This window comes from Lactuca saligna, chromosome 5 (genome assembly GCF_052625555.1).
Source record: "Lactuca saligna cultivar CGN05327 chromosome 5, ASM5262555v1, whole genome shotgun sequence".
NCBI lineage: Eukaryota > Viridiplantae > Streptophyta > Magnoliopsida > Asterales > Asteraceae > Lactuca > Lactuca saligna.
This window is the reverse complement of record NC_136421.1, coordinates 317,451,788-317,523,876: the sequence shown is the minus strand read 5'-3', so window position 1 is coordinate 317,523,876 and position 72,089 is coordinate 317,451,788. Positions and strand designations below refer to the sequence as shown.

Here is a 72,089-nt window from a genome sequence, read left to right as displayed (position 1 = left end):
CTTTGGCTTGTTTAGGCTTGCTTGATAAACAAGTCGGGGTCAAGCGGAGCCCAAGACTCTTAGATCCTTAACGAGCCAATCTAGAGTTTCATTTGTAAAGGTTGAAACAAAACGAGCCAAGCTGAAGCTCGAGCCTTAAAAACATTAACGAGGCTAAGAGTTTGGGATCGGCTTGGCTCATTTACACCTACGTACTAATAAGAACTGTTAATGATTTGCCCCACCAGTTCCCAATTGTGAAACTGACTTTGGAGGATAGTTACTCTCAAGTTTTAATACTTTAAGGGCCTGATTCCCGATGGCCATAATGATTTTTGTTGTCCAGCGAGGCAACGGCACAGGTAACAGACTTTTGCCTAAAAGCCAAGTGAACAGATTAAATAAAAACTACTGATAATCATAATTATTGCCTAAAAGCCAATCTTCCTTACCCTAAAGCTAATGAAAAACTACAAATGTACTAATAATTAATACATAACATAGTCTAGTTGAACAAATAGATTACTACTGCCTGTAGACTTGAGCCAGCCCGATTTCTCTAGAGTGGAGCTTGTTAGTTTAAGAGAGGGACTGATACGTTTTGATAAGAGGAATGAGGGAGCCGCTTAGGTGGAGGGACATGACCTCGTTGGTGGACCCCACAAGCTTGCCACCTATGTATACAACTGGCACAGGGGGTGAGTTACACCCTTGCTTCAGGAAAGCCTTCTCCATCTCCCTTCCTTGAGGATCTTGGTCTATCGCATACACTAAAGGGTTCACCCCAAGTTCTTGGAACAGAATGGTGACACTGTAGCACAAGCAACAGGTGCTCTTGGTGAAAACCACAACACCATTCTCGGATACCAATGATTTTATCTTCTCCATCTCACTCGATCAAAGTCCAGTCTAGATTTTTTTAATAGGAAGGAAGTGGGAAATGAGTTTTGGTTGAAGTTTGAGGTGTTGATGGCACTTGTATTTATATGAAACCGGGAAAGCTTGATGCCTTTTCTCGGATCAAGAAAATTCAAAAGATGAGGTGCTTCGATGCTTGAAAACTACTAAAGGTATCTTTGAAAGATGGATACTCACAAAATGGTGGAACAAGTTGAACACATATATTCTTCTTGCAAAAAATAATAATCATATTACATATTGATTAAATGTTTCAAATCATGATTTAAGTGAGTAATTAACATGTTTGTTGGACGTGGGCAAGCTCTAGACCGTGGGTTAGACTCTTCCACATTTTACGGGGACTGTACAAGTTGAAAAGGACTGGTCAATATTGTTTCAAACAGATTCCATCAATTTATATATTTATATTCTACGGTAAAAAGACTGGGAATGATATTGCTTTGGGTGGGCTATGATTCTTTTTATATCACATACGTTCAAACATGTTTATCTTTTTATTCAAATAATATCAAGCTCACATGTCCGTTTAACTGAATGAACTATGTGAGAATGCATTTTTTGTAAAAAAACAAATATTCCATTACTTTATATTTCCTAATTTAACTGAATGAACTACGTGAGAATATATTTTTTGTAAAAAAAAAAAAAAAAAAAAAAAAAAAAAAAAAACAAATATTCCATTACTTTATATTTCCTAATTGATTTATTAACAGAAGTTTGACATATCTTTAGCAAGCACACTACCATAAAAACTGGGTGAATTCCTACGAAAATTAGTGACATAATTTTTTCGTCGGAAATTAGTGACTAAATTCCGAGAGAATTGTGACAAACATAAAAACACTAATTTCAGTAACGGAATACAAACAAAATAGTAACCGAAATAAATTCCATTGGAATCCGTTGGTGATTATTGACAGAATGTAAACGAAATACTAGACTTGGAGCATCCGTTGGTATTCAGTCGGTAATCACCAACGAATTTCCGATGGAATTGTTTTTTAGAAAAAAAAAATCAACATTTTTTATACAAATATCCTAAAAACATTTCAATTATTATTATTAATATTATTAATTGTGTAATTCTTAATATATATATATATATATATATATATATATATATATATATATATATATATATATATATATATAATGATAATAATTCCATTTACTAATTATTAAATTTTGTTATTACTTAAAATTATTATGAAAATTATAAATTATCAACGCAAATGTTGTTTTAGGTTATAAGTAAAAAAAAATTGTTAGTATTATTATAAAAATAACTCAAATAATAATAATAATAATAATAATAATAATAATAATAATAATAATAATAATAATTAAATATTAACTTTTATAATTAAAATATTATAATTATCAACCAAATAAATACACTTTTTTATTAGTATTAGTATATAAAAATAGTTTAATTACTTATAATATTACTAGTACTTAACTAATTATTTATTTTTTTAATTAAAATAATATAATAATAATTATTAATTAGTATTTATCGTAACTATTAGTATTAGTAAATAAATAATTATTTACTTTTTTTACAAAAAAAGGTAATTATTATTATTATTACTATTTATCTAGTTATTTGTATTAATAAATAATAAAAATATTTGTCGGTGATTATGGTTCCGTCGGTAATCCATGACTAACGTCGGTAGTCCATTACAAAGAAGTTTCTGTTGATAATTTGTCATAGATAGTATCTGTCAGGTCTTGGTCGGTATTGCATCGTTAATTTGGTCAAAGAGGTCCGAGAAATGGTCGTCGTTGTCCATCGGAAATCCATCGGTATTTCGTCACAAATAATACCTATGGGGCTTTTTAAGACAAACTGAGTTCCGTCAGAAATCTTGTCTTGCGACGGATTTCCGACGGATATTGCCGTTAGAAATCGCCCAGTTTTCTGATAGTGGCAATTGGGTGATTTCGCATAATATTTTTGCAAGAAATGAAATATATCAAACGAATTGGAATCGGAATCAATTGTGTGCGTGTCTCACATGAAATAGACTATGTTTTTTGTTTGGTTTGTATATTTGTCAAAAAAAAAATGAAAAATAGATTATGTTATTAAAATACCGTTTTATTGATTTTTTGTATATTATTGTTGTTGTTGTTGTTATTATTATTATTATTATTATTATTATAAATGATAGAACTTTCATTTATTAAATTTTGCCCAATCAAACTACGTTTTTTTTACTGAATTTGCATATAATATATAAAGAAAATTAATAGCTGTACACCATCAAAAATATATATTTGCACTTATAAAATTAATAAATCCCTTGCTTTGGAGATTTGGGGCAACTTATGTGTTGTTTGTTTTCCCTAATGCAATATATATGCAGTCTGCAAACCACATCTGTAGAGCTTTATAGTAGAAGATGTGGACCAAACGTCTGCAGTCTGAAAAAAAAAATTCTTGTTTGTTTTTTTTAATATCTACAGACAATTAAAATAAACTAAAATCTAAATAAATTGTATTTTTTGAACTTTAAATGATTTTTTAATATTTTATGACTTTCTTATAAATAACTAACAATTTTATGTATTATTATATAAAAAGTGAAAATAAAAATAGTACGAATTAACGTATATATTTGATAAAAATCAATAATTTTGATCGCAAAGTTATACCTAAACATTCTAATTAGCAATCAAAGAATTTGATACATAAATGGATGAAAATAAATTTCTATTTTTTCAATTAAATCAATTATAAACGTACCGTAAATAGTTTCTCAAGAAAATATCGATACTGTACTAAATAATGTTTTATAAAATTTGGCACAAATATAACAGTATATTATGATTTTTTTTGTTCATATTTACATAAACAACTTCAACATAGAATTATTATAATAAATTTTTATTTACAAATTTGTCAAAAATATCATGTTTGTGTCGTCAAACCTTTTTGTAAGTATTGTAACTTTTTTTTCAAATTGTTTATCATTAATAAAGTTGGAATAAATATAAATTTAAAAAAAGAAAAAAAAAACAAAGATATATGTGTTTTTTTTAGGCTAGAAAATATCTGAAAACGTCATAATACTCTAGTTCACATCTGTGCTAAGAAGAGGGCGTGCAGACATTTTTAATCATGCACTTTTCAAAAAAACAAACAGACTGTGAAGGCTAATGTATACGTGTGGTCTGTGTAGTGCAAACAAAAGAGACCAAAAAGATCTGCAGATAAAAAACAAACACCTTAGTCAAGAGTTGGGTGGAGATTAGAAGAGTTAAAGAAAGATGTGTGTGTGGGTATATACGAATACGAGCGGGTGTGGTTACGGGAATAGGGATAGGGTAGGGTGGGGATGGACATGAGCGTGTGTTGGGCTTGTAGTCGTAGGCGTGTACATGTGGGTTTAGGTGTGTGTTGGAGTAATTCAAAATATGTGACAGTTTCAATCCTAGGGGTATTTTGGGAAAAATTGTCATATTTAAGCTTTTGGTATTTGTTTAATATTCTGTTTTTGATAGCCATGTTGTATTAGGTTTTTTAGGCATATATTAGTTGTTTTAAATTAATTCTAGTTAACTTTTAATAAGAAGAAAGCTTAGTCAACAAGTTTTTTTATCTCTTCTGTTCCTGTTCTTTCTCATCACCTGATCATGATTTTTCTCTTTGAATTTTTGAAGAACATATACATGCACTTGTTCTATATCTCCATCTGTTTTTAGTTACACTTCAAAGACTTGGTGAACAAGAAAATTTTCTAGAAGATCTTTTGTTACATGTTCTTGCTTTCCTCTCCCATGTAATTTGTTCCAGTTGCTGTCACAAAGCTTAAACCTTATTGATCAAGGTTAATCACCAGGTTTAGAACTCACGGTATGGTGGAGGTAGGTGTGGTGTGTGTATGGGTGAAGGGTGTAGGGGTGGGGAGTGAGTTGATGTCGGTGTGTTGATAGGGGAGAGTTAATTATAATTTGTTTTGATTTGATAAATTATAGATAAAATAAAAAGGTGTTCGGAGGGCAGTTTTGTCTTTTTAATAAAAAAAATAAAATTTCTTCCAACGTCGAATTTAATGGAATTTAGAGAATTCTAATTTCTTTGAACTTATCAACCAATCACATTTTTTAATAAAATTTACATTTCAATTCCTCCAAATGCCTTCGAATTCTGTGAACCAAACACGCCTTTAAAATTCAACACTCTCTCAAAGTCTAAAATAGTAGCAAAGATCACAGAGGATTAACAGACATGCACTTTCACACAATCAAACAGAAACTTTTGTACTTAAAAGGTATCCATATCTACTTCTTTACCAATTTTCAATACTTAAGAAAATTTACGTATATGAATGTTCAGTTTTGATTAAAGTATACAGAGGTTATAAAGTTGCCGCTAAACCTCAAAACTGCAAAGAGAATGTAAAATAGAAAACCAAGAAGATCTTTGTAATCAAAGGTCTACAACATCATTTCCATAAGTTTTGGTGGTAGTAAAGAAGAGTTCCTCACTTGTCACATTGGACAAGGAGTATAAGTTCTCAATAAAAATATGTCAGATCCTCTTTTTTACTTCTTTATTCTGCTTGTCTTGTACATCGAATATTCTTAAAATTATGTGAATAACAACAAATCTGTGATCAGCATCTTTATCTCTAACTTTATGCAATTAAGGTATGGTAGTGAAGCTTAACAACAGAAGGCATGGAACATCTATGATGGTTTTTAAGTTGCAATCCAAGTTACCAAGTGGAATTGTCTTATATCATACAGAGCACGAAAAAAAAAGAACAAAAAACAAAACAAAAACAAAAACAAAAAATATATATAAAAAAGAACTCTTTACTAAAATCATATTAATTCAACCATGTTAAATCCATTATTCTTATGATGTCATAAACTAAGATGACATCTAGGGTTTATTTTAGGGTGTTGGTAGAACTCTACAACTTTTGCTCCAATGACAATGTGTTTCAGCAATTCATCAAAATGAAAGGAAATGATATCCATGTATATATTTATTTTGGAGAATTTCGTTCTTATCCTTAAAAGTTGATTTATTTTCTAAAAAAACAATTATGTCGGAAATCCGTCGGTTATTACGGACGGAATGTAAACGAAATACTAGACTTGGACCATTCGTTGATAGTCCGACGGTAATCACTAACGTATTTCAGACGGAATTGTTGTTTTACAAAATAAGTCAACTTTTTTTATTTTAATATTCTAAAAATAGTTCAATTATTATTATTAATATTATTAATTGCGTAATTCATTCTTTATATATATATATATATATATATATATATATATATATATATATATATATATATATATATATATATATATATATATATATAATTCAACTTACTAATTATTATAGTATAAGTAATTTTGTTATTACTTAAAATTATTATGAAAATAATTATAAATTATAAAGGTTAATGTTTTTTAGGAAATAAGTAATTTTTTTGTTAGTATTATTATAAAAATAACTCAATTGTTATTAATAATAATAATTAAATATTAATTTTTATAATTAAAATATAATAATTATAAACCAAATAAATCCACTTTTTTTTATTAATATTAGTATATAAAAAAAGTTTAATTCCTTATAATATTACTAGTACTTAACTAATTATTTCTTTTTTTAATTAAAATAATATAAGAACTATTATTAATTACTATTTATCGTAACTATTAGTATTAGTAAATAAATAATTATTTACTTTTTTAACGAAAAAAAAGTAATTATTATTATTAATTACTACTTATCTAGTTATTGGTATTAATAAATAATAAAAAAGATCCGTCGGTAATTATGGTTCTGTCAGTAATCCGTGACTAAAACTATCCATCGGTAATTCGTTACAAAGAAGTTTGCGTCGGTAATCCGTCACAAATAATATCCGTCGGGACTCCGTCGGTATTGCGTCGTTAATTTGGTCAAAGAGGTCCGACAAATGGCCGTCATTGTCTGTTGGAAATCCGTCAGAAATTTTGTCGGTATTCCGTCACAAATAATACCCACGGGGCTTTTTACGACAAACCGAGTTCCGTTGGAATTCCATCTAAAATCTTGTTGAAATCCGTCAGAAATTTTGTCGGTATTCCGTCACAAATAATACCCACGGGGCTTTTTACGACAAACCGAGTTCCGTTGGAATTCCATCTAAAATCTTGTTTAGCGTTGAATTTCCGATAGATACGGCCGTCGGAAATCGCCCAGTTTTCTTGTAGTGACAGCGGGTGATTTCGCATAACGTTTTTGGAATGAATGAAATCTATCAAAGGAATTGGAATCGGCATCTACTGTGTGCATGTCTGACATGGAATGGACTCTGTTTTTTTTTTTTTTTTTGGTTTGCATATTTGTCAAAAAGTAAATGGAAAATAGATTATGTTATTAAAATACCTTTTTATCGATTTTTTGTATATTATTATTATTATTATTATTATTATTATTATTATTATAATAAATGATAGAACTTTCATTTATTAAACTTTTGCACAATCAAACCTATGTTTTTTTACTGAATTTGCATATAATATATAAAGAAAAATGATAGCTTTATAAAAAGCATATATATTTGCACTTATAAAATTAATAATCCCTTGCTTTGGAGATTTTGGCCAACTTATGTGCTGTTTTTTTTTCTGATTCAAAATGTATGCAGTCTGCGGACCACATCTGTACAAATTTCTGTAGTATAAATGGTGAACCAACCATTTGCATTCTGAAAAAAAAAAAAAATTATATTGTTTGTTTTTTTAACATGTACAAACTATTAAAATATACTAAAATCTAAATAAACTGAATTTTTTAAACTTCAAAGGAATAAAAGCAAAGTATATATATATATATATATATATATATATATATATATATATATATATATATATATATAACATCAAAATGATCTTCTTTGTATTGATATAAGCTTTTACTTTTGATTCCTAATTTCTTTACACCTTCATGTAGTTACAAAGTAATGAAAGAAAAGTATATATATATATATATATATATATATATATATATATATATATATATATATATATATATATATATATATAGGATATAGATCCGGTAAGAAATTTTTTTTGGTAGGAAGGTAAGAAGTTTTTTTTCTACATATTTTTTTGACGAACAAAAAAAATGAATCACTAGATGATTCATTTGTAAGATGATTCACAAGAAAAAATTCTCAAAAAAACATCTTTATGATTCATTTTTAAGTAAATTAAGAAAAAATCACTTTTATGACAATTTTAGTGAATAACAACAAAATCATTATATAAATGAATCATCGAGATGTTTTTTTGAGAATTTTTTCTTGTGAATCATCTTACAAATGAATCATCTAATGATTCATTTTGTTTGTTCGTGAAAAAAATATGTAGAAAAAAAACTTCTTACCTTCCTACCAAAAATTTCCTTCTTATTTGATCTTGACTCTCTCTCTCTCTCTCTCTCTCTCTCTCTATATATATATATATATATATATATATATATATATATATATATATATATATATATATATATATATATATATATATATATATATATAGTTTAAAAAAGCACAGTTTAAAAGGTTTTGGAATATTTTTTGTTTGTTCTGAAAGCTTCTCTATCGATTTTTGTTCCTTTATTGAATCTGAAGTTTGTGAAATTAAAAACCCACCAAAAGTGAAGTTTGAAATATTATCAGTCAAAACTGAAAGATTGCTACATTGTTAAAGGTGGATGTTTTGTGACCATTTATCTTGGAAATGCTATATGGTTATTTATTTTTTTATTTTTTTACTTTCTCCTATTTTTTTACTAACCACCCAATGTATTTCTTTCTCATTTATAATATGATCTAAAAATTATATAAGGGAGGAAAAACTTACATAATGAACTTGAGATGGTGAAGAGTTCTTTCTAATTTATAAAAATTGACTACAATAAATTTGTATTCAAAATGATATTAAAAGGCACTTGCAACATATTTAGTTCTTTAAGATTTCCAGATCATTAGGTATGCGACAAGATATATATATATATATATATATATATATATATATATATATATATATATATATATATATATATATATATATATATATGATGGGACAAATCTTAACAGGCAATGCCACATGCAACAAAAATCTTCTAGGAGTATAACATTTCAAATTAAGATTATATAAGTTGGATTCTATTTATGTACATTAGATGAAACTAAATGGTCTAACAAAACTTTATCCAAAATAAAGAAAATAAAAATCATATACTTACAAGACCACCATTGCAAAAAATTTCCAAGGAATGGAGGTAAGCTACCAGTGAATGCATTCTGATCAATTTTTATTCATAGTGAAAGACACTATGAAGATTAATTTGGATTAATAATTTTGATAGAAAAAAAAAGGTTGAAACGAATGCATACAATACAACAAGATAAGTTAGAGCAGCAAGTGAAAATGTGAAAGCTATATTGTTATTTCTTGTATTTAGCCCCTGACTAAACTAAAAATATAAAAATAGAAATGTACTTTCCTTTATTGCCTTACTATAGTATTGTAAATTCAAAATTTTCATACAAGAAATAACATTATGTTTTTAATTGCTTCTTTATTACAGCATATATAATGTACATTATTTTTCCCTTATTACAACATTGTCATTTCAAATTACATGTGGCCATCCTATGTGGACAATGACAAACTCTTTTATTTTTCCTTATTTTCTAAAAAATCCCCTAAAATTATAGAAATCATACCTGGGCAGAAATTTGCTGAATAAATGCTCTCTCTCTCTCTCTCTCTCTCTCTCTCTCTCTCTCTCTCTCTCTCTCTCTCTCTCTCTCTCTCTCTCTCTCTCTCTCTCTCTCTCTCTCTCTCTCTCTCTCTCTCTCTCTCTCTCTCTCTCTCTCTCTCTCTCTCTCTCTCTCTCTCTCTCTCTCTCTCTCTCTCTCTCTCTCTCTCTCTCTCTCTCTCTCTCTCTCTCTCTCTCTCTCTCTCTCTCTCTCTCTCTCTCTCTCTCTCTCTCTCTCTCTCTCTCTCTCTGAAATTAACACCACAAAGATATAGACATCATGATGGTGAAGGTGGATTTTTGTGTTGGCTACATCCTACATTAGATTTCAATCTAACATGAATAATTAAAAACTACAAACAATTTCAAAGGGAGTGTCACAAAACAGAATAAGGACCTAGGCATTTCATCGAATATATGGTGGGCGGCAGCCAGAACTTCATCCACAAAAGCAAATATTTCACTATTATCTCGAAATCCTCCTAGATTTCTAACATTTCCATGGTATTGAAGCATGTCAGGAAATGAAAGACAACAATAATCATGATTTTAATTACATAAACATTAGAAGAAAATGATGATTTACTGAGCACAAAAAAACTTACATGGAAAGTGAAAATGTTTTGCATGTTAGCTTCGCCATAATTGTGAATGATGATGGTCGAAAAAACCTAAGGTTTTACAAATCCGAAAGTTAATGGATTTACAAATGAATGGTTTTTGGATCCATTTGGGGGTAGAGTTTGACATAACCAAATCATAGATTCCAAACACACCCGACCAATGAAAAAAAACAAAGCGGAGAAGAATTAAATCCAAGAAGAACAATAATCTAAACAAACCGAAGCCTAAATCCCATGAAGTTTAGATTACCTACATATAGGAACACCATGCTAGATGAAGATATCAATAGGGGAGCGGTGTTGGAGATCGAGGATGGTAAGCCAGCTCATCTAAAAATCAATTTCGTAACTTCAAAACACCATTGTGAAGAAGGATTCCACTATAAAGAGAGGTCACAAAAAATCCAAAGTATATGGTGTAGTACAGCTTCGTGCGTAAAGAAGGTTAGGGGCGGCAATCCATCTCTAGGCTTTGGGATGCTAATTGATCCGATTAGTAGGAGAAGCGATGGATCTCTAACCGGACGCTAGATGAGGTAGGGAGAGATACGCAGTGGAAATCGGTTTATAGGGGACATGAATCGATTTTAGTGGATCTGTGGGCCCAAAACTATAACACGTAGCCAATACTATAACATGTAACCAACATTTAACACGTAACCAACATTGAACAGTGACAAACCATTACATAAAAGGAACGGATTATTAAAAAAAAAATCAAAAATAGGACTAGATTATCAAAAAAAGAAAATAAAAAATAATTGGATCAATAAGAATCATTTACTGTTGACAAATGAACCAAAAATTAATATGTATATAAATAATTAACTATTAACTTTTATAATTAAAATATTATAATTATCAACTAAATAAATCCATTTTTTATGTATATAAATATAGTTTAATTACTTATAATATTACTAGTACTTAACTAATTATTTATTTTTTTAATTAAAATAATACAACAATTATTATTAATTACTATTTATCGAAACTATTAGTAAATAAATAATTATTTACTTTTTTAATGAAAAAAGTAATTATTACTACACATTACTATTTATCTAGTTATTGGTATTAATAAATAATAAGAATACTTATCGGTAATTATGGTTCCGTGTGTAATCCGTGACTAAAATAATCCGTTATAAAGAAGTTTTAGTCGGTAATCCGTCACAAATAGTATCCGTCGAGACTCCGTCGGTATTGCATCGTTAATTTGGTCAAAGAGGTCTGACAAATGGCTGTCACTGTCCTTCGGTTTTCCGTCACAAATAATACCCACGGGGCTTTTTACGACAAGCTGAGTTCCGTCGGAAATCTTGTTTAACGACGGATTTCTGACAGATATGGCCATCGGAAATTGCACAGTTTTTTATTGTGGCAGTTGGGTGATTTCACATAATGTTTTTGGAAGGAATGAAATCTATCAAAGGAATTGGAATCGGAATCTATTGTGTACATGTCTGACATGGAATGGATTCTGTTTTTTGTTTGGTTTGCGTATTTGTCAAAAAAAAAAAAGGAAAATAGATTATGTTATTAAAATAGCTTTTTGCTGATTTTTTGTATATTATTATTATTATTTATTATTATTATTATTATTATTATTATTATTATTATTATTATTATTGTTGTTGTTGTTGTTGTTGTTGTTTTATTGTTGTTGTTGTTGTTGTTAGAAAAATCTCCATAAAAGTCCTAAAATTTTATCCAAATTTACGAAAAAATCCCAAACTAAAATTTGTTTACAAAAAAGCATGCATTACCGGTAAAAATGGCGATTTGGCCCTATTTTCCCGGTTTACCGGTTTCTTTACTTAAATGTTTCATTAAAGTCACATTATTTTATACTAATTTACGAATAAGTCCCAAACTAAAATTTAGTAATGATTTGGTCCTTTTGTCCATGTAACATACATTTACCGGTTTCATTACTGATCTGGACGCGTAATCATTAAATGAGCTGGTGAGATGGATATGTTAGGTTATATAATGTTATGTTTACCATAAAACTTGATACGTTGATATATTGTATATATGTTTTTTGTAATATAAAATGCATCCGGCGAAGCCTGCAATAATTACATAAACTAGCAACAACTTCGTCATTTTTTATGTTTATAAGAAATTTTAAATTGTCTTTCTAATCTTATGTAACCCAATATATCCATCACATAAGACATCAGCTCATTTCCTGCCATTTTTTCCTAGAAACACACATTTTATTGGTTTCATTGCTGACCTAGATACATAGTTATAAATGAGCCGATTAGATAGATATCAACTTTTATAGTAAATATAGTATTATATAACTCATCGTATCCATCTTGTCAACTAATTTAATGGCTACATATCTAAATCAGCAATGAAACCGATAAAATGTATGTTTGATGGATAAAATGGTTAAATCATCACTAAATTTTAATTTAGGACTTATTTGTAAATTAGGGTAAAATAATGATACTTTAATGAAACATGTAAGAAATGAAACCGGTAAACCTGGAAAAAGGGTTCAAATCATCAATTTTACCAGTAATTCATGCTTTTTCGTAAACAAATTTTAGTTTGGGATTTTTTCGTAAATTATGGTAAAATTTTAGGACTTTTCTGGATATTTCCCTTATTATTATTATAAATGATAGAACTTTCATTTATTAAACTTTTGCCCAATCAAACCTATGTTTTTTTACTACATTTGTATATAATATATAGAGAAAAATGATAGCTTTACAACATCAAAAAAAAACATATTTGTACTTATAAAACTAATAAATCCCTTGCTTTGGAGATTTAGGGCAACTTATGTGATATTTGTTTTTTCTGATGCAAAATGTATGCAGTCTACGGACCACATCTGTAGATCTCTATAGTAGAAGAGGTGGACCAAACGTCTGTAGTATGAAAAAAGACAACTGTTTTTTTTAACATCTACAGACTACCAAAATAAACTAAAATCTAGTGTGAGCAATGTGATAATCGTTACTTCATGGATCCAAAAACAATGAGGCATCATGTTTGTATATATGGTTTTTGTCAGTCATACGGAACGTGGATATATCACGGTGAACCTTTAATTCCTCTGGTTATTGATGTCGTATTGCCAGGTAACGAGATGGTTGATGTTATTGACGATGTTATGTGGGAGTCAAGAGAAAATGATACCAACCTCGATGAAGGAATCTCGAATATAGGGGTAGTGGTGTCGATGATGATTTTAAATAGTTGTTAAAGGCAGTCGAAACCAAGTTATATCTTGGTTGTATGTTTTCTTTCCTTGAGTTTTTAGCAAAGCTGATGTATATCAAGGTCAACAACAAATAGACTAATAGTTCATTTGATCAACTCCTTGAGTTGTTGCATTCAAAATTTCCACAAGACAACAAGGTTCTCCGTTCATATTATCTAGCCAAAAAGAAACTGAAGAAGATAGGTTTGGGGTACGAGTCAATACATGTGTGCAAAAATGATTGTTTTCTCTTCCGGAAGGAACACAATTCATTGCAAATTTGTCCGTTTGTAAAGAGTGTCGGTGGATTAATAAAAACACCAAGGGTAAGTAGGTGGCTCATAAGGTGTTATGATACTTTCCTGTGACTCCTAAACTACAATCTTTTTATTGTTCCAGGTACACTTCCAAAAATAGGATATGGCATTGTACTGGGAAATCAGAAGATGGTGTGACGCGTCATCCCGTTGATGGAGAGTCTTGGCAAAATTTTGAATTATATTACCCTGACTTCTCGAGTGAACCTCACAATGTACGCCCAGGGCTGGCAGCTGATGGATTTAATCTATTTGGTAACATGTGTAATCCGCATAGTATATGATCGGTTGTACTTACCACATACAATATGCCACCATGGCTTTGTATGAAAGAGTCATCATTCATGTTGGCCTTGTTGATTCCTGACCCTAAAGCGCCTGGAAAGGACGTAGATGTTTTCCTTAGTCCGTTAGTGGAAGAGCTTATGTTTTTATGGCACTCAGGTATACATATTAAAGATCCAATGACAAACACATTCTTCACGATGAAAGCTATTTTGTTATGGATAATAAACGACTTTCCAGCTCGTAGCAGTTTATCGGGTTGGAGTGGACAAGGGTATAGAACATGCCCGACTTGCAATGAAGACACCCCCCTAGTACTGTGCAGTAAATAAAGTCGTTAATATCGGTTATCATCGGTTCTTAGATACTAATGATCCATTAAGGATGAGTTTGAAATTTTACGGGCAACCCGAGACAAGACTCGCTCCGAGACACTTTACTAATGAAGACATATAAGAGGAACTAGGCCGTCTAATACTTCGTAAACCGAGTAAACATCCTAACACTCTCAAGAAAAACATGGACCAGAAAGGATTCGAGTTGAACTGGTCGAAACGTAGCATATTTTTCGAGCTCGAATATTGGTCTTCTCTGCAGCAGAAGCACAACATAGATGTGATGCATGTCGACAAAAATGTGGGTGAGTCTTTTGGGTACTTCTATGATCAATGATAAGAGTAAAGACACATCAAATGCATGTGAGACTTGAGAAATATAAATATCCGACGTAATCAATGGTTGCAAAAAAAAAAAAAAAAAAAAAAAAAAAAAAAAAAAAAAGGGTAACAGGTTCACTAGACCACATGCAAGCTACTCATTCAAGAAACCTGACCACAAAATCTTTTGTCAATTTATAAGAGATGTTAAATTCCTGATGGGTTTGGATCTAACATTGGTAAGAAAGTGGTAGATAATGATACTAACATTGTTGGGTTGAAATCTCATGACTATCACATTCTTATGCAACATTTGATACCAATTGGAGTTAGAGCATTATTGGACAAAGAAATTTCTACACCAATGATAGATCTTTGTACGTTTTTCAAACAAATTTGCTCCTGAACACTAAAGGTGGAGGATATAAGGAAAGCAAAAGAAGACATTATTAGAATCTTGTGCAAGTTAGAGTTGATTTATCCTCCAGCGTTTTTCGACATTATGATTCATTATTTTTGCATTTACCTGATGAAGCGATTGGTGGAGGCCCGGTATCTATGAGATGGATGTATCCATTCGAAAGGTATATGAAAAAACTAAAAAACTATGTCAAAAATAAGGCGAGGCCAGAAGGTTGTATAACTAAAGGATATTTTGCTGAAGAAGCTTTGTTGTTTTATTCGATGTACCTTCGAGATGTGCAGACTCAATTCAATCGACCGGAAAGAAACAAGGACGTTGTCATTGAAAAAACAAAGTTTTGGATGTTTGAGTCCAAGTGTCAACCGGCCAACGCAACGCAAATAAAACATCTTGATATAAGGGAAAACGTAATATAGAATGATTTATATTGAATAGCTATCAAGAAGTCAGACAATACATTGAGTAAGTGTTCTTATTTTTAATTATCTCTCATTATTTATTGTTACTTTTTCCATTCATGAATTTTATATATATATATATATATATATATATATATATATATATATATATATATATATATATATATATATATATATATATGTTTTTGCCATCAATATAGAAAATTCAAATATGAACATCCTGAAAGTGAAGAAAAGACCGAATTTCCCAACTGGTTTCCTGAAAAGGTAACAATAATTAACAAAAAAAATATGTTTGATAAATATATTGAATCAAGAATACATAACATATCAACATATGTTTGATAGGTTTTTCAAATGGAAAAAAGAAAACTCTCCAATTTTCACAAAGAGTTGTCAGCCCTTTCAATGGATTCACAAATGGATGTTTATACTTACACCGCATGCATAGTCAACGGTGATAGGTTTATGATACTTAGTCGTGATACACAACGCAAAATGCAAAAATCTGGGGTGCTAGCAGTTGGTGAGAATGGAGAGAAATATTATGTCCAATGAGAAGAGATTATGGAGGTGCAATATCCATATGATTATTCGATTGTAATATTTCAGTGCAAGTGGTTCGACATGGGAAATATTCCAAATGATAGTTTCATCAATATCAACACAGAAAAAGAAGCATACCAAGATGATCAACTCATATATGATTCGCAAGACAAACAAGTGTTCTACATCCGTGAGCCTGTTAATCATCGAAGAAACAAAGACAACAACCCTCGTTGTGTCTTCGAGCATGTTAATCATCAAAGTATTTAGGATCTAACATCCGACAATGCTCGTGTCTAAAATGCTTACAGTGACTCTGTCCAAGATGTCGATAATATGGAGACTGAAAATGTTGACATAGTTCAAAACAACTCTACATCTATAGATAGACTTTTTATCGACTTCTCACAATAATTTCAAAACAATGTTGATGTATCTGAAAACAATGTTGATTATGTCGATGAGGACAAGACTAAAGTACCTCCGCTAACGGGTAGAATCGATAATGTTTCCGAGGAAGAGACAGATTATGATGATGATGGTTATGATTATGATATTGACGAAGAAGACATTGAAGTATATGATGGAGATTCTGATTAAAAAATCAAATGATTTTTTTTTGCAACAAAAACTTTATTTGTAGTGTACCTTTTATTCATATTGTTTGTCTATCTTTTATTCCTATTATTTGTATAACTTTTATTCATGTTTGTCTAATTTTTATTCATATTGTGTTTCTATATTTTACATCTTGTAATTCTACATGCAACGTATGATGTTTAGTTGGCTGATACTCTTTACCATGATGGTCGATGTTATGGGCCTCGGAGACGGAGGTGATGGAGATGGAGATCCACCACCTCCGGTAGGATTTGGTTGCGGTCAGCATAAACAGGATGGTAAGAGTTATTATGATATATTTATTAGCTACTTTTTTAAATTTATTATAAATTATTGTGACTAATATTTTTAATTGTATTTTTTCAGCTGAACTTCCAAAGAAAAGAAGGGGTTTATCTAAAAACATCGAGTTGGGAAAGTTGATACAGGCAAACAAGGGAAAGCCCGTGCATTTGGATTTTGACAGGGAGATCACATATTCCCCTGTCGAGAAGAATGCTAATTGGTTTCACGTGAGATTAGGAGGTATATGTGCATGTGCATACCTTTCAACATATCTGGTTGGGACAATGTTTCCCCCGTGTTAAGGAATGCAACAGTCGTGCATCTATAGGTAACTTTGTTAATATTTTAAGCTTAGTTGTGATTGGTATTTAATTAACTAAATTTTTGTATTTTTAGAATAAGTTTTATTTGGATAAGGTTAACTTAGATCCCGAGCGTGCTCAGTACAATTAATCTAATTTTTAATGTTAAATAGGATATATCTCGAGTTGAAGCATTTCATAAGGCTAATACCAATCGCCAAGGGGTATTTAGTAGTATTGTAGTCGAGCAGCAATACGTAAGTGGTTAATTTGTATTTTCAAATAAGTGTTTATATTGTCAAGGGGTATTTAGTAATCTATTCTTTGTGTTGCTTATCATTTTTTGAAAATAGAGTTGGCTTTAGTCCAAGAGATCAATCAACAAACCCAATCTTTTTCTGAAGCAAGCGTTCTAACACCAAGTGAAATAAAAAATTGTTTTGAAAGAATATTTGGCGTTCAATGCCAACATATCAGAGGCATTGGGCATAAACCTCCTACGGTTGTGTCTATGTATGATCAGGAACAACCGATGATACAACCACCACCACAATCATTGGTAATTGTTAGTTTAATTTGAAAAGTATAGTTCTATAATGATATGTTCGTAATTGTTTGTTTAGTATATAGTACAATGCTATAATGGAAAGTAGAATGCTATAATGATATGTCGGTTATGGTTTGATATGTTGATGTTTTGTATTTTGGAAATTTTTAGAAAGTACAATGCTATAATGGAAAAGTGAAAAAAAGTACAATGTTATAATGAATATGGAATATTGTGTATCATGTAGTTTGGTATTTTTTTGGAAAGTACAATGTTATAATGGAAAAATGAAAAAGAAAAAAGTACAATGTTATAATGTATATGCAATAATGTGTATCATATAATTTGGTTATAGTTTGATATGTTGGCATTTTCTAGTTTAGTAATTTTTTGGAAAGTACAATGCTATAATGCGAAAAAGTACAATGTTATAATGTATATGCAATATTGTGTATTATGTAGTTTGGTTATAGTTTGATATTTTGGTATATTGTAGATTGGTAATTTTTTGGAAAGTACAATGCTATAATGTATATATTGTGCATGATGTATATTTAAGTGTATTTGAAAGTAGAACTGTAACGACCCAGAAATCCATACCAAAAATTTCATTATTAATTTAATAAACAAACCACAAGTGTCGACATTCATTCAAAACATATTACATCAGAGTATCATGTCTAAAACATTATTTTATTTTATTAGAGTAAACATCCCAGGCTGATCAAATAATGGAGTGTGCCATGCGATCAGCCCGAGCTCTTCCCTCCGCTACCGGAAGTACCTGAAACCAAAACTGAAAATCGTAAGCACGAAGCTTAGCAAGTTCCCCAACCTACCACATACCATGCATAAACACATACTGCAAGCACTGGGCCACGCCCGCTACATCGGGCCCTGCCTGGCTTCGAGCCCCGCTCGGTATACATATCTGTTTTACTTTAGGCCCCGCTTGTCTCTGGCCCCGCCCGCTAAACACATTCAAACATATAACCATAGCACGTAACACATAAACTAAACATACCCTGCTGTATTACAGTCCTAAGGCCTCGCCCGTCTTGGGCATCGCCCCTGTCCTTTTACTAGTGAGCCATGGAACCACGTCTAAGCTCCTGTTGTAAGTGAGATACGGTCCCCCGCCCATACTCACCTTCCTCTTATCTCGGGCCTCACCCCTAATGAGATATGGAACCTCGTCCACACTCTGCTAATGGTGGGGTACGAGACCTCGCCCACACCCACCTCCCTACCAGGCACATACAAGTATCACACAGACAACAAGTATAAGTTATCATGCAAACATTCCTCGGGCACCCGCCCGACATCGGACCTTAATCCGGAATCACTTACTAGCATACGATGCTTAGGGCTAACCCCCAGGGCTTCCTACTCATAAACTACATGGGTCGGCATTTTGGCCTTAGACCCATTCACATAATGAGGGGACTCAACTCGCAATGATGAAACCCTGTTGGCCCACTTTTGGCTGCTATCTGACAATCCCCGCATTGTTGCTCCTCTAGCTCCCTGAACTAACAACACCAAATATTACTTAGTCCAATACAATAATCCTTCATAGGGTAGAATGACCATTCAAAGTCCAACTTGATACATATTCAAAGTCTAACACTCGGTAAGCTTCCCAAGCCCACTAGTAACCCACTAATTGCCCAATTTGCTACATTGAGCTGAATCCCTTAATGGGCCTTACCCTAAGCCCAATTATATATTCCTTAGCCCATATTAATTGACTCCTGATGGCCCACTATGGCCGAAAGGCCCAAAATCCAAAACACAACCCACACCAAGGCCCAATACGCACAAAGCCCACTCTGTTGAGTACGTTATGTGTACTCCAATGTACGCTAAGCGTACTGCCCTGCTAATGAGTACGTTGGGCGTACCTGCACGTACGCTCATCGTAATCCCCCTGTTAAGACACTTTTCCATTAAGTGCTTGATACTCCACTCTAGAGGCTACCAACTCAGATCCAGATCCTTACTTATGTCTTAAACCATAAAGACACTAACTTGGTGACTTGCAATCCACCAAACAAGCCCAAACTCAAAAGGTGACAACATGCTTTCATTCCAAGGGTTAGATCTCATGCATGGACACAAATGAGTCCTAAAGGTTGAAACTTTACTGCTTATGGGACTCATATGACACTAAGGGTGGCAACCCTAGACTTAGAATACGAGTTGCGACATAAAGGTCAAATCTTGGAACCAAAAGACCCAAAACTTCCATTAACATAGATCTAAGAATACTTAAGGAAAGTTTCAGACTTGATACCTCACAATGGTCCGAAATGGAACCAAAATCTCAGATCTACAGCTTCCCTTTCGATCCACCACCTTGCTAATATCTTCTCTTGTTTTGAAATGGCATTACAAATGCCCTAAAATTAGGGTTTTTGGACACTGAGCATACGTTGGGCATACATCCACCACCTTTCATACGTTGGGCGTACCCACACGCCTCCTACTTTCCATGCATGGCCCTTCTTTGCCAACTTTTCCATTAAGTGGCCATAAATGACAACAACTTCAAAATCTTATAACTCCTTCATCCTAAGTTAGTTTCTGACAAACTTTATATCTACGAAAAGGTGGCGAGAAGCCCTACGCTTCTAGCAACACACCACGGCCCGAAGCCTTATTAAATAAAACTCAAAGTCCATAATTGACCAGAACGCCCCTAGCCTTGGCTTCTAAAACCCCTATGAATATTTTAGAACAGGGCGTTACAAGAACACTATAATGATATGTCACTACTAGAAAAAAGGCCTTTTACGACGCTCATTGCGAGTCGTAAAACGCTCAGACGACGTGTAAATGCGCGTCAAGGAAGGCCCTGTCAAAACGAGAGACGACGCGCAATGCGTAGCATTAAAGCCACTGTCAAGAAGGTCATGTCATAAATGAAGATGACACACATTTTTGTGTATCGTAATTTTTATTTTTTGTTAAAAAAAAGTTTATTTATAGATTTACTAATTTTCAAATTAAATTTGCATATAATGTCTCATAATAGAAAATAAAATACCATATACAAAAAATACAATCCATTGCACAAAAGTTAATATCATACAAAATACAAAATAAAATACAATAAATAAGAAAGATAATTCATTGTACTAAAATGTCAAATACAAATAATCATCGCTAACTATATAACCTAATACTACATTCCTATTAAGGGACATCCTCATAACTCACTAAAGGTCTTGTAACAATGTTCTCGTCATCAACTGTTACACCAACCTTGCTTTAGTAGATGACTTTCACACAATCAATTTCAAACAATTATACAAATAATCATACGAGGCATACAAGATATCAGAAATTTATAAGATTATCCAACCAAAATAAAATAACATAAAAAAACATACCTGTTATATGACAGTGGTAGCGGGATTTCTCCGGGTTGGCTTCAATGGTGGTCTTCCGGTGGTGGCTGGTGGTCATCGAAAAACAGCACATCATTAAAAAAAAACAAATCAAAGCATCGATGCTTCTGTTATTAAGAGGTTTTCCATAACTATGTAACCTAATACTAAATTGCTATTAAGGGAAACCTTCTTGCTTCTGTTATTAAGAGGTTTTCCCTAACTTCTTATTGTTATGCTTCTGTTTCTACTTTGAGTTTATTACAACTTTCAGTTCTTAATTGCTCAAGACTTGTCTCATTTACTGGTCCTCATTGTTGGATTCAAGCAGCAATATTAACCTTTCAACTATTGAAGAATCTGGAAAAGACATGATAGATGCAATCACCCTGCAATATATTCATCATAAATCAAATAACAGAATTAAGTTGTTGAAGAAAAATTGACCATATTTGATATTCCTATGTGTATGACATAGTCCAATAAGAAAAAAAAATAGAAAACTGATTCTAAATGCTTTTTAAGCTTAAAGAAAGTTAAATTTAAATGTAGAAAGTTGGTGAATCATACTATTAAGTTCAGAAACTCAAATTGCAGCTCGTTTTCCTGAGTTTCCCACATATCTCTGTTTGAATTGCATTATAGGTATATGGGAATTTAGGATAATTTTCAGAAATGTCAAATTGATACAAATTAAATCTTATACCTTGATCTCATTAAATTAAGAGGAAATATCTAAATAAAACCCCTGCAAAACATGGAAAGATGTTTCACAATCTTAATAAACCCCATCTCCTAAATAACAGAAAAAGCAAACAAATATAGATCAAAACCTAATAAATTTATAAATAAACCTTTAAAAACTATAAAATAACACAAAGGTAACGCAATAAATTTCAATTTTTAAGTCAACAAAAATAAAATCACACCTTGATGATCTCTACAAGCCGGTCAACAACATTTTCTCCTGGAAATAGAGGCTAAAAATGCGAAAAATGTCAAAATTAATATGTGAAGATGTACAATAATATTTTTCTTCCTTTTCAGATGGAAAATTTTATAAGATTTGTTATTTTTTTTTTTTAATGTAAACCTGTCCGAGAAGAAGTTCAGCAAGAATGCAACCAGCTGAGCAAATATCAATGGAAGTTGTGTATTCAGTAGCACCATAAGAAACACCAACATACTCTCACTAATTTGTTTACTATAGCCTACAACATTTTAACTTTGGAAAGAAAAACACACCATTGAACTTATACGTTGGTTTTGCTTTAGTGGCTTTCAAAATAATAAAAGTGAACTAAAGGGCATAATGGTAATTTTAACATTTCAAAAGTGAATTGAAAGGGATTAGAACATACTAGCATTTTTGCACTTCCGAAATCACAAATCTTGACTTGATGAGTAAAAGGGTCAACCTGAAAAAACATAACAAAATTAACCCTAAAACATCAAATCAAATATAACCAAAAAGAGAACTTTCACAAGACAAATTCAGACAACATAACATTTTGAGGCTTCAAGTCTCGATGGCATACTCCAGCAACACAAGCCCCCTAAATATCTAAAATAAAACATTCACTATCAATCACCAAATTTTGACGAATAAAGATTATTTACAAATGTACTCACTACTCGTTCCCAGTAAAGCACTCTTGTCATTTCAATAGTCACACAATAGGGGTTCATAGCACAATAGAAAGAGAAAGCAGCATGAGCATTGAAGGCATGTACCTGATACTAGATTCATGGTTCATGAATAAGACCACCTAGTTCACGAGGGAATACGGATATGATATAAGGTATATTTTTTGCAAACAAAACAGAGTTTCCTCTCATGTAAACTGAACATCAATAGAAAGATAGAAAAGGTATTCTAACTCAGCAAACCTGTATGATCAGAAAAGCTTGCTAAAGATGGGTTAATCGGCTGTCTAGCAACCAGATGCAATACGTGACCATCTTCCACATCTATGATTCATACTCATTAAGGAGCTTCAGCATCCATCAATATTCAATAATGAAACTAAAAGAAAACCCTTTCAGGCAAACAAATAAATGTAAGATATGGAAAAGGATACGATAAGCTGAAAGGAGCTGATCAACTTTCAGAACTTTGCCACGACAGATTAAACGTTGCTGTTCAGATAATACACCAGTAACAGTAACAGAAGCAATCTGTTCCTTTAGTGCAGGAACAGGTACCTATAAGAACAGAAGCAATCTCTACTTTTGAGAACCTAAAAGAAAAGAATGATAATTTTTTTATAAAACTCGCAAGGAATAAATATAAAATCCACTAAATCAGTATCTAAACAACAAACTTATGGTAATTTGCAAAGAATAACAACAGAATGAAAGTAGATTGTTATTTCTTGCATTTAGCCCCAATTGTGCTAAATTCAAGAAAGGGTAATCTCGCACAGGACTTACTGAAGGCAGCATAAAACCACACAGATAAATTTACATTAATGGTTATTTTTTTCCATTTAAAATGTAAAGTCATCACCTCATCAGGTAGGCTCCAACTTGACCTTGTAATGAAGCAAAAGTATTGCAAGCTCTTCTTTCCCTAAGTCCAGCAAACTGTAACTTTAATCCTTAATTTTCTTTTGCTACTATAAGGTAATTACAACTGACATGAAATTAGAAGTACATGCACCTTAACAAACTTGGTTGGTAGCACCATATATATATTGGAAGTGTCAACCTCGTTTAGGTAAGCTTTGATTTCGAGAATGACAGGTCTGGTTGCAGCAGTTGCATGCACATTCTTGACCTTGACTGTATGTATGAATATTGGAACCAACATCATTATAGCATTATACATTCATTAATAAAAAGCTATAGTATGATCAAATGAAAGTAGAATGTGTTATAAAAAATAAGAATGAAAAATCCTTTCTTTGGTTATCAAGTAGAGAGACTTGTTATATATGAGATGCTGAATTCAAGCTATAAAGTAAAATGATTTGGTCATAATTAACAAAAATCATTAAAAAAACATACTTCCATATGGTTCCAGCTGTTAGAGTCAATCCAGCTGGGTAAATTGTTCCACCAATGACTCGTCCAAGAGGATACTTTAATCAAGTAAGAAATATGGAGCCATGCTAGTTTTATTCACCAATAAACTAAATAAGAGAGAAAAAAAAAACATCAAACCAATTTTTGTTATCCAGTCAAAAACATATCTCAACAATAGTGTTTTAAAAACGATGGGATGGCGAAGTGATTCATGTCTAAAAATTAACAGGTACATATACAAAATAAAAAACAAAAATCAAATAAATTGAAATGAGATTGTAGAATTACCAGAAAAAGGAACAAATTAGAGCATTGATTTATAGAAATTGGTTTCCCCTTCACCTCTTCGACAATCTTCATTTGGTGGAGGAGAGGGACGAGAGAAACCTTGGTGAAGGGGGAGAGACGAGAACATGAAGGCATCAATTAGGTCTGCAATCAAGAGGAGTCGCAGTCATCGATCGATTCAACAATTGAGAGATGTCGCAGTCGTCGATCGACTCAGCGTGAGGATGTGGCAGAAATCAAACTCCGTTGTGATAATGTGGGAGAAAACGAACTTAGACATGGTGAGGTGAGTTAATATCGGCTGTCGCATAGTAAAGCAATCGCCTTGTATTTGAATAGGGTTCTTGAAAAAAGCCCTAGTCTGGTCCATGTTATAAGAACGCGCATTTGAAAATAATCACCTCTTCTTAATTAAGACAGGGACATGGTGGAAGATAAACACCAACGCCGGCAGACAAGAGAGCACACATCCATGCCTGACACTGAATCAAGGTTGCTGAAGATTCTAGGATCACTCATCTTGTAACATTGAAGTTTAGGATAAATATCACCAATTGCCCGTGAAACGAGACTGAAGAATTTTAGGATAAACAAAGGGGGTGAGAAGGAGATGAATGAACCCTAAAGGGGTGTTTAATTTTTTGGGATTTCATTCTCCCCCCCCCCCCCCCCACCCCAAAAAAAAAAAAAAAAAAACGGAGAACGCGCCTTCCTAAAAAAATATAAAGCGACACCTTTACACGACACGCCTTTTATGATAGGTGCGTTCGAAATGTGTGTCTTCTATCCTTCAAATTTTGGAATACTGACATTAATTTTTAGGGCATGCACAAATGCGCGTCCTCTATCAGTGTGTATCATTAATTACGCGTCGTAAAAGGCAATTTTTCTTGTAGTGTGTTAATTATAGTTTGATATGTTGGTATTTTTTTTGGTAATTTTTGGAAAGTACAATGCTATTATGTTATATATGTTGGTAATATATTTCACTTTTTTATAGTTGGAATTGTTGCAAACAATACTAGATGACCTGACCTGTTCTGCCGCACTAGAAGACTAATATAGCTCATTCCCGCCACGAAATGATAACGAAGGAAATGATCGGAGTGATGAGGACAATTAGCCACTTTGTAAGGATCTTATGAAATGTTTTGTTTGAGTTAATATTTTCGATATATTGTACTTTATTTTGATAAATGTTTGGTTTGGATGAATATTTGGACTATTTGTGTATGGACTAATATTTCAGCAAACTTAAGTTTCGTAGCACTTTGTATGTATGTTATAGCAATTTTTATAATTTTAATGACACATTAAAAAAAACGAAATGTAAAATGTGTTAGCTGCGACACTGTGACATCCCCATTTTCACGGCCAGAAAAGACCGATTTGTTTATGCTTAATTTTGAAAATCAGAGTAACCTTTTAAAGAAATGTTTTGCAGAATTTGTTTCCAAAAAAACATGATAAATACGTTATCAATCATTTCTGAAGAAATTTATTTTATTCATTTTTAAAACATTGTGATGTCATCGCTAATACAGAAACATAAGCATAAACAGAACTTACATTCATTATCACTAGTGATTTACATGTCCTTAATCTCTCAATGTAGTGTAACTTCATATCAATACCTGTGATACAAATAAACTGAGTGGGTCAGGTTGGAACACCTGGTGAATACATAAGGTTTTCAACCCACAATAATTTAATTATTATGTTTAATCATCAAACAATTAACCTAATTACCCATCACTATTATCTTAATTACTCTTAAGGATCTACCCTAAGAATCAGCTATTCCTTGTTCATTCATTCCTAAGGATCATCCTATGGAATAAGCACGAAATCCATCGTTGCCAGGGTTTACTCAACAAGAACTAAATCCATAGTTGCCAGGGTTTAGGCACTAAGTCTGCATAGTCACTAGGGTTTATCTCGTTTATTGATAATATCGTTTTTGAGATTCCACTCGTAATACATATCAATGGGTTTTTAGAGTTCGATGGGTGAACATCTCGTTCACAACACCTATAGGTTGCAAGCCTGCTAGTGTTCCACTAGATTGTCTAGAATAGTCCGTGGTTGTCATCCATACTCTGCTAGATGACAGGGTCATCGCTTGTGTAAAAGGCTTCTCTCATTTTTCACCCCTCACCCTTATCTCATGGTCTATATTACCTCTCATCTCATCATCCAACTCAAATTTCATCTACCCATGTTTTACCCAACATATTTTGTAGATATAGATACATATATAGTTTAAATCATTTAAGACTTGTATAAAATCGTTCATCCAACATAGATAGCAAGTATACAGATAATATGCACACATAGCAAGTGGTTTATATAAAATACTTCATATCTATGTGTAAGATGAAAGTAACCATGCACTCACTTGATAAGGTGGTGACTTGGCACTCGGATAACACTTCGTTACTCTTAACACAATCTTCATTTGATAAAACCTAGCATTATTACCACTAGAGTTTAGTCTAATATTCACCGAAATTAATTAATAATTTTGCTATTATTACTATTATATAAGCACGAAACAATATTTTTCAACCACTATACACAGAAAGGGACCAGACATAAAATATCGGAGGGTAGGACCATTTTGGCATATAGCACTTCTGAAATCCAACAACCCTATGCAGCCCTTTAAACCAGATTCTCCGTACCGTGAGTGGTTAAAAAGATATTATAATGACATTTATATAACTCATAATAATAGCCCAAATAGTTATTATAAGGTCCTAATAACATTACTATATTTAAACATAAGATATACTAACGATAAGATAGGCATAGCTCACTTATAGCCGGTTTTCTCAAAAACCGGGCTTAAATGGACCAGTGTTCCCGAGCCGAGAAGCTCTTTTTCTCGTGGATTCCTTCGGATGCTAGGGGGTTTATCTAGACTTTAGGGGGCTTAAGGGAGGTTAGAAAGAGAAAGTAGATAGAGAAAGTGAAGTTGGGAGGTGTGAAGAAATGGCAATACTCGGCACCGTTATTTATAGGCTGCCAGATAGCTAGACTCACCGAGTTGGATCACTGAATCACCGAGTCAGTGCCATGTGCCATCATCTGATGGCTTTTCTTGGGGAGAAAGCAACGGCTGTGATCGCGCCACGTCACCCAAACTCGCACAGCACCCTCCCAACTAAGAAAAATCATAACTATTGCATACGAGCTCCGTTTTTTACAGTTCTTTGTATCCACGCGTAGGTAAAAACAAGATCTATAACATTCATTTAGACACCATCAGCTAAATCTTGATCAATCTTAAATTCAACTGTAAGAGGAGATTATATTGTTAAATGTTCGCGTAAAATTCATAACTTCTATATACAGACTCCATTTTCGTCTGTATTTTTATCCTTGAGTTCCTATTAATGAGATATTAAACTCTCATTTAGGTTACGTAGGCCAAAAACCTCTCAAACTAAAATTCGAGTTTCGGACTGTGCACTACTAAGTCAAATCTTAGAAAAATCATAACTTCCTCATACGAATGTAGATTTGGGCGTTCTTTTTATGCACACTCTCGGTTTAATTTATACTACAACTTTCATTTAGATATCTAAGGGTAAAAAGTAGTTTATCAAAAAATCATTTTTGTACGATTCTCGGTGCCGTGGCGGTTTTGCCGTAAAACTTCGACAGGTCATAACTTCTTCGTTATAACTCGGATTTCGGCATTCTTTATATGTACGGAACCCTTTTGACATATACTATAGCTTGGTTAAGATTATTCATTATAAATAATCATCTATTAAAAAGTTATTTTTGACGCTTATCGTCTCTAAATTTACTAGTCCGGATCTACGGGCGTTACAGACGCCTTTAGCGGTGACACAAACGTATTAGTGGCAACACATGTACTCTTTAGCGGCGACCCTTGTCACCACTAATGCTCACATTTCTTGTAGTGTATGATATATATATATATATATATATATATATATATATATATATATATATATATATATATATATATATATATATATATACCGATGGTTTTGAGGGTTTCTGAATGAATCCAAATGAACATGAGACCAAATGAACATGGTGATGTGTTTTATATGACTTTCTCTGGGTTTATGATTAGTTTTGTGAAGGATATCAAGTGTAGGCTTGAGGAAGAAAAGATGATTATGGAACTTATGAAAAACACAACAGTTTCTTTTCATGAACTCACCACAAAAGATGAGAAAGAAGACGGTCTGCTATCATATGTTGACTAAAATATCATGTTGACAGTGGAAATGAAAGATGATTCACACCACAAGACACAAGCAGATAATGAATGGCAATAAAAAAAACTTAGAAAGATGATGGGAGAAGTGAAATTCCAATAATACCTCTGTTGGTTTAATTGGTAAAAGTCTAGATTAAGGGGGAATATTGGAAATGTAATCTAGACTATGAAAAGATTATGATATATATATATATATATATATATATATATATATATATATATATATATATATATATATATATATATACACACTGATGGTTTTAAGGGTTACTGAATAAAACCGAATGAACATGATGATGTGTTTTGTATGACTTTCTCTAGGTTTGTGGTTAATTTTGTGAAGGATATGAAGTGTAGGCTTGAGGAAGAAAAGATGATTATGGAACTTATGAAAAACACAACAGTTTCTTTCCACGAACTAGCAACAAAAGACGAGAAGGAAGACAGCCTGCTATCGTATGTTGACTGCAATCGTATGTTGATAGTGGAAATGAAAGATGATTCACACCACAAGACACAAGCAGATGATGACTGGCAACAAAAAATTGAGAGAGATGATGGGAGAAGTGATATTCCAGAAATACCCTTATTGGTTCACTACTATAAAAAAGAGCATTACCGACGCCGAAACCGTCGGTAATCCGTCGCTAATACTCTTTACCACGGAATTGTAACAAACCAAAATCCGTCGGTATATTCTTGTCGCTAATTGTTTTTAACGGATTTTCAACGGCTACAACAAAATTTTAGTGACAGATTTTTCTGTCGGTAATTAGTAACGGATACAAGTTGGGGCTAGGCCACTTGGCTAACAAGATGTCTAACTAAGAGTTTCTAACCAGGAGGTCTTGGATTCAATCCCAAACAAATACTAACATGGCCATTTAAAAAAAAAAAAAAAAATTAGTAACGGATCACCGATGGAAATATTTTGCAACAGATTACAAACGGAATAACTTACTATAAGATTACCGACAGAAACTCTGAATAGTTTAGTAACAGATTACCGACAGTTTTTTTTTTTTTTTTTTTTTTTGACAGATTAGCGACGGATATTGGCATTATGAAAAACATTATGAATTCATGAAAAAAAATTAAAAATAATTACATATTCAACACAGAATTTTTTTTAAACATACATCTATATTTTAAAACCACCAAATATAGAAGTAAAAAGGTTTTTTAAATATAAATAATAGGTAGTTCTAAACAACTCTCATGCACAAAAATGTAATAAAAAAACACAAATATCAGAAAAATCTAATAGAAACTTTTTAAACACAAATAATAGGTAAATATAAACCAGTGTAAGATAAGATTCAGTTCCTGCCTTGTCTGAAAATGGATGCCCAAAAACACCTGTATAAAAGTAAAACTTAAAATTTATATCCTATTTACATGAAAGGTAAACATCACTGATTAAAATATTTGAGAAGAGTATGATGTATTTAAAAGTAGTAGCATCAATTGGACCAATACCATTTTATTCTTCAATGTTCTTGTAAACCAAAGGGGGTAAATTAAATGATTCAAAAGAACTTAAAGTTTAATGCTATAATTGGGTTTTTTTCACATAGAAAGAAAGTACAAACGCTATAATTGGGTATCTACACCCACTACTATATATAAATGTATCAGATAAACCAACCATGAACCCTAGTTTCACACGTCTTTCAAAAAATTCAAGGTCAAACAGGCTCAATTTTCCAATTTTAGATATAATGTTAAAGGGAGAAACAATATACCTTTGAGGCCGATCTCAACATACATACTACACCAACAATATTACCATCTTTCCTAAAAAGAATACCAAATGATAACTCGTGTAAGAATTAGTAGAACGATAAGTGGATTAAATCTAAAAAGTTATCATTCAATCTATAACCACTCAAAAGTTATCATTCAAAAGTGGATTAAAATCTAAAACGTCAAAAAAAAAATCAGTAATCAATTGAAAGTTATCATCATATCTAAAATTTTAACCAACAATGTGACTCACACTCACCTTGAATAAAGACCTGAATCAAAAGGATCCTTGAGAGGAAATATGATCCATATTAAGCCCTTGTACAAAAAAAAAAAAAAACCCCATTTTGATGATGAATTGATACCTAAAAATCATAATTAAAACTATAAATATCAAAACACAATCTAAAGCTTGTGCACCTGAAATCGATGAGATAGAACATGCAAAGTTGGAACTTGTGCAGGTTTAGTCGGTGATAAGAAAAATGAAGGTTGTTACAATGTCTAACTGATAAAAAACGATAAACATAAGGTTCCATTAGCAACACAATATCACTAAGAAAGGAATCAAAATAAACATCTTCCTCTTCATCAAGAATTGCAGGAGTAATCATGTTTAAACCAATCGATTACAACCATTGTTGTCCTTGCTTTTGGAAAAAAAAAAAAAAAACCTCAAGTATTTGACATAATATCCCCCAACAATATCCAAATTATAATCCTAATGAAAAATAAAAAGGAAATATGTAAAAAATCACGAATCATGTAAAATTGTAAATAAACAAATAATGTACCTCTTAAAGCCATATGGTCCGTTTTTGGGTTCCGAGGAAGAGCAGAGATTAGGGTTATTTTACAGAGAGGTTAAAATAATAGTTTTTGTCTAAAAACTTAAAAGAAAAAAACATTTTCATCTAAAAAGGTTAAAAAAAAACATTAATTGATTTAGAACTTACCTTCTATCATCGGTCCAATCCCATGGATAATTTGCAACAAGAGCTCCCTGAGAAATAAGAAAATTTACACTCAGAAGGATATGTGCTCTATGTTCATTCACAGAAAAGCACTAAAAATAAATAAATTTGCAAAGAAATGAAGGCAAGTTTCAGATTGATTACCCCATGAAGATTAGCAGAAGCTGTGGAATGTTTCTGGTTGTCATTCATCTAAATCATCATTCATTGGAAAGAACTACACTAACACCATGTGACATCAATCCATTTTGCTTTTAACAATTAGTTACATCAATTAAATAAGAAAGGAATTAAATGCAAGAAAAGATATTATAATAATACAAACAGATTATGCAATTATACCACGCTTTCATATAATTGTCACACAGCCAATTTGATAAAAGTAAGAGAAGTTCACGCCCTAAAGGTTCATCTTCATGCACATTCCCAATAAACTGCAACATCCATCATAAAAACCAATCTATTTCAAAAAAAAAGTCATGCATTTTTGGACACAATATCACCTTGAAAGCAGGTTTGCCTCCTTCCCAGGACTATTAGAAACTTCCATCACCCACTGCATTAGATATAAAGGAAGAAAGTATGAGGATATATAATTTTGGGAATTATAAGAAAAATAACAAAAAGAATGATGAGGTATGAGTCAATATGTTACCAGTGGAACTCCCAAAACAGTTTTCCCAATATCAGTGTAGGATTAAAGGCCCTCACAGAGAGAACCAAAAACGAGTCAGTTAATGACACAAACATCAATTAAAGTTAAACAAGATTATATGTTTATTTGAACATAAATGACATTCATGAGGGCATTTAATAACACTTTATAATCACATCTTGAATCAAAATATAGACCAAACACTTCAGATTAAGATAATTTGAGAAAAGATAACACGGATGATGAAAAGATTAGAAATACAAAAATGAGCTACAATTTGATTGTTGATATTGAACTAGTATTTTACATTCCGAGAAAATGTACTTAATCTCGGTTTTTAGTCAACTTACAAACCAATTACCTTGATAGTGGCCTTAGTATCCTCTGGAATCTCCTGAATACGATACCCTCCTCTACCAATTCCCTTCCCAATCTACGTAAAACGGAAAAATAATCATGAAATCGAGGTCGAATGTTGTGAGGGGGTTTCATGTGTGCGATTTCGAACATAGTGCGAAAGAGTAAAAGGAAAGGGAAAAAACGATTTAGGTTAAGAAGCATACCTGGATCGTGAAGTCAAGGGAGGAAAGGAAAAGAAAGAAGAGAGGAGGTCGCGATGGTTGTCGATTGCAGAAGTGATCGGAGATGGTTGGCGATAGCATAAGTGAGCGGCGATGGTTTCACACTGGCAACTGGTAAGTGTGTTCGATGGTCGAAAAACGTATCTGGATCGTGAAGACCATCGTGAAGGCCAGAAGGGTTAAATAATTGGTTTCAAAATAGGGAATTGGATCGGGTTTTAAAATATGGTAGATTGGGTTAAATAGCTTGGGCCTTGGGGGTCAATAACCCGAACATAATAGTCATTCTAATTTCCGTTGCTAGTTCGTTGTTAAATTTCGTCTCGAAATCCACCGGAAAATTGTAATGACTTACCGATGGATGTTTATACTGTCGCTAAACCGTCGGATCTTTCTAATCGGGTTTTCTTAATCCGTTGGAAATCCGTCGGTAACCCGTTGTAATTTTCGACGGATTTTTTCCGTCGCTAATACCATTTTTTCTAGTAGTGGTTGAAGTGGTAAAAGTCTAGATTAAGGGGGGAATGTTGGAAATGTAATCTAGACTTAGGGATATTTTAGTAATTTTAAGAAGTAATGCAGTTAGGAGAGCAACTACAGTTGGGAAGAAAGTTACTATTAGAACCGTTATATATTGAGGTCAAAAGTCACATCGGTTCATTAACTGTTGTGATCGGTTCATTAACTATTGTGATTTTTACTACGCGTGTGTGTATATATATATATATATATATATAGAAATATATAGAAATATATATATATATATATATATATATATATATATATATATATATATATATATATATATATATATATATATATATATATTATTTGTAATTGTAACTGATGATGCTTGATTAATAAACGCTATATTTAGTGCACATATAAACATCTCTCCTCTCAGATACTTAATGTTCATGTTATTGCTTTAATTCAATGTTTCTTGGTCTTATATAATCCCAACAGTTAAAAGGTGTTGATAATTATACACTTTTTGAATGAGTCTTCTGACACAAATGTCTTAGAACAAGTGAAGAACTGGCATACAAAAATAAGCATGCGGTTGTCAAGCAACATAAAAAATGGCTCTTCACTTTGTTTTGATCCAGTTAAGCAAATCTTCCTCTAGCCACAAGGCAGATCATTATCCTTCCTTTCTTTTGGTCGCAGTAAGATCACGGCATCTAATGCTTAGATTTGTATGTACTGATCAATTGTACAACTCAAAAAAAAAATTCACAAAAAGACAAACAAGGCATGGCAAGAAAGGGAGAGTGGGTGAAATTCCACTACATCCACAAATCAAAACGTTTCCCCACTTTAGAACCATAAACCACATTCTTAACCACTTGATAGGCGAATAAATCATGGTTGGATGCGGTCGCGGTGTGCAAGACAAGGAAACAGAGATGCGCCCAGTGGGGACACTTTAAATCACTAATGCAGATCATAGTGCATGAATGAAAGGCGCCTCTTCACACACGATGATTCCTACATTTTTCAGGCTAAAGTGTATAATATGAAATAGGGTTTTGCAGCACGGCCTCCGGGCAAACATCCGGTTTCAAAGGCTTCTCCCTCGTATTGTCCTTTACAGTCTACCGTCTCATCGTCGGGGCCTTTTCTCACTAAAAATCAAATATATATATATATATATATATATATATATATATATATATATATATATATATATATATATATATTAAAAATGCTACTTAACCTAAATCTAAACCTAACAACCTAAGTCTTCAATCTTGAACTTCTTTTATTTGGTCTTCGGTCTTCTTTTGATGCTTAACATTCAACTTTCTCATCGTTTTTTTTGGGAGAAGTCTTGAACTTAGAGTCTTGTTCTTCTTTTTGTGTTGCTCTTTTTCTTCATTTTTCTTCTTTATTTTGTTGATTTTCTTGAATCATCTTTTATCATATCTTATTGTCTTCCCTTTTTCCAAATTTTCTTCAATTTTTGTGTTTTCTTCTTGTCTTTCTTATTTGAAGGTCTAAGGATTTTCACCATGTAACATAGGACTCCAATAATGAAAATGGAGTAATAGATAGAGGCTTAATCATGAACACCTATTGATCATTAACAATGTGCCAAGATCACCTAAAAAGGGTGGGATATGACTCAAAAATGGGTGTTACCGAAAAAAAACTTGGTCCCAAAAGATGTGAATTGGGGGAACTACTTCAAAGTTCATCAAGCACCTCAATGCAAGGCGTGATAAACAAAAATCTATCTAACTATATACTCTAGATCCCTAGAAAAATGATGACCTATCTTAAAAAGGTGGTGAGAATCTAACTAAGTAAGGCTCAGACGAGACTCGGGAGTACTAAGGGGTACTCCCCCCAAAACCGAGATGCGAGTCTTCAATGTTTTCAAAATACCTTATCGGGCTAATCTTTGCTCGCACACATTGGCTTGACCAACCACATCCCTCCTCACGTAGACCCAATCAAGCTACCTGACCCCCACACAAGCTGTCTCAAAAGTGGTCTGTGAGGCTCAAAACGTGTCCCATTTATCAAATACAAGGTATTCCATATCAAGACCTGGGACCAATCTATGATTCAATACTTATGATTCGACGCTATGGTACCTGTAGGGATAAGAAGACAAGAGAAAACAAAAATGCATGAACTTAAATGCATCTAAAAAGTATGAAAATTAGAAAAGAAAGAAATAAAATATGCAATATTTTTTAATTTTTTATGCAATTTTTTTTGATGAATGACCTAAATGACTTACTCTAAATGCAACAATATACAACCTAAATGCAATTAAAAATAAAATATAAGAATACCTCACCCCAATCCTAAAATGAAGCATTATCCTCAATGCTTAGGATAAGAGTAAGGAAGGATTGTACCGGGATCAAGGTGGAGGAGGCTCGCTAGGACGGTATGGAAGCAACACATGGGTCACATAATGATGCTTGGATGGAGTTCTTAGCTGCCTAAATACACATGGATGAAAGCTTGGTCGCGTAAAGGAGCATATGAAATGGCTCAAAATTTTCTTATGAAATGGCATATTTGCGCGGGTACCCTCGCAAACTTTGTGCGGGTGATGTTTGGGTCGCGCAAATAAAGAATTAGCATCATTGGTCTCGCAAAGAAGAGGAAGGATTTGGTCATGGTCGCGCGAAAATCTACAAGGGTGAAAGGCAGTCGCGCAAGTAGGTTGCGAGGGTGTCAGTCAATCGCGTAAACATTTGCGCGGGTGAGAAACCGGCCACGCGCAACAATCAGATTGCAACTCGTGTTGGGGGAGTTTTGGAGCACGGATTTGCACGGCTGGGGCTCGGCCACGCAACGGCTGTGCGGGTACCCACGCAAGTTGCAGATTTTAGGCATTTTTTGCATACTTTACCAAGATCATTGCTAAACTTCATGATGCTTATTTTACCGAATTAAAGCATAGAAACATCCAAATTTCAAGCAGATTTTGTTTATTATGCATTTATTTAACGTTTTTGCCAAGACTTAGTCCCGCTTCATTTAATCTTTGTAAATCGGTGTTTCCAATGCTACGTTGTCGAATTCTCCCATGTCAAAGCCTTCATAAAATAGTATCAAATGGTGCCCATTCACTTTGAAGATTTGGTTTGTTTCCAAACTCTTGATTTCAACCACACCATGATCAAACACTTTTATAACAATGAAAGGTCCATGCCATCGAAATCACAATTTTCTCGGGAATAGCTTTAAGCGTGAATGATAAAGAAGAACTTTTTGACTAGGAATAAAGTGTTTTTGGGTTATGTGCTTGTCATGAAATGCCTTTTTCTTCTCTTTGCACCTTTTGAACCTTTTAATTATCTTTTTCTTGATCACTTCCATCATTGGATGATTCAGTCTTCTTTGCGCTTCCCTCTTAGGCTTATAATCATCTTCCATGAGTATCTTGTCTGTACATACATTAGGGCTTATCTCGTTTATTAGCTCAATCACATCAACCCGATACAATGAAGAAATGTTGCTAGGGTACCTCATTGCTTCAAAGATGTTGAAGTGAATGGTTTCTCCATCAAACTCCATAGTTATCTTTTCTTTATGGACATCAATGATTGTGTGAGCGGTATGCATGAAAGGTCTTCCAAGGAGGATCATAGATGATTTGGAAGGAGTCTTATCTTCAAGATCACTGACATAAAAATCCTCCAGAAAAACAAGTTGATTAACTTGTACTAACACATCCTCCAACACTCCTCTTGGAGACACCCTTGACTTGTCCGCTAATTGAATGATGACTCCCTTTTATTCCAAAGGTCCAACATTGAGAGATTGAAAAACCGAATATGGCATCACATTGATCGAGGCTCCAAGATCTAACATAGCACTTTTGACATGCAAATCACCAATGGTACAAGGGATAGCAAATATTCCCGGATCCTTGCATTTGGGAGGTAACTTGTAATATACACGTTCTGAAATTTGTGTATTGTTATTATTAAAAGTGAATAAAATTGAGTGTTGAGTTCTAACAACTAGTTTTTACTAGAAATGAAGTAAAACTATGTTTAGAATCACTCATAAAATATTGGAAGTCTTATGAGATTCCAATTAATAGTCATATAGTGAAATTTAGTAAAAATATAAAATTTTAAATAATTAAGATTTTATTATTTGATGTTGTAGAGAATCTCGTTAAAAACTTGTAGGCGAAAACCTCGTCAAAATCCAAGTTATAACGAAGAAGTTATGACAAACCGTAGATCCGCGACAAAACCGGCATAGCGCCGAATGACGTAAAAAGTGAGTTTTTAATAAACTACTTTTTAGCCTTAGTAATCTAAATGAAAGTTGTAGTATTCGTTAAACCGAGAAATTCGATAAAAAGAACGCCAAAATCTGACTTCGTATGAGGAAGTTATGATTTTTCGAAGTTTCAACTTAGCAGTAGACAGCTAAAAACTCGAATTTTAGATCGAGCGATATTTTACCGATACATCCTAAATGATAATCGAAGGTCTCGTCATATGTAGTACAACGGTAAAAAGTCTGACGAAAACGGATGTCGGATGAAAAAGTTATGATTTTTTAACGGATTTTCTTATCCCGGTCTGTTAAAAATAATAATATAAAAATTAAAGTCAAAATTAGCCAACGAAGTCTAAACGAAAGTTGTAGAACGTAATTTTAGCTACGCGTGCATATAAATAACGTCAAAAACGGAGCTCCTATGCGAAAGTATTGGATTTTAGAAGTTCGGGGCCCGAAAACCGAGAAAACTCGCATGAACAGTACCGGCCACGTCACCTTCGCACGAAGCAGCAACGTCACTGGAGACGTGGCCAAATCCAAAGTCAACAAGTGTCACAAGAAGATTCGCCGAGGCCCAGGTCCAGCAGGAAGGGGACACGTCTCGCATCGGTGGTCAGTCCGACGCGAGACACGTCTCGCCTACCCGCTTCGCACCCGGTGCCACGTTCGAGCCTCGCAGTGGCCTCGTGGCCTTCGCTCCTCCTTCCAGATGTCTGAAGCTCGCAGGTGCACGTCTTCTCCCCTCCTCTCGTTTCGTGGCCTTCACTCCAGCAGCCACGTGCTCGCTTCTTAACCACAGGATCCGAGCCTCTCGCCTATAAATAGGAGACCTGCGAGCCTTCTCGGGTAATTTTGAGAAATTGCCATTTTTGGCCCCTTTTTCCATATTTTCACTATTTTGACTTTTCCCGAAGCCCTGGTATCAATTTTAGCACCCGAAGCACGTCCCGAGACCCCCGAGAAGCCCGAAAATTTTATCTTTTCGGTTTTGAAGCCCTACCTTCGCAGAGCCTGGTTTTCAATTAAGCTCCCGGTTTTCAACATAGAAAGACAAATTTAAAGCCGAAATGTTGTCCAAATTACTATTTTAACCCCCAGTTAACTTAAGGTGAGTTCAACATATAGGAACAATTGTATGTTATGTGTTATATGTGCTATGTTGTCACAACTAGCATTTTTGCTAGGAAATTCTACTCTCATGCAATCATTCACCTAGTGTAATAACTTGTACTCTAAGTGAATACTATACTTCATTCTCATTCAAATATATTTCATATGTTAAAATAAGGGTTGGAAACCCTAGAAATCCCGACTCAAGTTCATTATGGACTAGAATTCTCTTATTTGGCCTAAGGGACCAATAAATTATCAATTCATCAATCTATAACATTTTGGGCCATTTAGGCCTAGAATGATTCATTCTACCTCTAATGGGCCTTATTGGGCCATAACAACTCCAATTAACCTTAATGGACCATAGAACCCATTCTTTTATACTTTTGGGCCGTGAACTAACTTAAAGGCCCAATGGGCCGAAATATATTACTTGCGACTCTTACTTTCGGACTAAGTCAAGATAGGGCCCAAACTTATCTCAATTCCTTAGCCCATTCTCGGCCCAAACAAAAAAAAGGGAAAAAGATTAATGGGAGAATGCGGGTTAAACACTTGACAACACATAATTGTATCACATACTTCCATGAAGACTATTACCCACCATGCAAACTTATCAAGTATCTATCTTCTCTTCTCCTCTCTATTTACAGCCAAACACTCATCCCACCATCCTCATTTTTCTTTTAAACACTCTCATACACTCTCAAGAACATCTTTTCCTTCCATCCAAAATTTCGAAGATCTAAGGTGTTTTCAAGAGGATTCTTCACCAAAATCATCATCCTTGGTAAGTTTATGCTTAGATCCATGGTCTATTCTCTTGATTACTTCAAAAATATTCTCTTAACTCATGCAATTTCGTGATGTTGCATCTTAGAACCCATCTAAGCTCAAAAACCTCTCAAGAAGCTTGCTAGGGCCAAGAATCACATCATCTTCTTCCATTTCTTCTTCAAACCAAGAACAGCAAAGCAAGGTGAGTTCATACCCCCTTGTTTTTGGTTTTTACTTGTTTTTGGGGGAGAATACAAGTTGATTTGTGTAGATCTATGTGTATATGCATGATTATGTGTGATTTCTTCACTAATCTACAAATATGTTAAGAAACTTGAAGTGTATCACTAGGATATTCATATGAAACATGAGAAAAGTATGTTTTATCTCAAGTATTACATGTAAACATGTAGATCTGGGATTTGTATACTTAATATAGCAAAAATAAGTGTTGTGTTCAAAGATTTATAAACTAAATTCACAAAACAGCTCTTGACAGAAACGTTTTGGTCCAATCTCGGACTGTTTTGACCATCCAAATGGAAGTATTTTTCAAAACTGTTTTACATGGATAAATTTCAGGTTTATACTTTTAAAATGACTACTCGCACGTTTTCATACGATTTTTCTACAATTTTTGGCGAATTTTACAAAACTGCCTATCATATTTGAAATAATTTTCGGACCAACCAGTGAAGATGAGAAACTTCACACTTGTTAGAAGTCATTAAAAATTATGAGAAAATTTGTGATCAAAGTAGACAAAATTTCTAAACTTTTAGAGTTTACGGATCCAAATTTCGACTTACGGTGATTTTTCTACATATTTTCAAACAAATAGGTCGGAAAAGCTCAAAAACCAGAAAATGTGTATTTTCACAAAAATCAAGCCAAGAATGTTAATTTTGACAAAAATGGGTTTTAACATGTTATTTTTACTACAAAATAGTCATCAAAACAAGTTTTGAACAAAATGGAGACTAAAGTGTTATTCTTACAAAAATTGGGCCATAAATCCTAATTTTGTTGGCTTATTGGGCCAAGAACGTCATTTTTACAAAAAGGAGGGCTTTTTATATCAACTTTGTAAATAATCAAGCTAAAATAAACAAAACAATAACAAACGGGTTAAAAATGATATTCATATCCTTATTGGGCCTGGAAATAATAGACACGTATAGTGAGCCTTAGTGGTCCACTTACATGTTTATTGGGCCTGGGAATGGGTTTTATATGCGTTCTTCATTTTATGCTATTTTAGTGAATACTTGAACTAAAACCAATGATAAACCAACAAATGGATTTAATTTGATCATTTTCTAGCTTATTAGGCCTTAGTGACCCATTTCTATGTGTGATAGGTCCTGTATACTATTTACATGTTTATTGGGCCTCATTGACCCATTAACATGTGCGACAGACCTTGGATACTATTTGTGTGCTATTTGGGCCTGTAAATACTTTATATGTGAAATGGGTCTTAGTTGTCCTTTCATATATATTTCGGGCCCATGTTATATAATCTCATTCCATTTGGGTCTTGAAATGATTTACATGTTTAGCGACGCCTTAGTGGTTCACTTACATGGATCATTGGTCCTAGAATGAGTTTATACATTTTTCTTCGCGTAAATTCGATTAAGGATCTAGCGAGTTTTTATCGGTTGGCATCTATTAAGTGTACGATCGTAGCCTGTAGTTATAACCAGAGTCTCCTGGAGGGAGAACGGGGATTTGTGTATAGATCTATACGGGGTTGACACCCCACACCTCAGTTGTTCGCTACAGTTAGACTTACTCAGTCTAGGGTGACGAAAACCTTATTCTATTTTCCATCGGCGTCCAACGACGCCAAGACAAGTGAAATTGTCATTATTTAGTATGGTTATGACGACTCGCTTAGATGAATTAATGTTATGAAGTTTACGGAAGACATCCACATTTTTTTTGGCAACGTTGGGTTGTCTGGGAACATTCTCTTTACATGCTCTTACATTCTCTCTACATTTTCTTTACATTTTTAGTCAAATAAACAATAACATACATGCATTAATACAAGATCTAACACAAACACACTAAACATTTTTTCAGGAAATATCGGATTTTCTGGTGGTTTTCAAAGTTATACAAATCATTTTCACAAACATGCTTATGAACTCACCAACATTTTTATGTTGACCGTTTTCAAAATAACTTGTATTCTCAGGATACCGTTGAAGCAGGATGAACGAAACAAACTAATGGATATTGTGTGATATTTTGTTTCATCATACTCTTACTATTTTGGCATGTAATATTCAAATACAATACTCGATGTAAACAATGAATGTTGTAATATTACATGTGTGATGATGATGATGATGTTATGTTTCAATTATATTCACTGTAATGATATTTCAAGATGAAGTCACACGCAAGCCCCCGGACGTTTCCGCCGTCTGGTTTGAGGGTGTGACATATGTGCTTCTCAGTGTTATTATTCTAAGTTATTCTCCCGTGTTATTTTATTCGCTATGTTTATAGCAATTATAATACCTTTGACCATGTGATCAGTGAAAGGACTTAGATTCACATTGGTACTGGTACATAACCTCTGGGCATGTAGAGCATTTCTCCATAAGAGAATGACTTCTATTCTATGGCATTGGCATAAGGTTTGATAAGAATGGTATGTAGCCTCTGATCATGTAGAGCATGACTCCGTAAGAGAATGAACTCTATTCTATGGTATTGGCAAATGGTTAGACAGGGCTATAAGCCTGAAATCTAACAAGATGTTAATCAAAAATTATATGTTTTCTGTGCCAATTGGGCCAAAGCTTTATTGATGCATATCAAATATTGAAATCGTTATGTTTCATTGAAAAGTATATCATTGAATAAAGTCTTTGATTGATATGAACGCTTGTCACATGATTTCACATATGTCTTCTTGTTCCCTTCTGCTTCTGTCATATTGGTATATGTAAGGCATAAGATTATATTGTATCTATTTATTGAATTCACTAAACGTTATCGCTTATTCCTCTCAATATTTAACAATTGCAGGTGTTGAGTATTCCAATATAGCTTTATAGTACTGAAAGATTTAGAATAGTTAATAGTATTTCTCTGTATTTTTAATGTTCATGTATGTATATGAATAGTAGATTTCTGGGTAGACATGAAATGTAATAAAACTTAGTTGGTTTGTATCCAATCCTTTGTAATCACTTTATCAATATAAAATATTGTTTTATAAATATGCATGTAGCATGTTTTGAGGAAGTAACTTAAGAAATCTTTTGAAATAGTATGAAAGTTTGGGTCTTTCATAAATACGAAAGTTTGGATCTTTCAATCATGGTATCAAAGCAATGGTTTAAGTGAACTAAATATCACGGATTGATATTTAGACTTAAACTGTTGGAAGCTCAATATATGAGCTGATTCATAATAAGTATATGGATACAAACCATAGGAAATATTTAAGTGGGGGATTGGGTAGTGATAAACGCAGGTATTCTAAGATATTAAGTTACTTTAGAATTTTAAGAAAATTAGTTTAAGTGAACTAGAAATTTTAAAATTTTCTAAACTTAAACAAGAATTATTAAGTAAAGATGATACGATATATTTTAGGTTGAATACCTAATGGAGGCAAGCACTAGAATATTAAGAGGAGATATGCCTTATATTCTATTATGTGCTAAATGATAAATGAATATAGAGAGGAGATATGCCTTATATTCTATTATGTGCTAAATGATAAATGAATATAAAGAGGAGATATGCCTTATATTCTATTATGTGCTAAATGATAAATGAATATAAAGAGGAGATATACCGTATATTCTATTATGTGCTAAATGATAAATGAATATAGAGAAGAGATATGCCTTATATTTTATTATGTGAGAAAGCTTAAGGTCTGTTGCCGACCATGGTTTAGAAAATTTTAAGAATTTTCATAATAGAATTTTTCGGAGTGATAAAGAGACTTATGATAGTTGACATCGATAAGTTTATAAATAAACGATCGCGAGATATCGTAAAATAATAAATATGAATTGTTATCGTAATAAGTGTATAATTACCAATAGAGCGGTAATATACATTTAAAGTATGTTTGATATATAATAACATCTTTCGAAGAAAGATGTGCGTTTGAAACATGTTTGGACAAGATAAATGTGTTGGTACAAATCCACGAAGTTGTTCTACCACTGTTCAGATTGAAGCAATGATTGTTTAGAAAGTCGAAAGAACCGAAGATGGCGATAAATACTTCGATAGTATCTCAATTGATGTGGTACAAGATTAGAAGAATTAAATAAAGATCAAAAGAAAGGCTAATGAAGTTTTCAGACTCAATAGGCCAAGACTTTGTGATATAAAGTTCCATTGTGTGTTAAGCCGACTTTAACATACAAGATTGGGATGGTGAATTGAGTCATTTAGTGGTAAATGGTTAAGAAACTTACTTGTTTAAGTAAGGTAGAATGCTTAATTGAAGAAGAAATACACCCATAGTATCGTATGAAAAGAAATGTTGTAGTCAGGAATAACAGAGAACCAAGTTGAAGCTAGTAAAACTTGCTGAGATGTAGCTAAGATGCAGACTTCTTAAGATAGACTCCTATGAAATAGACTTAGACTTACTCAGATACAAGAATAACAATGTCAAGGAAGAATAATGAAATGAACAAAAGTGCATGATGGATTGCATGAGTTAGAAGATGATGCGGGTAGTAGAAGATCGTTTATCTCCATGCTGCTAAAGTAAATTTTGGAATAATGTGTCTTGTAGAGTAGACACTACTTAAGAAAGAATTAATATGAAGAAATGGAAGTAAATTTCTATCGACCTATGGAAAAGTATTAGGATATATTAAATCGAGCATATGCATGAGAAAAATCCTAGAAGGCGAGTATAAGTAATCCAATATATGTTTGATAGAAACGTGAAAACCCTAGTTGAGTCTAGGAGAAACTGTTGTACGTATTTGTTTGAACACGTTCATGTGTGATAAGTTGCTTTGTCAAAAACTTTTGAATGGTGACTTGGGAACTGCGAGACAATACTTGGGACGAGTATGAGTAGGTGTGAATAGTAGTAGAGGCCTATACTACTAGAAGCACAGGTCACACTTGGATCAGGAAAAGTCACAAGGTTACCAAGAAGCTAGTAAATGATTTCGTTTTATTCATGTGTGTCGTTACCTTCGTTTCGGTAATGACTAAGAAGTTAATTATCGTTCAAATCTTAATAAATAGTCGAGTCCGATTAGTACAAATCCGCGAAAGGAGTTAATTGGTTCAGAGAACCATGTCTTATATAATGATAAAACATCAGTAAGAATACTGAAGAAGTAAATGGTCGAGATAGTCGATAGAAATATAACAATCTTCATTAAAGAATTGAGCAATCATTAACCACAGATGTGACTTGCTATGTGGTGTTACTGGCCACAAGAAATGTATCCGCCCTACACTTACTAATCAAATGGCGGGGAGTCAAGTTGTCGTTCAACAATCAAAGAGTACTCCAACTAAAAAGGAGGAGGTGCCAAAAGCTAAAAGATATGTAGGTCCGAAAGCATGAATTAGAGATACGTGGTGCTATTCTTTATGTTCCAAAGCATCTACGTATTGATCAAACTCTTTTTGTTTTCATTATTCTATCAGCTCGATTTATTCGATCTGATTCTAATACAAGATGTTGGATCGTTATGTGTCTTGTGCGAGATAAAATCAAAGGACATTAGAATATGACCATTCGAGTTGTCGTTATAGAAAAAGTAATGACCTTATCTTGGGTTTAGTTTATAAACCAAGAAGGAGCAGGAATCTGCAATGAGAATTGAGTTTTAACTCAAAGATTAAGATCGAATGTTCAATAAAGAATGAAGAGCGGGTACAAATTTGAACATCGCCAGTAATTAGGAAGTTTGAAGAATTTGACAACCGTTTGGCAAACTAAAAGCTAAATATCGTACATTTTAGATTACCACAAAGGAAGTAAGTTTAAAAAAAAAAAAAAAAAAAAAAAAAAAAAAAAAAAAAAAAAACCCTCGAATGTTGTGACTAGTAATTTTCTCTTAAACTCTAGATCTACTCACATCTTATTTGATTTCAATGCCTCAGATTCTTTCGTGTCTTATAAATTCGCATATTCTTTTCAAATTGCTTGTTACGCAGTTGTCCAATCATTTCATATAGATAACATAGGAAATATATCATTACTTGCTGATAAAGCCTATAGAGTTAGTGTTATAGGAATTGAAAGTTATAATCTTCCTGCTAACCTAATTCCTATCTTTGATATGGAATGGTTATTAAAGAACCACTCAAAGCTCTTGTTCTAGAAGGAGATGATATGCATCCCTATCGGAAGGGAAGATTCTATTTATGTCTACGGTGAAAATAATTAATTTCTTTCTTAAAAACTCGTAAATTATGTCGAAGGGATATTCTACTTATCCGACTTATACAGCTAATACCTTGAAAAAGGAGAAGAAAACTGTGAATGATAACCTATGGATAATTATCGACCGGTGATGAAGAATGCATATATTCTCGCCACACGTAAAACGACTCCATTGGAGAAATACGCGAAAGTTACTTAGACAAAATTGTGGCAAGTCAAGATGCGCCACTATAAATTATTTCCGACCGTGATACTCGTTTCACTCCTCACTTTTGGGTGAGAATGAAGCATGAATTAGGATCTCGAGTTGCTCTTAGTACAACTTATCATCCTCAGACAAATGGTCAAAAGAAGAGAGCAATCCAAACAGTAGAAAATATACTGAAGGTATATAAAGTACTAAATGAGCGTAAATGTCATACTCAAATATGTTGGCGTGACGTAAGATGGAAGATCTTTAGAGGATCTGAAATGATTCAAGACATCACTAACAAGATATAAATTTTCAGAGAAAGAATGAAAGCGGCCCAGGATCGATAAATTCCCTATGCAGAAAACAGGAGACTACCCGTAGAATTCCGGGTGGATGACTTAGTAATACTGAAAGTATTTCATGAAAAGTCGTTATACTACTTTGGAAGAAAGAACGGTTGTTAAGCAAGCATACTGCTTGGAATTGCCTGAAAATTTGACAGATATTCATGAAATGTTTCATGTGAGCTATCTGTGTAAAGGTTAAGCATATATGATGAAATGATTCTATTATCCGAGATGAATAGAAGAGATTGTAAATAAAAGAACGACTAGTTTACGTAATAAAGAAATGAAGTTGGTGATTGTCAAGTGGAAGCACCATCGAGGCCCAAATTATACTTGGGAAAAAATAAGAATGAAATAAGAGTGAAGTATCCCTAATTGTTTTAATCGTTATGATTTCGGGGACGAAATCCTCAAAAGGAGGAGGTATTTGTAACGTACACGTTCTGAAATTTGTGTATTGTTATTATTAAAAGTGAATAAAATTAAGTGTTGAGTTCTAACAACTAGTTCTTACTAGAAATGAAGTAAAACTATGTTTAGAATCACTCATAAAATATTGGAAGTCTTATGAGATTCCAATTAATAGCCAAATAGTGAAATTTAGAAAAAAATATAAAATTTTAAATAAGTAATATTTTATTATTTGATGTTGTAGAGAATCTCGTTAAAAACTTGTAGGCGAAAACCTCGTCAAAATCCGAGTTATAACGAAGAAGTTATGACCAACCGAAGATCCGCGACAAAACCAGCACGGCGCCGAATGACGTAAAAAGTGAGTTTTTAATAAACTACTTTTTAGCCTTAGTAATCTAAATGAAAGTTTTAGTATTCGTTAAACCGAGAAATTCGATAAAAAGAACGCCAAAATCTGACATCGTATGAGGAAGTTATGATTTTTCGAAGTTTCAACTTAGCAGTAGACAGCTAAAAACTTGAATTTTAGATCGAGCGATATTTTACCGATACATCCTAAACGATAATTGAAGGTCTACTCATATGTAGTACAAAAAAGTTTGATGAAAACGGATGTCGGATGAAAAAGTTATGAATTTTTAACGGATTTTCTTGTCCCGATCTGTTAAAAATAATAATATTAAAATTAAAGTCAAAATTAGCCGACAAAGTCTAAACGAAAATTGTAGAGAGTAATTTTAGCTACGTGTGCATATAAAGAACGTCAAAAACGAAGCTCGTATGCGAAAGTTATGGATTTTAGAAGTTCGGAGCCCGAAAACCGAGAAAACTCGCATGAACAGTACCGGCCACGTCACCTTCGCACGAAGCAGCAGCGTCACCGGAGACGTGGCCAAATCCGAAGTCAGCAAGTGTCACAAGAAGATTCACCGAGGCCGAGGTCCAGCAGGAAGGGGACACATCTCGCATCGGTGGCTAGTTCGACGCGAGACACGTCTCGCCTACCCGCTTCGCAACCGGTGCCACGTCCGAGCCTCGCAGTGGCCTCGTGGCCTTCGCTCCTCCTGCCAGATGTCCGAAGCTCGCAGGTGCACGTCTTCTCCCCTCCTCTCGCTTCGTGGCCTTCGCTCCAGCAGCCACGTGCTCGCTTCTCAACCACAGGATCCGAGCCTTTCGCCTATAAATAGGAGACCTGCGAGCCTTCTCTGGTAATTTTGAGAAATTGCCATTTTTGGCCCATTTTTCCATATTTTCACTATTTTGACTTTTCCCGAAGCCCCGGTATCAATTTTAGCACCCGAAACATGTCCCGAGACCCCCGAGAAGCCTAAAAAATTTATCTTTTCAGTTTTGAAGCCCTACCTTCGCAGAGCCCGATTTTCAATTAAGCTCCCGGTTTTCAACATAGAAAGATATATTTAAAGCCGAAATGCTATCCAAATTACTATTTTAACCCCCGGTTAACTTAAGGTGATTTCAATATATAGAAACAATTGTATGTAGCCTCTGACCATGTAGAGCATGTCTCCGTAAGAGAATGACTTCTATTCTATGGCATTGGCATAAGGTTTGATAAGAATGGTATGTAGCCTCTGACCATGTAGAGCATGACTCCGTAAGAAAATGAACTCTATTCTATGGTATTGGCAAATGGTTAGACAGGGCTATAAGCCTGAAATCTAACAAGATGTTAATCAGAAATTATATGTCTTCTGTGCCAATTAGGCCAAAGCTTTATTGATGCATATCAAATATTGAAATCGTTATGTTTCATTGAAAAGTATATCTTTGAATAAAGTCTTTGATTGATATGAACACTTGTCACATGATTTCACATATGTCTTCTTGTTCCCTTCTGCTTCTGTCATATTGGTATATGTAAGACATAAGATTATATTGTATCTATTTATTGAATTCACTAAGCGTTATCGCTTATTCCTCTTAATATTTAACAATTGCAGGTGTTGAGTATTCCAATATAGCTTTATAGTACTGAAAGATTTAGAATAGTTAATAGTATTTCTCTGTATTTTTAATGTTCATGTATGTCTATGAATAGTAGATTTCTGGGTAGACATGAAATGTAATAAAACTTAGTCGGTTTGTATCCAATCCTTTGTAATCACTTTATCAATATAAAATATTGTTTTATATATATGCATGTAGCATGTTTTGAGGAAGTAACTTAAGAAATCTTTTGAAATAGTATGAAAGTTTGGGTCTTTCATAAATACGAAAGTTGGGGTCTTTCATAACTTCTTTTGGATAACCACAGACACATTTGCATTGGCTTGAATCTTTTTATTTTCCTTGAATTTCCTCTTCTTGGTTCACAAATCCTTGAGAAATTTTGCATAACTTGGAATTTACTTATTAACATTCAATAGTGGAATGTTGATTTGGACCTTGCGGAAAGTTTCAAATAATTCATTTTCTTCCTCTTCTTTCCTTGAGGCGGCTAACCGGGAAGGGAAGGGTGGTGGTATGACCAATGGCTTTATGGTCTTGTTGGAAGATTCGGGTTAACCAATGTTTGGAACAACCGGTTCCTTTAGATTTAGTACTTTTGAAGGTTCAACAACGATGACTTCATCTTCTTCTTCTCTTGAAACTCTTTTAGGGTTTCTTTCTCCAAGTGTTTTTACACTTCTCAAAGTTATTGCACTCACATTGGGGTTCTTCTCAGTTTGAGATAGAAGTTTGCCCCTTTGTTCCATCTTGTTGAGAGCGCTGGCCAACTCTCCAATTTATGCTTGAATGTTTGAGAAGGTATTCTTGGTCTCTTGTTGAAATTGGCTTTGGCTTTGAGCAAGAGAAGTAACGAGTTCTTGAAGGCTCATTTGATGGTTACCACTTGATTGGCCTTTTTATGGAGGTTGTTGGTAATTTGTAGGGTGAAAAGAAGTTTGTGGATATGGAGGTTTTTGGGAGGGGTATTGTGGATGTTGAGGTCTCATCAAAATGTTTGGTGGATTTTGATTTGGAGGGTATGGGTTGTTTGGGTTATTCCTCCAGTTTGAGTTGAAATTGTTTTGAAATCCCATGGGTCTTGGTTGACCTTGATACCCTCCCATTGCATTCACATCTTCCGGTTCACTTCCAAGTGTGGAACATTTATCCGTATAATGCCACATCATTGCACAAATGCCACACACCATCAATTGTTGACCACTTCCCACCACCATTTGACTTAGCACATTAGTCAAATCTAAGAGTTTTGATTCCAAGTGTTGAGTGTTGCTAACTTCACCAACCACTTGTGGAGAACTTCTCTTCATTTCATTTCGAGTCCCAAAGTTCCTTTGATTTTGAGAAATGGTGCCAAAAAGTGATCGGATTTCGTGAGGTGTCTTGTTGAAGATGTTACCACCACTTGAAGCATCAATCATCCTTCGATATTTTTCATTCATACCCTCATAAAATTGTTGAAGAAGTAGTTGTTCGGGTATGTTGTGTTGAGGACAACTTGTACACAAATTTTTGAATCGCTCCCAAAAAGCATGAAAAGTCTCATTCTCCCCTTGAGGAATCCCCAAAATGTCACTTTGTTGGCTTGATATCTGGGATGTGGGATAAAACTTGCTATTGAAGGCCTTGCGTAACTCTTCCCATGTATAAATAGATCCCGGTGGTAAGTTGAATAACCACTCTCTAGCTTTATCTTTCAAAGTGAGCAGGAAGGCGGTTAGCTTGAAATCATCTAATGTCACATTTTCGGGCAACATGCTAACACATATCATATGAAATGACTTCAAATGATTTTGAGGGTCTTCTCTATCCAAACCATGGAAATTGGTAAGTTAATGTATGAAACTTGACTTCAATTCAATTCCTCGGCGGTTTGCAAGATAAACAATAGCAAGAGGTGTATGAGTAACAACCGTTTCCATCATTTGTCGAAGTGTCAACTCTTGAGGGGGATTGGGTGGAAAGGGGTGATTGGGATATTGTTTCATGTAATTGGGTTGTTGTTGGTAAGGTGGATATGGGTATTGTTGGGGATTATAGATTGGTGGTGGATAAGGTTGGTAGTTAGGGTATTGGTTGTAAGGAGGTTGTTGTTGTGGGTACATTGGGTTTTGGTACATTGGAGGGTGTGGGTAATTGGGTTTATTTGGGCAATGTACTTGTTGTGGAAATTGAAAAGCATTGGTTTGAAGTTGGTTGTTTTGGTGGAATTGTTGGTTGTGTATTTGTGGGGGTTTATAATTGGGTTGGTTTTGAGGAGGGGCTTGATTCCAAGGTGGCATATCAATGAGAGGTTCTTGTTGTTGTTGTTGTCGTGGTTGTTGGGGTGGGGTATTGGCATCTTGATTGTTTGGGTTTTGGTTGGGATTGTGAGGTGGAGTGTGATTTATGGCTATGTAATTTTCAAGCGGAATGTCTTCAAGGGATTGACCAACAATTGGAGAAATCGGTTCGGTGTCGGTATCACTTGAAGTATGAACTTGATCTTCTATGTTGATTAGTGGAGAAGAGGAAGAAGCTTGAACAAGTTGTTGTTGCTTTGCTTGTTTGGCTAACTTTTTCAACCTTTTGCTTCTTTTTCAATTTCCAAATTGTAAAGTAGCTCACCGGTTCTTGTAGACCTAGGCATAAACAATCAAATAACAATAACCAATTCCCCGGCAACGTCGCCAAAACTTGGTAGGGTGTCAAGTCCACCAAGAAAATTACACCCTTTGTTTGCAAATAAAACGTAATATAATGGTAAAAAAGGGTACCGATCCTCAGGGAAATGGTTGTATTCAATTACCAATGCAATCTAAAAGAACTATTGTAAATAAACTAACTAACTACAATTAAACTAAAAGGGGGGGGGGGGTGTTTGATTACTTGAAAACTAAAAGACTTGAATAACTAAAAACTTGCAATTAAGCAAGATAGTGAGATGCTCAAATATTGGAGAAGGTTGGTTAACTAAGGCAATTCAACACAATGAACATTTGTGTGTTTATCATTAGGATTCAACATGAAGCTTATCATTCATCCCAAATTGGTTATAGCAATCATGAAGCATGATATGCCAAGATTCCTCTTAGGTAGTATGGAGGTTGGGGAAGCCCACAACATACCTTCTTAATCAAGATCAAGGGTTTAATTGTAGCAATTGAACCCAAGAAGTTGATTAGCCTTAAGAAAGAAAGGATCCCCAATTCCTAAAGGATGTCAATGCTTACACATCCATAAAGGAGCTATGATTCATAAACTATAGATGATTTTTACCATCATAAAGCTCTTGTTCTATGTCAATTCAATGATTCAATACAAAACCAAAGAAATAAACTAACATTAGCTCATTTAAGTGCCAAGCTCATAATCAAAGCATTAAACAAGCATAAGAAATATGCTCTAGAACCATAAACATAAGATAATTGATAATCTAGCATGAATCCTTCAAAACCCCACAAACATTCAAAGGTTTTAACCAAAGTTAACCAATATAGAGAGTTTAGCCACTCATGGCAATATAAAAACAATCACAAAAGTCTAACTGCATAAAGAAACTACCAATATCTTGGAAAGATGAAAAGAAATGAGTCTTCAAGCTCCAAAATCGCCTCCTACAGGTCTCCAATGATGAAAAATCGAGAATGTGGCTGATGGATCTGATCCCCCCAGGTTATGGTGTGCGAAATGACCAAAATACCCAAACTGGGCAGTTGCGCGGGTACCCGCGCGATGGAAATTCCACTCGTGCAAGTGTTGTTGTAATGTTATTGGCTCTTCATTTCTCCACTCCACACTTCCACTACCAAAGATTCCTTTGGTCCCCTCCATATCCATGTGATTTAAACCAACCAATCATCATTTAGCTTCAAATATGGATGCTCCAAGCCCAAAAATAGAAGTTTATGACCCATCTTCACAAGCCCAAAATATCCAAGTCCTTAACTCTTAAGGCCCAAATCTTCTTTTATGGATCCGCCAAGCCCAACAATGCCTCGAGAGCCCACTAAATCCGACTCCAATCAACCCGCAACCGCAATGAACGTTGAAAACCTGCAAAATAGCTTATGCAAAATAAAAAGCACCCGGTACGATCCATAATAAAGAAAATAAAGAATATACAATGCAAAACTAATTAGAAAGAGCTAAAAATCTAAAATAAACTAATAAAAATAAGGAAATAAAATAAGCTATCACTTGCATAAAGAACAAATGGTTGGAGCAGTATGCTTGTTGCTATCGTCTTTTGTATTGTTCTTTAACACAGGAGAAGATAATGGAAACATAGAAACATCTTGGAGAAAGGTAGTGAGCTCTAAATGAATATACTTGTTCTCGCGTTCTCAACCTTTTAGTTGTTCTCATTTGATATATATATATATATATATATATATATATATATATATATATATATATATATATATATATATATATATATATATATAACGGCAAACTAACTAGTCTACTCCTAAATAACCACCTATGTCTCCATCGAGACTTGAACCCCTGACCTCTCATATGAGATGGTCACTCCATACCGCTAGACCATTGGTCCTTTAATAGAGAAGCGATTATATATAATGGATTTACAACAAATACCCCTACAAATAAGGAGATAAATAAATACAATAAATAAGATAAATACTCAATAATATTATCCACTAATAGTTTCCAATAACTTTTCAACGGATTCTCAAGGTTAAAGATGTCATTTAGATATGTACTTTTCTGCCTATCATATCAAAACCTACAGAGAAGCCACTTGTTATACTACAGAATAGTAGCTTCCTATCATCTGTTGAGTCTGATAAAAAATATGATCTTTTCAGCATCTAATAGATACCGCTGTCCAAAATTTTCAAATCCTATCACTATATATAGCCATGGAAGCAGCTTATATTACTCACAAAAGATATCACACCAAACTTACTACAATATATAGCCTCCCAAAACATCAACTGCTAGAATTTCAAGAGATGGCTATGGTTAGAGCACTGGTGAAGGAAAGGCCTGTGGTTATATTCAGCAAAAGCTCTTGCTGCATGTCCTACACCATTAAGACACTGATAAGCAGCTTTGGGGCAAATCCTAGAGTTTACGAGGTAGATGAGCATCCACAAGGGAAGCAGATAGAGAAGGAACTGAGAGGATTAGGGTGCAAGCAAATTGTGCCAGCTGTGTTCATAGGAGAGGAGCTCATTGGTGGTGCCAATGAAATAATGAGCCTTCATCTCAAGGGTCAACTGGTACCCTTGCTCCTCAATGCTAATGCCATATGGCTTTAGTCAACCATAATCAAGAATATTAAAGAAGTTGGAGTTGTGTTATATAGCTACTAAGAACAACGGATTGATGCATTCCAGTCATTAGAGCAGAAACAGCAAGAAACGTTTTCAGCCTTCATTGCTGTTCCAAGTCCAATGATAACTGCTAGAATATATATGTGCTTTCACTGCTATTTGAGAAGCAGTGAGAGATACAATGTTTTTCAGGAGTTACAGTTACTACTATTCTTAGTGTTATAATTTGATGTAAAAAGTGTGTTAATGAATTATAACGTGGTTTTCTGTCCCATTAAGATGATAATTAACGAATGAGGAAATTCCATGATTTATTACTGATCTTCATAATTTTGTTCTTGATCCAGATTTGGATAAGTAAGATCTGTAACTGAAAAGAATAAGTTCCAAAACAGGTTTTAATGAAGAAAGGTTCGTAGCAATATCATGAAGACGATTTAAGTAACTATGCTATGCATGCTAGCTATATTTGAACTTTGAAGCCGCTTTTTCTTACAAAACTTTTATCTTATCTCACCCACACCATATAAAGCGCTATATAAAGATGAAATACAGAGCTTTGACTTTTCTTTTCTCCAAGTTGAAAAATGAGACCTGCCATTCTAAAACAACAACGTACAGCCGTGATGCCAGGACTCGACTGTGTCTTATGTTAATCCACACATATATGCTTACAAACCTCACTTTTTTCAGAAAAGAAAAAGGGAAAGTTGAGCTAATATCTGCAGATTTTTATGCCAAAAGCCATGAGGATAAGATTAAAATAGTAAATCATTATGGTAAAGCAAGTTCACTGAAGGACTGAGAACTAGCAGCAAGCCTAAAAAAAGTTGAAGAGAATGGAAGAAAATAGGTTCAGCTAAAATTAATCATCAGGTGCTTTTTGCTATGCAAAAGAAATATATTTGATATTTAGGACAAGTGATAGATATCTAATTTGTATAAGTTTGTGAATGTATATAAATGTCCCTTAGTTTTTTCTATGGCCAGTTATACAAATTGATGTCTGCTGTTTATATTAAATGTCATAATTTTACTCTTGTTTTGGCTGTTGGGCTGCATGTATGTTGCTATATCAGTAAATAAAAGAGTATTTATAATACCCTATCGTACAAATTCATTGGATCAATCACCACCATCAGACAAGAAAGATGAGGGGACATATCCATCCCATACATCTATGATAGACCTCGAATACAAAAGCTAAATGTTATTGGTTTCTTCGATCAGTAAGAGCTAGTAGATGTGGCACTCACTAACCAATCAAGTTATCTTAAGAACCACTGATTAATTCCTTAAGAATAATCTGGCATTGCAAATGTCTAATTGCTACAAGTAGAAAAAGAGACATGTAGTATCTTCTTCCCTACTTGTACGGACCACATGTGTTTTATCATCTTAAATAAGCATCTAACTATTTAGAAATTCCACCTCCCTTTTGTCATTACACTTTCGGTTCACTTTAAATATTTACACATTAGAATCTTATAAAAGATAACCAGAAATCCAATTTCTATCGTTGGTGACAAAGATATATTCTCCCTTCTCCGATTATCCACATTTTTTATAACTAATGCACCACTCACACGTGCACTCTACAAAGTCCAGCCTATCGTTAGTTGTAAGAGTAATCTCAGCATCAGATAAGGTTTCTTTTAAGAACATTATCCCACTCATTTTAATTCATTACTCTTAACTCCTTATATATAGTCACGATGGGTGCTCCAATTTCTTCAAAGTAAGGTCTTCGTTCTAATAATAAGATTATCTATCTACATAAAGGCTGCTTGTATCTTTCCTCTTTGACTAGACCCTTGTTCCTTTTCCTTTCTCATAAACTAATGGCCTTGGTTACCAACTTAGGTGCTGAAAAGCCGGTGGTGATATTCAGCAAAAGCTCTTGCAGCATGTGCCATTCCATCAAGACTCTGATAGGAAGTTATGGGGCGAATGCTACTGTATACGAGATAGATGAAGACCCAAAGGGGCATCAAATGGAGAGAGAGCTGAAGATGTTGGATAGGAGTAGGCCAAGTGTGCCAGCCGTGTTCATAGGTCATGAACTGGTTGGTGGCCCTGATGAGATAATGAGCCTCCAACTCAAGGGCAAGCTGGTGGACTTGCTCAAAAAGGCAAATGCCATATGGGTTTAATTAATATATTGAAAAATCAAAAAATTACTCAACAATTCTTATGAAATATGACTACTATGGCTGAGTAATGTGAGCCTTTTAGAATATGTAATATCATGAGTACCCTTCTTATAATTTTATTATGGTTACATGTGTAATATATGTGAATCAAATAATTCTGCTATAAAACATTTGAGGCGAGTAAGACTAAAAAAAGTTGAGAACATAAGTTAAAATAAAAAAAAAAAAATCTGCCACGATTGAGATGCCTAAAACTTTATCTTATTCTCATTTGAGTACGTACCAAAATATATTCTTTTAAATTTTTGGAATCTTCGTAAAAAAGAATGCACCAATTAATGACACATGCGCACTGCTAGGTCCCTCATGGATGCATAATCTCGAAACAGTCAATGTCTTTTTCTTACAACAGTCCCTTTTTCATATCTTCCACCAAAATCAGTGAAACACTCTTGAATCAAAAAACATATACACATATAATACACACACATGCAGTGCAGTTTGGACCGCAATCTTGTAATTATAAACCGCAAACCGCACTGCAAAGTGCGGTTTAATAAAATTTCAAACCACAAACCGTACCACTAAAGTTCTAAACTGCGTTATGCGGTGCGGATGGTTTATACGGTTTATGCACAGCCCCAATATATATATATATATATATATATATATATATATATATATATATATATATATATATATATATATATATATATATATATATATATATATATATGAATATGTGGTTGTTATGTACTTAAGCTTAAGTATAAAACATTTTAAATGACGTAGTATTAAACAAAACAAATACGATTTCATTTTCTCTTAATTTTGTTTTAATAAAATATCATTGAATTGAGTTAAATTACAGAATAAATCAATTATATATATTTTTATTGCAAAACATCATTGAAGTTTATAGGGAAAGTGAAAAATCAATACTTTTTAATGAATATAACTGAAAGGTTTTGTACTTCAATTGAAAAATTATATCAAATAATTTGTAAAAAACTTGATTGAGTTATTGCATGTTCTTCTTTTAAATTTTATTCTATTAGTTTCATTTAAAATTTAATAGGATTAGTTAAAAGGTCATTACTTTTAATGTTTTAAGTTCTTAGACACAATGAAAAAAAAATATAAATTCGATCGGTTTAGTAAGTCACATGATTAAGGAAGAATAGTACACGAGATATCATGATTAAGTTGAATATATATTAATCAAAACTACATAGTTTGGAGGGTTCTATATATAAGCTTAGGTACATAATAGTACATTCCCTAAATCCTATATATATATATATATATATATATATATATATATATATATATATATATATATATATATATATATATATATATATATATATGGCTTAACGAATATGTGACTGTTATGTACCTAATATTAGGTATAGAACCATCAAAAACAAAATAGTTTTAACTAAATGCAATCAAATCTCTCTATCATCTTTCTTGTATCCACTATTAGACTAGATGATACGATTTGTACATATTTTTATGGAGTTTCAAATATTTAATTTTGCATCACAAACCATGTATAAGAATACATTATTAACTACCTATAAGCCTTCATATTCAAATTTAATATAGAAAACTATAGTGAAAGATTGAGATTATTCATTACCCAATAAACTTCTTCCCATAACACATCCAAAAGAACCATGCAAATGTACATATGATAGGTGTCAATGAAAGTTATGAAGTCGACTAGAGGTCCAATATAAACAAGACATTCGAAATACATAGATGTTGGGGATACATTATTAAATTAGAAATAATATAAGCTCAAAAGCAATAGGAAGAAGCTAACAGTGAAAAAAATTGTGTTTTTTCTAATCAAAATGAAGTCAATTTTGATGGTTCTATACCTAATATTACATACATGACAATCATATATTCACTTTTCCCATATATATATATATATATATATATATATATATATATATATATATATATATATATATATATAGTCATCATTTAAGCTCTACTTTCCTTAGTTTTTTTTAGATAATAACCATGGTTACAACTTACAAGGTTGGCTGCTAAAAACCCACTGGTAACTTTTAGTAAGAGTTCTTGTTGCATGTCCTAGTTCCACATAATTAAGACTCTGATTCACAGTTATTTTGGTGGGAGGAGCCAACAGTTTATGAGCTAGATGTACATATTGCAAATCAGAAAGCAAGAGATCAAGCTACACACTCGAACATGCAAACTGAATCAGGAATCAAAGGTACACACATATGAAATAACTTTTGGAAGTTTTTATTCTGATGCTCTGTTAACAGCAAAAAAGAGATTGAAAATTTATATACTACTACATTGAAAGCTGAAATAAAATGCTTTAAACTAAAGAACTGAAACTGAAATACTTTACTACTTGGTTAACCACATTCACCTAATAATATGATAACCACTTATTCATCTTTAATGCATTAAAAACTGAGTTAAACATGAACCAGATAAGGATTAATTTCAACATTCTCCCCCTTAATCCTAATTTGTGTCTTTGTGTCTTGCAGGTCTTCAACACCCAACAAATTCCGCATTTCTACAAATTTGACTCGTGGTTGTGCCGTGGTTAAAATACCTGCCTTCTGTTCTTCCCCGCTTACATGCCCAATGCAGATTAAACATTTTTCAACACATTCTCAAATGAAATGATATCGGGTGGGGTGTTAATGTGCTTACTTCTCTCGTGGAATATCAAGTTATTCATCAGCTCAATTGCATATTTGTTATCTACAAGAAGCTTTACACAGCTTACATTAGAACCTGTCAGATATTTCAACAAACTCTATAACCACAAAGCTTGACATGCTGCTGAAGTCACCGCCATGAACTCGGCTTCACAAAAGGATAAAGCTACTGTTCGTTGTTTTTGTAAACACCAAGTGATTAGATTTCCTGAAAAGTAAAATGCCATCCCCGATGTACTTTTTCCCATCTTCACGTTCCCCATTGTGGTTACTATCACCATAGCCGAGTATATTCTCGTCTCCTCCTTTCCGAACACTAACCCATAGTTGATAGTCCCTTTGATGTATCGTAGAATTTGCTTAACTGCTTTGAGGTGACTTTCTCATGGTGACTCCATGTACCTACTCACGACTCCTACAGAATAAATGAGGTCTGGTCTGGTGTGAGTTAAGACCACTGTTGTCTTGTACTCTTTTCTGGTCGTCGGATTATTCACGTCGTTCGTATCATATGCTCTCTCTCATATTTGCTAGTCGCCGCCTCATCGGAGCCTGCACCATTGTTGGCTGTTGAAACTTGACCTCCAGTTCAATTGTCGTTGGAGCCTGCACTCCATTGTCTTTGTTTTTACTTTACCAATTTACCAGGTGCATACATTTGTTTCTTTCTTTTACTTTATATATCTATTAATTGATTATATATCATAGTCTAGACACTAGGGCACTAGGCAAATAGGCAATAATAAAGTAAAATTAATAAAGTAAAAATTGTTTCTTTTGAATTGATTATGACTGCACACTTCTCTACTTACTTTTCTCACATCACATTAAATTAAGATATTAGATATACATGTTGAATTAATATATACGTAAAGGTATGTATACATTATTTTATATTTATTAATTTATTATTCGTGTTGATTTTTTATAATTTATAGTTTATTATTCATTATTCTAAAGTAAATGTTGATTTATTTGCATATAAATTCATAGGAATTGTACATTGGTACATGTTGGACTAACATATATATATATATATATATATATATATATATATATATATATATATATATATATATGGGTAAAGTGAATATACCTAACAACCTTATATAAGCTTAGGTACCTAACCCCATAATACTACATCGGTATGTATCATATTTACATTGTAATTGCTTAAGGTTCTTAAACTTTAACCACATAACTTGATTACTTCCAAAATCTTTGGACTTTCACCAATATCTTTCTTTTACATTACGTCTTTCTATGAATACCACCTGATGGGCTTCATATCCTACCGCTACAAATGAAAGGATGTAGGAGAAATATAATGTTGAATTTCCAAAAAATTTTGAAGTAAATCAAGTTTACGGATGAAGTTTAAGAACCTTGGATGATTGCAACGAAAATTCAATGCAAAATGATGTAGTTTGATGAGGTTAGGTACCTAAGCTTATATAAGGTTGTTAGGTATATTCACTTTACCCTATATATATATATATATATATATATATATATATATATATATATATATATATATATTATTTTGATATGTAACTAATTTATATCAGAACTATTTTATATTATATTTTTAAAATAAAAAAATCATTTGTTTATTGTAGTGCATATCAATATGAAAAGGCAATAAACTATTTATGGGTATTTTAAAAGAAAACACTAAAATTCTGTTCAAGATTCCGAAAATCCACCGGAGACTGTTTTTGATGAAAATGCCCCCATGCTCAATGTTCCTAATATTGATAGTCGTTTCAAAAACCCTCATCTTGAAATTAATGAAATAGATCTTAATACACTAGAACGAGATCCTGGTTTGTTTAAGCAAATTTATGATTATTTGGTTAATCAACGAGATACTATTAGGCGATCATATATTAATCTTGGTCCCTTTCAAAAAAAACACTTTCTGTATATCCAAAATCAGGACTAGAAACCCATAAACGTAGTTTTCAAGCTTCTTTGTTTAAGTTATATCATTGGCTTGAATATTCAGAGAGCTTAGATGCTGCATTTTGTTTTGTATGTTTTCTATTTAACAAGCCTTTTGGAATGGGACACTATAGCCAACAAGCATTTACTATAGATGAATTTCAAAATCAGAAGAAAGTTGGTGGAAAAATTGTGCTTTTTCAGATCACATATGGACTAAGTGTACATCTTTTCACAACATTGCACAAAAACCATGTGATGATTTGTTAAACCAGGCGCAAGATATACGAAATGTGTTTGAGACATTTATAGAAGAAAATCGTAAAAATAATAGATTAAGACAGAAAGCTACTATTTATGCAATACGTTGTTGCGCCTTTCAAGGAGTTGCATATAGAGGCCACGATGAATGATTAGATTCCATAAACAAAGGAAATTTTTGTCAAATGTTAAAGGCAATTGGCAATTTTAACACAGAGATGGAAGAATTGTTTTGTACTGCTCCTAAATATGCATTATATATATATATATATATATATATATATATATATATATATATATATATATATATATATATATATATATATATATCACCATCACTTCAAAAGGAGGTTCTAAACCTTATATCAACTAGGGTGAAGAGGACGATTTGTGTGGAGATTGATGGTGGAAAATTTTGTTTAGTTGTTGATGAAGCAGGTGAGCAGTCTAATAAAGAACAAATGTCAATTGTTTTGAGATTTTTAAATTAATATGGGTTTGTTTAGGAGCGTTTCTTTGGGCTTGTTCATGTACTTGACACTACATCACAAACGCTTAAGAATGCAATTTACTCTGTATTGTCACATAATAATCTTGATCTTAAGTCAATTTGTGGGAAAGGGCATGATGATGCAAGCAATATACGAGGTAATTTTAAGGTTTTGCAAGAATTGATTTCAAATGATTGTCCATATGCATAATATGTTCATTGTTTTGCCCATCGATTGCAATTAACATTATTGGCCGCTTTATGAGGAGTTGTTGCATTACAAAAGTTTTTTACTCAATTATATTTTGTTATCAATGTTATTTGTGCTTCATCCAAGCGTGCCGACCAACTTAGAGATGCACAAGCCGAGGAAATTACATATAAGATTTCTATTGATGAGTTAGAGACAGGTGGAGGTCTTAATCAAATTGGTCCATTACAATGAGCTGGTGATACTAGATGAAGTTCTCATCTCAAATCAGTTTCAAGTTTAATAAAAATGTTTAGTCCAACTTGTGAGGTTTTACTTAAAATTGTTAAAGATGGCACTAGATCAATCAAAGGCGATGCAGATTCAGCATATGAGGCTATTACTACATTTGAGTTTATTTTTATTCTTCATCTCGAGAAAGAAATAATGGAGATCACTGGTGATACTAGATGAAGTTCTCATCTCAAATCAGTTTCAAGTTTAATAAAAATGTTTAGTCCAACTTGTGAGGTTTTACTTAAAATTGTTAAAGATGGCACTAGATCAATCAAAGGCGATGCAGATTCAGCATATGAGGCTATTACTACATTTGAGTTTATTTTTATTCTTCATCTCGAGAAAGAAATAATGGAGATCACTGGTGATACTAGATGAAGTTCTCATCTCAAATCAGTTTCAAGTTTAATAAAAATGTTTAGTCCAACTTGTGAGGTTTTACTTAAAATTGTTAAAGATGGCACTAGATCAATCAAAGGCGATGCAGATTCAGCATATGAGGCTATTACTACATTTGAGTTTATTTTTATTCTTCATCTCGAGAAAGAAATAATGGAGATCATTGATTTACTTTGTCAAGCATTACAAAGATAATCTCAAGATATTTATAATGTATTAAGGCTAGTTGCATCTACCAAATTGTTATTACAAAAAGATGAAAGATGGGATGGCTTACTCTCTCTTGTTATGTCATTTTGTCAGGAACGCAACATTGATATCCCTGATATGTCTTCTCCATACTTTATTAGAGGAGCTTGAACTCGTAACAAGTGTAGTGATCATACACTTGGACATCATGACCAAGTGGATATATTTTATGAAGCAATTAATTGTCAAATAATGGAACTCAATCATCAATTCAATGATTGCTCAATGGAATTGCTTTGACTTTCAACAAATTTAGATCCTAAAAGTGTTGATGAGCCTTTTCGAAATGGTGATATAATTAAGTTAGTAGAGAATTTTATCCTGAAGATTTCAATGAACAAGAGAAAGTAGTTTTGAAGATACAACTTCAACATTATGAGATTAATGTCGTTCAACCTGCAGATTATAAACTATTGACATCTATGTCAGAATTGTGTCAATGGTTGATAAAGATTAGAAGAGTAGAGAACTTTCTTCTTATTTATCGAGTAATTAGTCTCATACTTATTCTTCTAGTTTCTACTGCTATAATAGATAAATCATTTTTAACAATAAACCTCATTAAAACAAGGTTACAGAATAAAATGGAAGACGAGTTTTTAAATGACTCACTGGTTTTGCACTTCGAAAGGGAACTTGGTGAAAATATTAGTTTAGAGACAATTGTAGAAAACTTTAAAAATGCAAAAGATCATCGCGTTCCACTTTGATAAACAATGTAACAATCTTTATATTAGTTTTCTTGTTTACACTTTTGATATGTCATTATTTTGAACCAAATAAAACTTGTTAATATAATTTAATTATGAAGTTTTGATATGTCATAATATAGTTCAATTTTGATGTTTTGATTTCGCACCCGTAGTTGTAGTGCTTGTGTTCCACCCCTTCTGGCACCCCCTCTTCATCTTTGGTCAGGTCGAGCTTGGGTTCCATGGGACTTTTTGCTAAATTGCAATCAAACATACCAGCTACTTGTAATATCTTTTTGCTTACCCCATTTTTCTAATAGAGATTGCATTATTGTGTTGTTGAACTTCCATTCCAAGATAGTATGATAGATTCCCAAGATCACTCATATAGAATACTTCCCTCGTCTACCTTTTAAACACACAAATTCCTTCTTCACTTGAACCGGTTACTATCAAATCATTGACATACACTCCTACAGGTAATATGGATTTTGATTCCTGACGTTTGTAGACGGCTTGTTCATGGGAACAATTTTGAAAGCCTAACTTCTTGAGTGTTTTGTCAAGCTTGAGATTCCAAGCTCTCGGCGCTTGTCGTAAGCCGTAGAGAGCTTTATTCAACCTGTACACCATGTGTTCCTTCCCTTTAATCACAAAACCATCAAGTTGAGCTACGTACACCTCCTATTCTAAGTCACCATTAAGAAGGTTGATTTTAAATCGAGGTGGTGAATATTCCACCCTTCAAGAGCATCCAGGGCTAACAACGAGCGTACTATTTCTATTCGAGCCATTGGTTCTAAAACCTCACTAAAATCTACTATTTTTTCCTGTATATATCCCTTTGCAACAAGCATTGCCTTATGTTGTACTATTTTACCACCCGAATCTCTTTTTAATTTGAAAATCCACTTCAACCCTATGGGTTTTTTTACAACGAGGCAGATTTGTCAGCTTCCACGTATGGTTCTTCTCAATCAACTTAAGTTCCTGGCCCTTTCGTTACTTCTTTCCAGTCACCAACTAATGCCACTTTTGAGTAGTTTGTTGGTTCATCACCAGTAAACACTAACTCCTCTTGCTCATCCTCCATCGGTTGTGTTTCACTGTAGATATCATATAGTGTTTGATATCCTCGAATAGGGGTGTGATCATATGCTGAAGAATTTACCTCTTAACTTTTCCTAGAATATACGATTGGGGTATTCATCCTGCTAGAGTTAAAAATTGATGAATCCCCCTCTTCACTTTGAGTCGGTGTTGGAGCACCTAAGCCTGATGAGTCAGTTGTGCCGATTAATGAAAAAAATTCCCTCCATTACCACTGATTTCTCCATCTATTGTGTCGACTTGTACCCTAAGCCAATTTGGGTTTCATGTTTGATGATTTTCTTGGGCTCCATGTCAGGCGTGTCAAACCCAACAAATAAAGGGGTACAATAGACTCCAAATGCACTGCTTTAATGCACTAAAAAGTAGTACAAGCCAAGCAGGGTCGAACCACAGAGACACGGGACAAAAGTCTATAACTATTTGTGCAAGGTACTTTGATCACAAGAAAGGGGATTTGTTTGCAAAAGTGGAATAATAAAATAACAATCAACTTTGGAACATGCAGAAAATGAAATAGATTTGTAAACAAGTTGTAAAAGTGTTTCCTTCTAGTTCTCAATGTTGTTGTTCCACTTGATTATGACTTGATGTAATTCAAGATTGTTATTCTAAGTTGGTACTGAAAGATATTAACACGCTCTAATACCTCTCGCTTGCCAAATTATCTAACCAATACGCTCTTTGACTAGACCTAGCTTCACTAATTCAACCAAAACACGTTCTTAGATTGTATTGAAATACTGCATTAAGTTTTGTAAAAGCTTCCCAACAATGTTCATTTCTTCTCATACGCTCGGAAGTGTGAAAAAATGTGATATATGTTTTACAATAAGAAAACTTATTGCTTGTTACCAATTATTAACTTAATAGAACGATTAGGTGCCCTAAAAGTTAATTAACTGCACAAAAATTCAATTCATGAAAGTGGCCAATCAAACACAAATCAAATTTAAGGGTTCTAGTTTAAACAAAAACATAATCACTAGAATAGAATCACAAATCAAACATCAAATCATATGCTTCAAGTCAAACAATCAACATGTTTTGAACAAGAACTAGAAACTAGGGTTTCTTAGCCACACATGGCTAAGAACAAATCAAATAAGAATAAAGATGAAATTGAAATGTTTAATTCTTACTAAAATGAAATCAAAAGTGTTTGCAATGATTAGGTCTTCTCAAAAGCTCCAAAAATTCTCCTAGAATCGCCTAAGATCGCCCTAAACTACTCCCAAAACCGTCTGCCTTCAAAAATGATGTTCTTGTGCTTTTAATTAAAGTTTACGTGCTTTCCATAAGACCATGCGTTTTTGGCATGTCCATGCCTTTTGATCATGTGTTTTTAGCATGACCATTTGTCTTGACCATGTGTTTTTGGCATGGCCCATGCTTTTTGCTAAAATTCCAAAAAGTCTTCACTGTTAGCTCCATCTTCAATCTAGCTTCACCACGAGTTATGTTGCTCAACTATGAGATGATAAAGGACAAACACGACCCGTGCCGGTGTGACAAGAACTGCGTTTCAAATGTAGTCCTTTGTTATGATGACAATGTAACACTGAATCGGGTTACGTCTTCATGCTTTCCTCTATGGAATGGCCGATTTATCTTCTTTTCATTCTCCAAAGCTCCATGCTCCATGCATCCAAGCCCCACACAACATAATGCCTTCAAAATAGATCAAAAATAGTGAAGTAACATAAATTCTTAATGAAATGTGCAATTGCCCTAATAATCAACTAAATGCAAGAATTAAGAAGTAGAATGCTATGAAAGGACGGAAATAAACATGTAAAATTGGTGCATAAAATGCACCTATTAAACCTCCCCAAGCTTAGATCTTTCTTGTCCACTAGAAAGAAAAATAATTGAGAATCAACCTAGAGAAGATGATAGGTGACTAAAAAGAAATGAAGATGAAAAGAATGGAAGGAACGAAAAAGACTAAATGGAATTAAGAGTGAATGCATGCAATAAAAGAAAAACTAATGAAAATAACATATGTACAAAAAGATTTTTTTTTTCAAAAATTAATGAAATAAACAAAACAAAACAAAACGAACAGATTCAATCCAATTAACCTTATTATGTCATACAGCCGAAGGTGTACCTTTCGTGCCTTGAGATAACTTAGCATTAACCCCACAAAGATATGTAACATTTAAGACAATATATTTAGCCACTCCCTAACACAACTTAACAAAATGAAAAGTTACAACAATTGTTCACTTTTACAGGTATTGGGTTAGCACATGGAACAAATTATGGGTTTACTCTTGTGAAAACATGTGATGCAAAATATGCTTAATCATTTTCATTTTACAAAGCATGATAGTGGCCGACTCCAGCTATTTGTTGACTAACAACAATTGTTTTCTAAAAAATTTCTAATATTTACATAGATTGGTTACATGTTTCAAATCACTTACACCAGTCAAAGTAGTTTAGAGTCAATCCCAATGTCATAAGTTCAAGTCCAAGTCCAAAGAAATCTTTTGGCAGCCAAGCATTTTTCCTAAACATATTATTCAATTAAACTATAAACATAAATATATACAAAGTATCTAATTATATTTTCCTACAAATTAAGCTCACGGCTTTCTTTGAAATCCATGTAGCGGGCTTTTAACCAACACATCCAGACCAGATGACCTTGGTGTGCTAGATTTAAAAAGATCCCTCGGGTTTACTTGCCCGAACCTCAAAGGCCACAGATTAGCTTTATTTGAATATCTAAACATATTTATATATAATTTTTTGTTATTATTAAGTTCATGACTTTCTATGGAACCCGTGTAGCGAACTTTCAACCCATTCAGTCCCAAACAATGCAGCTTTAGGTAATTAGTTGTAGAATACCCCTCAGGGTTTACTGATTCGACTCCCAAAGGTCACAAATTAACTTACTAATATTTTTATTTTTATTATTTTTTATTATTTTTTATTATTATTATTATTATTATATTATTATTATTATTATTATTATTATTATTATTATTATTATTATTATTATTATTATTATTATTATTATTATTATTGCTAGGCTTATTTCCTTATATTTTCGTCCTTGGGTCTTTCTATTGTTGGGACTGATGTAAACGTGCAAAGACCCGTCAGTATAGTTGAAAACAATGTCCCAAGTAGAGTATTTAAAAGGGAATAGGAATAAAAGACTTTTTAGAGTGCTGGAGGATTCGAGACATTGAAATTTTATATTCATTTTATGGCTCTTTTGAATTTGGAGTTTGGATATGAATGAGCACTTACTACTCATAAGATCGGTCGTCTGTTCCAAGGGCTAAACTATATATGTATTTATGTTTCGGTGTTGATAACTTTATCATTTTTTGTTTTGCATGAGTAGCTTTGGGAGACGTGTTCGTGTGTGATTAGATTGTTTCAATATTTTTAATGAAAAACGAACAAGTTCTAATCTCAAGCCACGATTAATTTACAACTTCAACTGATTCAAGAAGATTAGGTTCCTTTAGATTGATTTTTTTGGGTAAACTAAGAAATAGTTAAAAACAAAATCTTTTTGTATATTTTTTTTTAATGCTTTGAAATGAATTCATGAAAAAAATGATTTTTTTTTTGTTTTTTTTTCTAAATGCATGTGGAAACTAAAACCTAATGTACAAAGACCCCTCCCCAAGCTTAAGATTAAACATCATCCTCGATGCTCGGAGAGGGTAGTGCAACCTACTGACCACAAATATATAACTATTTAGAGCATATGAACGGATTCTCAACAGTTCTAATCAAACAATCTTAGGATTCATGCATAAAACTAGAGATATGGAAGTAATGTACCATTCAAATGCTTGAATTTGTAATGTATGCTTGACTTTTTCACATCATCTTCAACCTCAAGAAAAGTTGAGCTCTTCAATGGTGGAATACACAAACGGAGGTAAAAGCTTCCCTTCTTCTTTACATAATACCTCCCCAAGCTTGCCCTTGAAACCCTACAAAAGAATTTTGAAACCTAATACAAGAGTCAAGTCAAAATATATAATGAAAAAAAAAACTAGGGTTTTATGCAAGATTCGACTTTGTACACTTTCATGGAGGGAATTCTACATAGATGAAGAAGAAGATGGAGTTAGGAACTTAAAACAACAAACCTTTGAGCTTTAATGTTGGATTGATTGATGAAATTCAAAAGTTTTTAAGTGTTTAGGAGGAGAGAGTGCACGGTCGTGAGTTGTGAGGAGGAAGAATGACACAAAACACATGGTCCAAGTCAGGCCATGCTTTTTTTATGATAGCCCATGCCTTTTTTAGCATGGGCCGTGAGTTTTCAATCAGATCATGTGTTTTTAGCATGGCCCTTGAGTTTTGGCATTAGGCCATGCGATTTTTTTTTGAAACTTGCACGCACGGTCTAGCCATAGGCTATGCGTTTTTCTAATATAGCCCCGCGTTTTGGAGTTTGCCCATGCGTTTTTCCTCAAGACCATGTCTATTTTTTTTTCTTTTAAAACCTCGATAGTCTTCCATGGTCTAAAATTATGCCATGCCTTTTGAGTCCTAGCACATGCATTTTCTTTCTGTAATTCTAAAAATCACGTTTTTTTTACTATTAACCTCACAAAAAAATAGGTAATAAATATATCATAATGAGACTTAGTATCATGTTCATGTTGTCCATGACCAAATCCTACCCTAGGTGGTGGATTCCCGGCTCCATCATCTCCATGTCCTAGGCCCATAACATCCGCCATCACATAGAAGAGTATTGTCCAAACAAACCCCATATGTAGCCTGTAAAATTACAATATGAATAAAAGTTACATATATTGCATATACAAAAATAATACACTGTCTATTATAGCGTCTTACTTTGTTTTTTTTTTTCATGTATAACATTAAATTTTCCAAATGGCATACAAATACACAAACTACATATGTAATTTTCTGTACATACAAATACACATATAAAAAACAATACTTTCCATTATAGCATCCTACTTTGTTTTTTTTTTTTTTTTCATTTTTTTCGTTTTCTATACATACAAATAAACATATAGATTTGTACATAATACATATCTATATATAAAAACTAACATATTAAAATACATTTATACATACATTTCAATCACAAATGGTAAACAAATATACATATATAGACATATAGACTTATACATACAAATTCATGTACACATATGGCAAACAAACACACATATAAACATACATAATTTTTCTGTTTTCACCATAAATACATGCATTTATAAATACATTACACATATACATACATTATACATACTTACTAAAACAATACAAATACATATGTACATACACATAATATAAATACACAAATACATATGTTATAAAGGAACCTCGTTGTGTAATCTGGTGGGGAAGGGTGGTGGTGGCGGTATTCCAGCAGCTTTCCGATTAACAAGTTCTTTCTTGCTAAATTCCGGAAAAAATCTACAAGGGCTACAACAATATCACTCTTAAATCAGTGGGAAAATAAAATAAAAAATATCGATGGAGAAGGAGGCAAAAACCACCTGTGGTCACCGGTTTTACTTCCTCGTCGTCGGTATTATGATTCCTCATCGCCAGTGATATGAGCCTTCGATGGAATTGATGGAATTTGAGTAAGAGCCAATGAAATTTATGGATTATGTTCGTATTCGCGGGTGAAATCGTCAGAGAAAACGAAGGCAGAAAAGGAAAGGAAATCAGATGTGTGTTGTGTATATCTCGTCAACCCTTTAGCGGCAACGGGTATTAGCGGCGACAAAGATGTATTAGCAGCGACAAAAGCACGTTAGCAGCGATGCGTTTTAGAGGGAATTTATCCCGATATTTTTTTTTGGAGTATCAGCTGTAAGAAAATCGGGATAAAAATAGCCTTGGAAATTCTGAGAATTGTGGTTTCACTTTCAAATTAAAGTATTTGGCTGGTACTCCTAATCTTTAATCGGATAAGATTCAGATTGAGAGCAAAGAACAGAAAATATGGTTGTTATGAATTTCATGATTGTTGTACACAGAAAAAATGATGACCAAAAATATTAAGTAGTTCATTTGTCTGAAAACTGTCAAGGCAGTTTTCTTTGTCCAAAAACGACTCCAACTGTCAAAACCAATAACATTCACCAAAACGGATTTTTAATAAAGGTGAAAATGAAGTCAAAAATTGTCAAGGCTCTGCCCCTTGGACCCCGCTCCTAGGGGCGCTGCCCCCGGACCCCCGTTCATTTAGGGGCTCCCCCCCTAAATGACAGTCCACTTTGAATCTTGAATAAATTTAAACAAGTGTGCGCTCCGCACCTTCCTTACTTGTTTAATATTCATCAAGATTGATTTTTGGTCAAAAAGTCAATCCATTACACTTAAATACACATTGATGATACAAAATCACCAACAAACCTCCCCCATTTAAGTGTAATCTTGATTAACATAAAACAAAACATAACAACAACAAACTGATGCATAAATGAAATGTCATGATGATTGAATTTCACATTAGTATATTATTCATTCAAAATATTCGAATATCAGGGTGTCACTAATGATTGAACCCTTTTCTATTCATAGTAAATACATGAAGATAATACACACAACAGTTTCTATTTCCATAAGTTATAACTTGACACTATATTTTACTAGCTTGTGTCCCATCCTTCAATAAGCATATCAAAGCCAAGTCCTAACTTCTCGAAGCAGCTAAACTTCATGCTTATATAGGTAGTCCTTTTATTATTGCACCTGCAAATGCAATTTTTCAAAAGAACTATTAAGAATATAAATTCAACCTCCTTAACTTGCAGTACTGAACACATACCTTGGGATGATGATAATAGTGTGTTCCAATCTTTAAATATCAAGCTTTCCACATTGAATTCAGCATCTAATATTATATTAGATGGGAATTGGGAATCTCGATATAAAAGATGTAAGTGGACTTTAAACCCATCCCTGTAGCCGCCTTGTGCACAAGATCTCTTGCTAACTCTTTGGTTAGATGATCGGCTAAATTCAACTGAGTTCTTACAAACTCCACAGATATCACACCAGTCATGATGAACTCATGACTCATGCTATGTCTAACACCTAAATGTTTAGACTTTCCATTGTACACTCGACTATAAGCCTTAGCCAAGGTTGCAGCACTATCACATCTGATAGAAATGGTAGATATCGGTTTGGGCCATAATGGAATTTCATAAATCAAATTCCTTAGCCACTCAGCTTCTTTGCCAGCAGCAGACAAAGCAACAAACTCAAACTCCATGGTTGAGTTAGTAATACAAGTATGTTTCTTACATGCCCAAGAAATGGCACCTCCTACAAGAAGAAACACCCAAACACTAGTAGAGGAGTGATCCTCTAAGTTGATAATCTAGTTGGCATCTGAATAACCTTCTAAAATAGAAGGATATACACTATAAGTTAAACCATAATTCATGGTCCCTTTTAAGTAC

General features: G+C 33.4%; 1 protein-coding gene and 2 pseudogenes across 8 annotated transcripts; 1 reads left to right on the top strand and 2 right to left on the bottom strand.

Annotated features, from left to right (window-relative positions):
* Positions 1-211: 211 nt before the first annotated feature.
* LOC144998753 (monothiol glutaredoxin-S11 pseudogene) lies at positions 212-945 on the bottom strand (annotated as a pseudogene).
* Positions 946-30,074: 29,129 nt separating this feature from the next.
* Positions 30,075-33,014, bottom strand: LOC145048730 (uncharacterized). 8 transcript variants are annotated; one of them, XR_013683030.1, is made up of 9 exons: positions 32,849-33,014; positions 32,647-32,718; positions 31,973-32,064; positions 31,775-31,847; positions 31,613-31,659; positions 31,077-31,164; positions 30,916-30,974; positions 30,656-30,707; positions 30,075-30,269 (listed from the first exon to the last, which is right to left on the bottom strand). XR_013683030.1 is itself a non-coding variant. In XM_078997314.1 (9 exons), exons 5-9 carry the CDS (start codon positions 31,816-31,818, stop codon positions 30,171-30,173), a joined length of 348 nt encoding a protein of 115 aa, XP_078853440.1. In that variant the 5' UTR covers positions 31,819-31,847; positions 31,973-32,064; positions 32,134-32,186; positions 32,286-32,718; positions 32,849-33,014; the 3' UTR covers positions 30,075-30,170. The 8 variants fall into 8 exon arrangements, 3 of the variants coding, with proteins under 3 accessions (XP_078853440.1, XP_078853439.1, XP_078853441.1); XR_013683031.1 differs by having other exon boundaries at positions 31,077-31,160; XM_078997314.1 differs by lacking the exon at positions 31,077-31,164 and adding an exon at positions 32,134-32,186 and having other exon boundaries at positions 30,916-31,021; positions 32,286-32,718.
* A 20,740-nt stretch (positions 33,015-53,754) lies between these two features.
* LOC144998752 (monothiol glutaredoxin-S2 pseudogene) lies at positions 53,755-54,413 on the top strand (annotated as a pseudogene).
* Positions 54,414-72,089: the final 17,676 nt, after the last annotated feature.

Bases quoted from the DNA above. Each gene is read 5' to 3' on its own strand.
- LOC145048730 (XM_078997314.1), bottom strand. From the start codon at position 31,818: ATGACAACCAGAAACATTCCACAGCTTCTGCTAATCTTCATGGG. The intron at 30,708-30,915 runs GTGAGTGTGAGT...TATTCTTTTTAG, and splicing joins GATTCAGGTCTTTATTCAAG to GAAAGATGGTAATATTGTTG. The intron at 30,270-30,655 runs GTATATTGTTTC...ACTTTTATACAG, and splicing joins TGTTGAGATCGGCCTCAAAG to GTGTTTTTGGGCATCCATTT.